This window comes from Rutidosis leptorrhynchoides, chromosome 4, assembly GCF_046630445.1.
Source record: "Rutidosis leptorrhynchoides isolate AG116_Rl617_1_P2 chromosome 4, CSIRO_AGI_Rlap_v1, whole genome shotgun sequence".
NCBI lineage: Eukaryota > Viridiplantae > Streptophyta > Magnoliopsida > Asterales > Asteraceae > Rutidosis > Rutidosis leptorrhynchoides.
The window spans coordinates 367,279,848-367,351,936 of record NC_092336.1 but is presented as its reverse complement, the minus strand read 5'-3'; the positions used below and the strand labels follow the sequence as shown (position 1 = coordinate 367,351,936).

Below are 72,089 nucleotides of genomic sequence, written 5' to 3'. Positions count from 1 at the left end.
GATATACAATACTTATAATATGCAGCTAAGGTCGAAGTCCAGACTCGCTAATGCATCCTAACAACTATCAGTTAGACACACTAATGCAAGACCTGGTTCGCTAGGACCAACGCTCTGATACCACCTGTAACAACCCGTCCATATCCACCTGGACGAAGTCATCAACATTTGGTCCCATTGCGATGATCGACTCCGAGTAATGTCCTTAAAATGAGCAAATGCACAGCGGAAGACTTAATTCGTACCTGAGAATAAACATGCTTTAAAGTGTCAACCAAAAGGTTGGTGAGTTCATAGGTTTATCATAACAATCTTTTTAATATATTAATAGACCACAAGATTTCATAATCATAAACATAATACACTCGCAAGTGTATGTAAAGCATTCTAAGTGGTTGAGCACTTGGTAACCATACTTAACTATTAATCAACGTCGCATATTCCCTTTATTATGAAATCTCACTACACTGTACCAAGTGTAGCCTACAAAACGAAGTACTGTGCAACCGTTGAATACTGGTCGTCCAGTCCGGTTGGGGTTGTCAGGCCCGATAGATCTATCAACAGGATTCGCGTTTACAATACCCATGTAAATAGTAGTTACCAAGCTACAGGGAAATATGCCAGTGGTACAACTCAACGTAGAATATATTTTTAAGTACTTGTGTCTATTTCGTAAACATTTATAAAAGCAGCGCATGTATTCTCAGCCCAAAAATATATATTGCAAAAGCAATTAAAAAGGGAGCAAATGAAACTCACCTAATGTATTTTGTAGTAAAAATACATATGACTATATTGAACAATGCAGGGTTGACCTCGGATTCACGAACCTATATCATTTATATATATTAATACACATAATTGTAGTCAAACAAATTTATATATTATATCTTAAATTATATATCTTATATATTCAGTTTGTATATTCATTTAAAATAATTAATATTTAGATAGCTTTATATATATGTGATTAGTATTATGTTCAAAATCAATAATCTATTATATGTATTTATTTATATAAGTAATCTGAATATATATAGTTATATGTAATATTATGGTAATTGTAATATATATACTCTTATATAGAAATTATAGAAAAATATTTATTTGTTATAATAATATTGTTAATATAAAAGTAGTAATCATAATAATAATAATAATACTATTAATAATAATAATAATTATTATAATAATAAAAAAAATAGTAATATTATTGATAATGATAATGATAATAATACTACTAATAATAATAACTATAAAAATAATGATTTTACTAATAATAATAATACTAACATTTATTTTAATAACTATAATGATAATAAGGTTAAGAATAATAATAATGATAAGGGAATAAATTAAATAACTACCTCAAAGGAGTAGTCCCAAAAAGAAATGACCAAGTCCGGGTTTGAACCCGCAACCTTTCGCTTAACACAAGTATCACCACACCATCCCTCTGACACATTATATATTTTTTTATCACGAATTTATATATAATAATCCGTATTACTTTTATGTTCTCCTTCTTTATCAATATTAATCGACCCAGTTCATCTTCTTCTTGAAATTAATCAAACCAAATAATCCGATTAACACCTTTCCATCATCCTCTACATCTTCATTATCGTTTTACTTGGTAATTAAACAGAAACATGATAACATTGATAATTCCTTATCATCTATATCGTTATCATCACCATAAATTCGTACCATCATCATCTTTATTTATATCATCAACTTACGTTGCCACTTGAGGAATTGGGGTCCCAAGATTGAAAGCTTTTAGCGAGTTAAAAAATGATAAATAAAACCGAATATTACACCCATAAAATATTTGAGTCGTGACCCAAGCATGACCCCAAAGTCCCCACTTCTTTTTCTTTTTCACTCGACAACCACTCCCACTAGTTGGATGTTTCTTTTTTTTTATATATGCCCGTAATATATATATGACCACATGTAAGCACTTGAATCTTTTGTGGATTTTAAATTTCCTCACAGCCCGTAAAAAGAAGATTTCGGTTCCTTTTTATAATTTAAATAATCATCAAGTGATATGGAAATAGGTCTTCTATGTGTGAAGGTGGTCGGCCACCCCAGAAAAATACGAAAGACTTTATGATCAATCTTCAATATCGGGTTTTTGAGGTTCGGTTTTAAAAAAATTTAATAACAATGGCAGCCACTGTAGCTGCGTGCTGTTGCATCTGGGTGTTGTCCGAAAAGTATAAAAGAAAATTAATAAAGCAACAGAAGTGGTTTACTATGGTTCATGGTGGATGGTGGGGTTGTTTGTTGTTTCGTTTCAAACAGGAATCAAAAGCAAGATAGCAGCGAATAGTAGTTACTGCAGTGATGGTTGTCCTCGATTGGTGACGATAACAGGAGCATTTTATGGTGGCGAGTGGTAGTTCACAGAGGTGCTGATTATGGTAAGCAAAATAGAAGAAAGAGAGAGAGAGAGAGAGAGAGAGAGAGAGAGAGAGGGGGGGGGAAGGGTGACGAACATGGTGGTGGTTCTTGTTGGCCGACGGTTAGGGTGGTAGCCGACGAAGGTGTGAGTTGGGTGTTGATGGTAGTTATCAATCAAAAGGTCACGGATGGTGGTGAAATATGGCGACGTGATGGTGTTTCCATGGTGAAGCTAGGGTGGCGGTTGAGGTAGGTTAGGGTGGTTCATGGTGAAGGTTTGGTTGTGGACTTCGACTTTGACTTCGATGTAAATAGCATAAGTTACAAAGTGGTGATGTTTCGATGATGGACGAGGTGATGAAGGATTTGTTGTTTGAATGAAAACTATAAATAGAAGTGGTAGTATTGATGTGGGTGTACGTGTGTATGTATCTACATAGAGAAAGAGTTCGCGAAGATGGTGGTTGTAGTTTCTTGAGAGTGTTTGATGGTCGAGCAAGTAGTAGAGAAAGAATTCAAAAGATGAGTGTGATATGTGTACTATCATATTTATTTATATATAAATCTTATTATTATTATAATATATATAATCAACAAAAGTCACAAAAGGCATCAAGTTGTATTTGCTAACTTTCTCGTGAAGGAGTTTTGTTTATAACCTACCGACAGTTTTTCACGGACTGTGTATTGTGTACTATTGATATGCAGTGGCGGATTAAAGTACACGAAAAAATCCCAAATTTCGAGATTAAATATATTTATTTATTTTAGTTATTATGGTATAAAACTCGATCATAAATTATTAAATAAAAATTACATTAATTATTCACTCTCAACCCCCAAGTAAAATATAAAAAGTTTTAAAATAGTTCTTAAATGCATTTTTAATAAGCCTATAATTTGTAAAACTCATTTTCGGCTATCCGTTTATTTTAAAATCACATAAGTTTCTTTTTAACTCGTTTACTGTCAATCAAATGACAATTGAGTGTTACTTTCATTTACTAAATAATTTCAAAATCTCAAAATATATATTCTATATACATTATTTATAATTATATACTCTTTAAATAATAATTATTATATATTATTATTTTACAACATTAGTTATAACAATTACAATATATAATTTTTCATACTATTATATATATATTTATTAGATGTATGCATATCTATTTACATGTAATCGTATCGTGAGTTGTCGGGAATGGTCAAATGTTAAATAACAGTTCAAATAATTTGAGGCTCAACATTACAGACTTCTCTTATCGTGTCAAGGATATTAAATCGTATCGAGAGTTTGGTTTAAAATTAGTCGAAATTTTTCGGGTCGTGACAAGGTTTCATATAGACAATTGATCACCCAAGTTGACCGGTGATTCACGAACGTTAAAACTTGTAAAAACTATATGATGACATATATATGGTTATATATATAGTTAACATGATATTATGATAAGTAAACATATCATTAATTATATTAACAATGAACTACATATGTAAAAACAAGACTACTAACTTAATGATTTTGAAACGAGACATATATGTAACGATTATCGTTGTAACGACATTTAATGTTTATATATCATATTAAGAGATATTCGTACATCATAATATCATGATAATATAATAATTTAAAATCTATTTTGATATTATAAACATTGGGTTAACAACATTTAACAAGATCGTTAACCTAAAGGTTTCAAAACAACATTTACATGTAACGACTAACGATGACTTAACGACTCAGTTAAAATGTATATACATGTAGTGTTTTAATATGTATTTATACACTTTTGAAAGACTTCAATACACTTATCAAAATACTTCTACTTAACAAAAATGCTTACAATTACATCCTCGTTCAGTTTCATCAACAATTCTACTCGTATGCACCCGTATTCGTACTCGTACAATACACAGCTTTTAGATGTATGTACTATTGGTATATACACTCCAATGATCAGCTCTTAGCAGCCCATGTGAGTCACCTAACACATGTGGGAACCATCATTTGGCAACTAGCATGAAATATCTCATAAAATTACAAAAATATGAGTAATCATTCATGACTTATTTACATGAAAACAAAATAACATATCTTTTATATCTAATCCGTACACCAACGACCAAAAACACCTACAAACACTTTCATTCTTCAATTTTCTTCATCTAATTGATCTCTCTCAAGTTCTATCTTCAAGTTCTAAGTGTTCTTCATAAATTCCAAAAGTTCTAGTTTCATAAAATCAAGAATACTTTCAAGTTTGCTAGCTCACTTCCAATCTTGTAAGGTGATCATCCAACCTCAAGAAATCTTTGTTTCTTACAGTAGGTTATCATTCTAATACAAGGTAATAATCATATTCAAACTTTGGTTCAATTTCTATAACTATAACAATCTTATTTTAAGTGATGATCTTACTTGAACTTGTTTTCGTGTCATGATTCTGCTTCAAGAACTTCGAGCCATCCAAGGATCCATTGAAGCTAGATCCATTTTTCTCTTTTCCAGTAGGTTTATCCAAGGAACTTAAGGTAGTAATGATGTTCATAACATCATTCGATTCATACATATAAAGCTATCTTATTCGAAGGTTTAAACTTGTAATCACTAGAACATAGTTTAGTTAATTCTAAACTTGTTCGCAAACAAAAGTTAATCCTTCTAACTTGACTTTTAAAATAAACTAAACACATGTTCTATATCTATATGATATGCTAACTTAATGATTTAAAACCTGGAAACACGAAAAACACCGTAAAACCGGATTTACGCCGTCGTAGTAACACCGCGGGCTGTTTTGGGTTAGTTAATTAAAAACTATGATAAACTTTGATTTAAAAGTTGTTATTCTGAGAAAATGATTTTTATTATGAACATGAAACTATATCCAAAAATTATGGTTAAACTCAAAGTGGAAGTATGTTTTCTAAAATGGTCATCTAGACGTCGTTCTTTCGACTGAAATGACTACCTTTACAAAAACGACTTGTAACTTATTTTTTCGACTATAAACCTATAATTTTTCTGTTTAGATTCATAAAATAGAGTTCAATATGAAACCATAGCAATTTGATTCACTCAAAACGGATTTAAAATGAAGAAGTTATGGGTAAAACAAGATTGGATAATTTTTCTCATTTTAGCTACGTGAAAATTGGTAACAAATCTATTCCAACCATAATTTAATCAAATTGTATTATATATTATGTAATCTTGAGATACCATAGACACGTATACAATGTTTCGACCTATCATGTCGACACATCTATATATATTTCGAAACAACCATAGACACTCTATATGTGAATGTTGGAGTTAGCTATACAGGGTTGAGGTTGATTCCAAAATATATATAGTTTGAGTTGTGATCAATACTGAGATACGTATACACTAGGTCGTGGATTGATTCAAGATAATATTTATCGATTTATTTCTGTACATCTAACTGTGGACAACTAGTTGTAGGTTACTAACGAGGACAGCTGACTTAATAAACTTAAAACATCAAAATATATTAAAAGTGTTGTAAATATATTTTGAACATACTTTGATATATATGTATATATTGTTATAGGTTCGTGAATCAACCAGTGGCCAAGTCTTACTTCCCGACGAAGTAAAAATCTGTGAAAGTGAGTTATAGTCCCACTTTTAAAATCTAATATTTTTGGGATGAGAATACATGCAGGTTTTATAAATGATTTACAAAATAGACACAAGTACGTGAAACTACATTCTATGGTTGAATTATCGAAATCGAATATGCCCCTTTTTATTAAGTCTGGTAATCTAAGAATTTGGGAACAGACACCCTAATTGACGCGAATCCTAAAGATAGATCTATTGGGCCTAACAAACCCCATCCAAAGTACCGGATGCTTTAGTACTTCGAAATTTATATCATATCCGAAGGGTGTCCCAGAATGATGGGGATATTCTTATATATGCATCTTGTTAATGTCGGTTACCAGGTGTTCACCATATGAATCATTTTTATCTCTATGTATGGGATGTGTATTGAAATATGAAATCTTGTGGTCTATTGTTACGATTTGATATATATAGGTTAAACCTATAACTCACCAACATTTTTGTTGACGTTTAAAGCATGTTTATTCTCAGGTGAATACTAAGAGCTTCCGCTGTTGCATACTAAAATAAGGACAAGATTTGGAGTCCATGTTTGTATGATATTGTGTAAAAACTGCATTCAAGAAACTGATTTCGATGTAACATATTTGTATTGTAAACCATTATGTAATGGTCGTGTGTAAACAGGATATTTTAGATTATCACTATTTGATAATCTACGTAAAGCTTTTTAAACCTTTATTGATGAAATAAAGGTTATGGTTTGTTTTAAAATGAATGCAGTCTTTGAAAAACGTCTCATATAGAGGTCAAAACCTCGCAACGAAATCAATTAATATGGAACGTTTTTAATCAATAAGAACGGGACATTTCAGTTGGTATCAGAGCGTTGGTCTTAGAGAACCAGAATTTTGCATTAGTGTGTCTTATCGAGTTTGTTAGGATGCATTAGTGAGTCTGGACTTCGACCGTGTTTACTTGAAAAATGATTGCTTAACAAATTTTGTTGGAAACTATATATTTTTAACATGTGAATATTATATGATATATTAATCTCTTAATGCGTTTGATATTATGTGATAGATGTCTACCTCTAGAACAAGTCCCATTGACTCACCTAATAATAATGAAGAGTCAAATGTAAATTGGAATGATTCGTGGACTGATTCACAAGTTCCCGAAGAGGAACCGGAAGAAGAGTCGGAACCAGAAGAAGAATCGGAACCGGAAGAAGAATCGGAACCGGATGAAGAAATAGAACCGGTGGGGGAAATAATAAAACGGTTAAGTAAAAGAAAATCCTCAACCAACCGACCAAGGTTAATTATGGTCAATGGTGTTTCCGCCAAGGAAGCAAAATATTGGGAGGATTACCAATTCTCCGATGAATCGGATTCCGACGAGAATTCCGATGATGTTATAGAAATTACCCCAACTGAATTTAAAAAGGCAAAAGAAAATAATAAGGGAAAGGGCATAAAAATAGAGAAATCTAATTCCAACCCCGATGAACTTTATATGTATCGTCAACCCCCGAAGTCCTTAAGTTGTAACAATGACCCGGGAACCTCTAAACCACCAGGTTTTTCTAAACCAATGTGGATAACGACGGCTCGTATTAGGGGAACATCATATATCCCTAGAAACTTGGCAAAATGAACCAAAACCGAAGAAGAAGAAACAAGCGAGTCGGAATAAGATAGCTGTATTCGTGTGGTGTAATATATGTAATATAGTGTGCTTATGCTTTATGATATATGTAAAAATTGCTTGTATTAATAAGTATTTTTTTTTTTTTATGAATCTAACTCTTGTCTATTTTACAGTATAAAAACACAAAATGGATAGACAACCCAATATTTTAAGAGACCTACCCGGAGACATGATTGATGAAATCTTGTCTAGAGTCGGTCAGAATTCTTCGGCACAACTATTTAAGGCGAGATCAGTTTGTAAGACATTCGAAGAACGTTCCAAGAATGCCTTGGTTTATAAAAGGCTTTCGTTCGAAAGATGGGGGATATCACATTGGGAAATCCATAAGTTAGGGTGTGTTTACTTTGACGCATATATTGCGGGGAACCCAAATGCTATTTTACGCAATGGGTTAAGAAATTATTTTGACTCAATATATCCGAATATTGGACTTCGTGATTTAGAAAAAGCGGCTAACATGCAACATAAAGAAGCATGTTATGCTTACGGATTAGTAATGTTCGCTTCTCACCAAAGTGAGAACAAGAACATCGGCCTACAACTATTAAACAAAACGTTCCCACAAGTGACGGAGTCGGTAATTGGGGTAAGAAATGAGGTTTTTAGATTGTTACGGGACTGTTGGACATTACGTAACCCTCGTCCCTTTGACGACGTTACAACACGCTGTCTTATCAACGGCCATAACGGTTATGTTCCACAAGACCAAGGATGGGAAGTAATCCTAGTAAAACCAGAATGCATGACTTGTTTCTGGACGTATGAATTACGTGTCTTTATTGCCTTTGCTGAACGACTCGTGTACTAGCTAGAATTATCTTCACAACCATCTTGTATCAAATTTATTGTGTGCTATATTTCATGCTATATGTAAAATAAGCGATATTGTAAGTTTGTAAAATATTGTGTAAAAGTTTGAACGCGAAATATTATTATAATCAGTTTTTCATATAGAATTGTAGTAGTTGAATTGTATATTAGCTACTAAGTATGAACTTAACGGGTAGGTACTACCCGAATTTAAACTTATAAAACGCTAATATGAAGAAAAAGCTTTTATAAATGAGTTCATATTATGCTACGAAATACTATTAACTACTCTTAATATTCTGTATGATTAACTTGTTCCATTTGACTATTTTGAAGGAAATGGCACCGACTACTCGACACACCGTGAATATGAATGAAGAGGAATTCCGTACTTTTCTAGCTTCAAACATAGCCGCAGTACAGGCTGCGCTACATACCAACAATAACCTTGGATCTAGCAGTACAGGAAATCGTGTAGGATGCACCTACAAAGAATTCACTGCCTGCAAACCTTTGGAATTTGATGGAACCGAAGGACCGATCGGATTGAAACGGTGGACCGAGAAGGTCGAATCGGTGTTTGCCATAAGTAAGTGTACTGAAGAGGACAAAGTGAAGTACGCTACGCATACCTTCACAGGTTCTGCGTTAACATGGTGGAATACCTATCTAGAGCAAGTGGGACAAGACGATGCGTACGCACTACCGTGGTCAGCATTCAAGCACTTGATGAACGAGAAGTACCGTCCCAGAACCGAGGTCAATAAGCTCAAGACAGAACTTAGAGGGTTACGAACCCAAGGATTTGATATTACCACATACGAAAGACGATTCACAGAATTGTGCCTATTGTGTCCGGGAGCATTCGAAGATGAGGAAGAGAAGATCGACGCGTTTGTGAAAGGATTACTGGAAAGAATCCAAGAAGATATAAGTTCACACGAGCCCGCCTCCATACAACAGGCATGTAGAATGGCTCACAAACTAGTGAACCAGATTGAAGAAAGAATTAAAGAACAGACTGCTGAAGAGGCCAATGTGAAGCAAGTCAAAAGAAAGTGGGAGGAAAACGGTGATAAGAATCACCAATATAACAACAACAGCAATTACAACAATAATCACAACAATTATCCCAACAATCGTAACATCAATCGCAACTACAACAAACGGCCCAACAACAACAACAACAACAACAACAGTAACTACAACAATCATCCCAACAACAATAATAACCGCAACAACAACAACAATCAGAAGCAGCTATGCCAAAGGTGTGAAAAGTATCACTCGGGGTTCTGCACCAAATTTTGCAATAAGGGTAAAAGAAATGGTCATAGCGCGGCGAAGTGTGAGGTCTACAGACCAGGGGTTAATAGAACGAAAGGAACAAATGGTGTCGGAACGAGTAATGGTGGAGCAAGTAGTGTCGGAGCAAGTTATGCCAATGTAGTTTGTTATAAATGTGGAAAACCGGGCCACATTATTAGAAATTGCCCGAACCAGGAGAACACGAATGGACAAGGCCGTGGAAGAGTTTTCAATATTAATGCGGCAGAGGCACAGGAAGACCCGGAGCTTGTTACGGGTACGTTTCTTATTGACAATAAATCTGCTTACGTTTTATTTGATTCGGGTGCGGATAGAAGCTATATGAGTAGAGATTTTTGTGCTAAATTAAGTTGTCCATTGACGCCTTTGGATAGTAAATTTTTACTCGAATTAGCAAATGGTAAATTAATTTCAGCAGATAATATATGTCGGAATCGAGAAATTAAACTGGTTAGCAAAACATTTAAGATTGACTTGATACCAGTAGAGTTAGGGAGTTTTGATGTGATAATCGGTATGGACTGGTTGAAAGAAGTGAAAGCAGAGATCGTTTGTTACAAAAATGCAATTCGCATTATACGAGAAAAAGGAAAACCCTTAATGGTGTACGGAGAAAAGGGCAACACGAAGCTACATCTTATTAGTAATTTGAAGGCACAAAAACTAATAAGAAAAGGTTGCTATGCTGTTCTAGCACACGTCGAGAAAGTACAAACTGAAGAAAAGAGCATCAATGATGTTCCCATCGCAAAAGAATTTCCCGATGTATTTCCGAAAGAATTACCGGGATTACCCCCACATCGATCCGTTGAATTTCAAATAGATTTTGTACCAGGAGCTGCACCAATAGCTCGTGCTCCTTACAGACTCGCACCCAGCGAGATGAAAGAACTGCAAAGCCAATTACAAGAACTTTTAGAGCATGGTTTCATTCGACCAAGCACATCACCGTGGGGAGCTCCTGTTTTGTTTGTCAAGAAGAAAGATGGTACATTCAGGTTGTGTATCGACTACCGAGAGTTGAACAAACTTACCATCAAGAACCGCTACCCACTACCGAGAATCGACGACTTATTTGATCAACTACAAGGCTCGTCTGTTTATTCAAAGATTGACTTACGTTCTGGGTATCATCAAATGCGGGTGAAAGAAGATGATATTCCAAAGACTGCTTTCAGAACACGTTACGGTCATTACGAGTTTATGGTCATGCCGTTTGGTTTAACTAATGCACCAGTTGTGTTCATGGACCTTATAAACCGAGTGTGTGGACCATACCTTGACAAGTTTGTCATTGTTTTCATTGATGACATACTTATTTACTCAAAGAATGACCAAGAACACGGTGAACATTTGAGAAAGGTGTTAGAAGTATTGAGGAAGGAAGAATTGTACGCTAAGTTTTCAAAGTGTGCATTTTGGTTGGAAGAAGTTCAATTCCTCGGTCACATAGTGAACAAATAAGGTATTAAGGTGGATCCGGCAAAGATAGAAACTGTTGAAAAGTGGGAAACCCCGAAAACTCCGAAATACATACGCCAGTTTTTAGGACTAGCTGGTTACTACAGAAGGTTCATCCAAGACTTTTCCAGAATAGCAAAACCCTTGACTGCATTAACGCATAAAGGGAAGAAATTTGAATGGAATGATGAACAAGAGAAAGCGTTTCAGTTATTGAAGAAAAAGCTAACTACGGCACCTATATTGTCATTGCCTGAAGGGAATGATGATTTTGTGATTTATTGTGACGCATCAAAGCAAGGTCTCGGTTGTGTATTAATGCAACGAACGAAGGTGATTGCTTATGCGTCTAGACAATTGAAGATTCACGAACAAAATTATACGACGCATGATTTGGAATTAGGCGCGGTTGTTTTTGCATTAAAGACTTGGAGGCACTACTTATATGGGGTCAAAAGTATTATATATACCGACCACAAAAGTCTTCAACACATATTTAATCAGAAACAACTGAATATGAGGCAGCGTAGGTGGATTGAATTATTGAATGATTACGACTTTGAGATTCGTTACCACCCGGGGAAGGCAAATGTGGTAGCCGATGCCTTGAGCAGGAAGGACAGAGAACCCATTCGAGTAAAATCTATGAATATAATGATTCATAATAACCTTACTACTCAAATAAAGGAGGCGCAACAAGGAGTTTTAAAAGAGGGAAATTTAAAGGATGAAATACCCAAGGGATCGGAGAAGCATCTTAATATTCGGGAAGACGGAACCCGGTATAGGGCTGAAAGGATTTGGGTACCAAAATTTGGAGATATGAGAGAAATGGTACTTAGAGAAGCTCATAAAACCATATACTCAATACATCCTGGAACGGGGAAGATGTACAAGGATCTCAAAAAACATTTTTGGTGGCCGGGTATGAAAGCCGATGTTGCTAAATATGTAGGAGAATGTTTGACATGTTCTAAGGTCAAAGCTGAGCATCAGAAACCATCAGGTCTACTTCAACAACCCGAAATCCCGGAATGGAAATGGGAAAACATTACCATGGATTTCATCACTAAATTGCCAAGGACTGCAAGTGGTTTTGATACTATTTGGGTAATAGTTGATCGTCTCACCAAATCAGCACACTTCCTGCCAATAAGAGAAGATGACAAGATGGAGAAGTTAGCACGACTGTATTTGAAGGAAGTCGTCTCCAGACATGGAACACCAATCTCTATTATCTCTGATAGGGATGGTAGATTTATTTCAAGATTCTGGCAGACATTACAGCAAGCATTAGGAACTCGTCTAGACATGAGTACTGCCTATCATCCACAAACTGATGGGTAGAGCAAAAGGACGATACAAACACTTGAAGACATGCTACGAGCATGTGTTATTAATTTCGGAAACAGTTGGGATCGACATCTACCATTAGCAGAATTTTCCTACAACAACAGCTACCATTCAAGCATTGATATGGCGCCGTTTGAAGCACTTTATGGTAGAAAGTGCAGGTCTCCGATTTGTTGGAGTGAAGTGGGGGATAGACAGATTACGGGTCCGGAGATTATACAAGAAACTACCGAGAAGATCATCCAAATTCAACAACGATTGAAAACCGCCCAAAGTCGACAAAAGAGCTACGCTGACATTAAAAGAAAAGATATAGAATTTGAAATTGGAGAGATGGTCATGCTTAAAGTTGCACCTTGGAAAGGCGTAGTTCGATTTGGTAAATGAGGGAAATTAAATCCAAGGTATATTGGACCATTCAAGATTATTGATCGTGTCGGACCAGTAGCTTACCGACTTGAGTTACCTCAACAACTCGCGGCTGTACATAACACTTTCCACGTCTCGAATTTGAAGAAATGTTTTGCTAAAGAAGATCTCACTATTCCGTTAGATGAAATCCAAATCAACGAAAAACTTCAATTCATCGAAGAACCCGTCGAAATAATGGATCGTGAGGTTAAAAGACTTAAGCAAAACAAGATACCAATTGTTAAGGTTCGATGGAATGCTCGTAGAGGACCCGAGTTCACCTGGGAGCGTGAAGATCAGATGAAGAAGAAATACCCGCATCTATTTCCAGAAGATTCGTCAACACCTTCAACAGCTTAAAATTTCGGGACGAAATTTATTTAACGGGTAGGTACTGTAGTGACCCGAACTTTTCCATGTTTATATATATTAATTGAGATTAATATTTACATGATTAAATGTTTCCAACATGTTAAGCAATCAAACTTGTTAAGACTTGATTAATTGAAATAGGTTTCATATAGACAATTGACCACCCAAGTTGACCGGTGATTCACGAACGTTAAAACTTGTAAAAACTATATGATGACATATATATGGTTATATATATAGTTAACATGATATTATGATAAGTAAACATATCATTAATTATATTAACAATGAACTACGTATGTAAAAACAAGACTACTAACTTAATGATTTTGAAACGAGACATATATGTAACGATTATCGTTGTAACGACATTTAATGTTTATATATCATATTAAGAGATATTCGTACATCATAATATCATGATAATATAATAATTTAAAATCTCTTTTGATATTATAAACATTGGGTTAACAACATTTAACAAGATCGTTAACCTAAAGGTTTCAAAACAACATTTACATGTAACGACTAACGATGACTTAACGACTCAGTTAAAATGTATATACATGTAGTGTTTTAATATGTATTCATACACTTTTGAAAGACTTCAAGACACTTATCAAAATACTTCTACTTAACAAAAATGCTTACAATTACATCCTCGTTCAGTTTCATCAACAATTCTACTCGTATGCACCCGTATTCGTACTCGTACAATACACAGCTTTTAGATGTATGTACTATTGGTATATACACTCCAATGATCAGCTCTTAGCAGCCCATGTGAGTCACCTAACACATGTGGGAACCATCATTTGGCAACTAGCATGAAATATCTCATAAAATTACAAAAATATGAGTAATCATTCATGACTTATTTACATGAAAACAAAATAACATATCCTTTATATCTAATCCATACACCAATGACCAAAAACACCTACAAACACTTTCATTCTTCAATTTTCTTCATCTAATTGATCTCTCTCAAGTTCTATCTTCAAGTTCTAAGTGTTCTTCATAAATTCCAAAAGTTCTAGTTTCATAAAATCAAGAATACTTTCAAGTTTGCTAGCTCACTTCCAATCTTGTAAGGTGATCATCCAACCTCAAGAAATCTTTGTTTCTTACAGTAGGTTATCATTCTAATACAAGGTAATAATCATATTCAAACTTTGGTTCAATTTCTATAACTATAACAATCTTATTTTAAGTGATGATCTTACTTGAACTTGTTTTCGTGTCATGATTCTGCTTCAAGAACTTCGAGCCATCCAAGGATCCATTGAAGCTAGATCCATTTTTCTCTTTTCCAGTAGGTTTATCCAAGGAACTTAAGGTAGTAATGATGTTCATAACATCATTCGATTCATACATATAAAGCTATCTTATTCGAAGGTTTAAACTTGTAATCACTAGAACATAGTTTAGTTAATTCTAAACTTGTTCGCAAACAAAAGTTAATCCTTCTAACTTGACTTTTAAAATAAACTAAACACATGTTCTATATCTATATGATATGCTAACTTAATGATTTAAAACCTGGAAACACGAAAAACACCGTAAAACCGGATTTACGCCGTCGTAGTAACACCGCGGGCTGTTTTGGGTTAGTTAATTAAAAACTATGATAAACTTTGATTTAAAAGTTGTTATTCTGAGAAAATGATTTTTATTATGAACATGAAACTATATCCAAAAATTATGGTTAAACTCAAAGTGGAAGTATGTTTTCTAAAATGGTCATCTAGACGTCGTTCTTTCGACTGAAATGACTACCTTTACAAAAACGACTTGTAACTTATTTTTTATACTATAAACCTATACTTTTTCTGTTTAGATTCATAAAATAGAGTTCAATATGAAACCATAGCAATTTGATTCACTCAAAACGGATTTAAAATGAAGAAGTTATGGGTAAAACAAGATTGGATATTTTTTCTCATTTTAGCTACGTGAAAATTGGTAACAAATCTATTCCAACCATAATTTAATCAACTTGTATTGTATATTATGTAATCTTGAGATACCATAGACACGTATACAATGTTTCGACCTATCATGTCGACACATCTATATATATTTCGGAACAACCATAGACACTCTATATGTGAATGTTGGAGTTAGCTATACAGGGTTGAGGTTGATTCCAAAATATATATAGTTTGAGTTGTGATCAATACTGAGATACGTATACACTGGGTCATGGATTGATTCAAGATAATATTTATCGATTTATTTCTGTACATCTAACTGTGGACAACTAGTTGTAGGTTACTAACGAGGACAGCTGACTTAATAAACTTAAAACATCAAAATATATTAAAAGTGTTGTAAATATATTTTGAACATACTTTGATATATATGTATATATTGTTATAGGTTCGTGAATCAACCAGTGGCCAAGTCTTACTTCCCGACGAAGTAAAAATCTGTGAAAGTGAGTTATAGTCCCACTTTTAAAATCTAATATTTTTGGGATGAGAATACATGCAGGTTTTATAAATGATTTACAAAATAGACACAAGTACATGAAACTACATTCTATGGTTGAATTATCGAAATCGAATATGCCCCTTTTTATTAAGTCTGGTAATCTAAGAATTTGGGAACAGACACCCTAATTGACGCGAATCCTAAAGATAGATCTATTGGGCCTAACAAACCCCATCCAAAGTACCGGATGCTTTAGTACTTCGAAATTTATATCATATCCGAAGGGTGTCCCAGAATGATGGGGATATTCTTATATATGCATCTTGTTAATGTCGGTTACCAGGTGTTCACCATATGAATCATTTTTATCTCTATGTATGGGATGTGTATTGAAATATGAAATCTTGTGGTCTATTGTTACGATTTGATATATATAGGTTAAACCTATAACTCACCAACATTTTTGTTGACGTTTAAAGCATGTTTATTCTCAGGTGAATACTAAGAGCTTCCGCTGTTGCATACTAAAATAAGGACAAAATTTGGAGTCCATGTTTGTATGATATTGTGTAAAAACTGCATTCAAGAAACTGATTTCGATGTAACATATTTGTATTGTAAACCATTATGTAATGGTCGTGTGTAAACAGGATATTTTAGATTATCATTATTTGATAATCTACGTAAAGCTTTTTAAACCTTTATTGATGAAATAAAGGTTATGGTTTGTTTTAAAATGAATGCAGTCTTTGAAAAACGTCTCATATAGAGGTCAAAACCTCGCAACGAAATCAATTAATATGGAACGTTTTTAATCAATAAGAACGGGACATTTCAATAAGATCTAGAATCTTCAATATTATATATTCATGACAGGATACCCTGGAAAGAAGAGAGAAAATAGTGTTTCGGACTGGTTCGCCGGTAAGTGCTTCAGGTTCGTCGCCAAGAGGTGAATTTGGTTGGTGGAAGGGATCACCTTCTTCTTGCCTCCATTGATTGAGTTGGCTACGAACCCATCCCCAATTCATCCAGAATAGATGATGGCTGATTGGTTCGTTTGTTCCGGTTACGCTGCCGTTGGAGCTCGAGGAGTTCGAGAAATTCATATTATGTGTTTGGAATAGGGTTTGATATGAAATGGGTATTGGATACTGAATGATATATTCGTCTCCTTGAATACGTATATATAGCAAAAAGATTTCAGTAATTTACGGAGGAAATTTAGGAAAAGTGTTAGACAAAGTCTATTGGGATAGATATGATTAGATATGATAAGATATGATGTGTCTATAATCCACTTATGCAATAATGGTAGTATGACGTGTCGTATTTAAATATGGTGGCGAATTGGATAGTACTTAGGAGAATGAGCAGAGTCCTTAGATTGGCTCGGCATTCTAAGATAAGTAAAGTTTCTAAAGTATAGTATAACATTTAACAGTTAAAGGCAACAATTAAAGGCACTATGGTCAAGAAAAGTTGTAGTCCTACATTGCTAAGGTACCTAATTGTATAAGGCACACATAAAATGCAATCCTGGTTCTCTACAACAACCTGCTCTGATACCAATCTGAGACACCCCCAAATAGGGCCTGGGGTATTTGTGTCTAATTATATCAAATCACAGTTGTATAAACGAGAACGACTCTACATGAGACGTTTTGTTGAGTTTTGCAGCGGAAGATAAATATGTCTTTAATTGATATGATATGTAATGAAGACTCCAAGCATAGCAAGCAATCATCATCAAAGCAGTAGATATACAGCGGAAGCAATATTTAAGTACCTGAGAATAAACATGCTTAAAAAGTCAACACGAGGTTGAGTGAGTTCATAGGTTTGTCATAAATAATGATTTCAGTAATAGTGTTAGACCACAAGATTTAGTTTGTAAAGTAGATCTCGCAAGATCCAAAAGTTGATCTCCCGCAGGATCAAAAAGTTATGCCAGTGCGTGATATTTAGACTAAACGTTGTTTGCTCCGTGACAAGTTGTTCTGTCCTTGTCATTTAATTTCATTATCAAGTAATACAAAGACTTAGTCAAATGTATCGGGGACGTTACTCCCGATAGGCCTATCCCCAATAATTAAGAATGCCGCAGCAATTAAAAATATCACTGTAGGGACTTAGTCGGACATAGCCGGGTATAGCATAGTTTTAACAGTTGGTACTGATATTTAGACTAGACTTTCAAGTTTTCCCCGTAACAAGTTATCGTTTATACTTGTCGGTTGGGGACTTGCTGGTCATAGCCCAACATATCACAGTTTAATAGTTGGTACTTGTATTTAGACTAGACTTTCAAGTTTGCCCCGTAACAAGTTATCGTTTATACTTGTCGGTTGGGGACTTGCTGGTCATAGCCCAACATATCACAGTTTAATAGTTGATACGTGTAAAACAATTATAAAAGTTGCGCATGTATTCTCAGCCCAAAAATGTAAAGAGTAAAAGGGATCATATGAAACTCACATTAAATAGCAGTTGAAGTATTCCACGCAAGAAGGAAAGTAAAGCAAGTAAGTGATCTGGATATCAACCTTGAGGTATAACGTTTAATTAGTTAATGTCTAACTTGACATAAAGTATGTTTATTAATATAGCAACTATATTGACAGTGACGGTTTTCGAGAAAAGTTCCTATTTCTCAAAAGTTTCTATTTTTGGAAACCTACTATTTATGAAAAACTTCCACTTATAGTAAGCTTCTAGTTTAAGAATGTTCGAGTTATAATTCTTAACAAAGATGTTGTACAATCTCGCCCAAACTTCGTCGCTAACATGCAAGTCACTCGAATGATCTATTGTTACCGAGCGGCCCAGGATCTCTTGACCAGAATCTAAGTCTTGGCATTCGAGATCCACAAGCGTCCCATAATGGTAACAAGGATCACCCTAGGCCACAAGTAGTGGTGATGTTTGTAGTCTTTGTACGCTATCTTTAATTATAACCTTGACGTTAGGTGCGTATATACATATATATTCATTAATTCGATTTTAATTATAACTCCTATATATTAATTCATAAAAATACTTTTATAATTTTTAGTAACATATATTACTAATTATAACATGTTATTTATTTTAATTTTAATTGCATATAATTTATAACATTATTTACATGTTTCGGTAAAATAATAATAAACTGAAGTAAATAGTAAAAAGTAAAAAGTAAAAAAGTAAAAAGTAAGAAAAGAATACTTACTAGTAGTAATTCTTCAAAGAGAGAATGAGAGAAATTTTGGTGTGAGTTTGAATGACAAATGAGGGGTATTTATACTTGAAAAAATTAGGTAAAAAGAATAAAATAATTAAAAGAAAAAGAAATATTTTAATTTTTAATGGGATTTTAAAATTCAAAAGTATTAAATGTTAGGTCATGGGATAATGCACAAAATAAAATAATAAAAGTAGTTTTCCATTATAATTTTTAATTAAAAAGTATTTTATTTATTTATTTATTTTATTAAAAATAATCATTTATTTTAAGGATTTTTTTTATATATTTTTTTTTTTAAATAAACAAATTGATTTAATACTTTTTCAAGAATATTTGTCAATATTTTTTTTATTCATAATAATAATACAGATAATAAAGATATTAATTATTGATATCTTGTTTAAAAAGGATATTAATAATAATAATAATATTAATATATCAAATTAATGCGTAATTATTTACAAATAATTGTTCGTGAATCGTCGGAATTAGTCGAGGTTAAATGAAATCATATAAAGATTTTTGTTTAAACTTTGCCGAAAATTTACGGGTTGTCACACCTGGTAACCGACATTAACAAGATGCATATAAGAATATCCCCTATCATTCCGGGAAATCCTTCGGAAATGATAAAAACGAATTCGAAGTACTAAAGCATCCGGTACTTTGGATGGGGTTCGTTTGGCCCAATAGATCTATCTTTAGGATTCACGTCAATTAGTAGATCGGTTTACTAATTCTTAGGCTACCAAGCAAAAGAGGCATATTCGGCTTTGATCATTCACCCATATAATGTAGTTTCAATTACTTGTGTCTATTTCGTAAAACATTTATAAAACTGCATGTATTCTCATCTCAAAATATTAGATTTTAAAAGTGGGACTATAACTCACTTTCACAGATTTTTACTTCGTCGGGAAGTAAGACTTGGCCACTGGTGGATTCACGAACCTATAACAAATATGTACATATATATCAAAGTATGTTCAAAATATATTTACAACACTTTTTGATACATTTTGATGTTTTAAGTTTATTAAGTCAGCTGTCCTCGTTAGTAACCTACAACTAGTTGTCCACAGTTAGATGTACAGAAATAAATTGATATATGTTATCTTGAATCAATCCACGACCCAGTGTATACACGTCTCAGGCTAGATCACAACTCAAAGTATATATATTTTTGGAATCAACCTCAACCCTGTATAGCTAACTCCAACATTACTGCATATAGAGTGTCTATGGTTGTTCCAAATAATATATATACATGGGTCGATATGATATGTCAAAACATTTGCATACGTGTCTATGGTATCCCAAGATTACATAATATATTAGAATACATGTATAATACAATATAAGTTAGCTAGGATATGATTTGTATAGAATTGTTAATATTTCCCGTAGCTACAAAAATCAAAAAAATATCCAATCTTGTTTTACCCATAACTTCTTCATTTTAAATCCGTTTTGAGTGAATCAAATTGCTATGGTTTCATATTGAACTCTATTTTATGAATCTAAACAGAGAAATTATAGGTTTATAGTCAGAAATATAAGTTACAAGTCATTTTTGTAAGAGGTAGTCATTTCAGTCGAAAGAACGACGTCTTGATGACCATTTTGAAAAACATACTTCCACTTTGAGTTTAACCATGATTTTTGGATATAGTTTCATGTTCATAAGAAAAATCATTTTCCCAGAAGAACAACTTTTAAATCAAATTTTATCATAGTTTTTAATTATCAAACCCAAAACAGCCCGCGGTGTTACTACGACGGCGTATGTCCAGTTTTACGGTGTTTTTTCGTGTTTCCAGGTTTTAAATCATTAAGTTAGCATATCATATAGATATAGAACATGTGTTTATTTGATTTTAAAAGTCAAGTTAGAAGGATTAACTTTTGTTTGCGAATAAGTTTAGAATTAACTAAACTATGTTCTAGTGATTTCAAGTTTAAACCTTCGAATAAGATAGCTTTATATGTATGAATCGAATGATGTTATGAACATCATTACTACCTCAAGTTTTGTGGATAAACCTACTGGAAAAGAGACAAATGGATCTAGCTTCAAAGGATCTTGGATGGCTTGAAAGTTCTTGAAGTAGAATCATGACACGAAAACAAGTTCAAGTAAGATTTTCACTCGAAATAAGATTGTTATAGTTATAGAAATTTAATCAAAGTTTGAATATGAGTATTACCTTGTATTAGAAAGATATCTTACTGTAAATAAGAAATATTTCTTGAGGTTGGATGATCACTCTACAAGATTGGAAGTAAGCTAGCAAACTTGAAAGTATTCTTGATTTTATGAAACTAGAACTTGTAGAATTTATGAAGAACACTTAGAACTTGAAGATAGAACTTGAGAGAGATCAATTAGATGAAGAAAATTGAAGAATGAAAGTGTTTGTAGGTTTTTTTGGTCGTTGGTGTATGGATTAGATATAAAGGATATGTAATTTTGTTTTCATGTAAATAAGTCATGAATGATTACTCATATTTTTGTAATTTTATGAGATATTTCATGCTAGTTGCCAAATGATGGTTCCCACATGTGTTAGATGACTCACATGGACTGCTAAGAGCTGATCATTGGAGTGTATATACCAATAGTACATACATCTAAAAGCTGTGTATTGTACGAGTACGAATACGGGTGCATACGAGTAGAATTGTTGATGAAACTGAACGAGGATGTAATTGTAAGTATTTTGATAAGTGTCTTGAAGTCTTTCAAAAGTGTGTGAATAGTCGTTAAGTCATCGTTAGTCGTTACATGTAAGTGTTGTTTTGAAACCTTTAGGTTAACGATCTTGTTAAATGTTGTTAACCCAATGTTTATAATATCAAATGAGATTTTAAATTATTATATTATCATGATATTATGATGTATGAATATCTCTTAATATGATATATATACATTAAACATCGTTACAACGATAATCGTTACATATATGTCTCGTTTCAAAATCATTAAGTTAGTAGTCTTGTTTTTACATATGTAGTTCATTGTTAATATACTTAATGATATGTTTACTTATCATAATATCATGTTAACTATATATATATATATATATATATATATATATATATATATATATATATATATATATATATATATATATATATATATATATATATGTCATCATATAGTTTTTACAAGTTTTAACGTTCGTGAATCACCGGTCAACTTGGGTGGTCAATTGTCTATATGAAACCTATTTCAATTAATCAAGTCTTAACAAGTTTGATTGCTTAACATGTTGAAAACACTTAATCATGTAAATAACAATTTCATTTAATATATATATAAACATGAAAAAGTTCGGGTCACTACATTTTGGGCCACAAAACTGGTTCCAAGCTTATCTTATCCTCATTTCATCCTTAGTCTCACCAACTAAAACTTTAGAGAGAGAGATGAGAGTTCTAGAGTGAGAAAGCTTGAAGGGGTGATGAAGATGGTATTTTTACCCAAATTGGAAGCGGGTCTTGGTTCTCCTTGACGGTTTTAGCTACTAGCTCGGTTTTGGAGTTGAAGTAAACCCTAGATTCGATTTAATTACTTTAATTTTGAATTGGGGTTAGGGTTTGTGCTAGTTATGGTTATAAACCCCATTTCTTGTGAAATTTGGGGGTTTTGGGTATTGTTAGTGTAAGTGAACCCTATTATTGTGAGTTTAGGGGTTGATGACGAATTTGGAAGTATTTGTCATGATTTGGGTATTAAATTACTAGATTGTAAGTTTGTTAGTGATTTTGGTGTTCTTAAGAACATATTGTTGGTCGAAATGGGTGTTGACCTTGATTTAGTGTCAAACTAAGTTTTGAGTCAAGATTTGGTGAATCAAGTGTGTAAATACTTGGTTTAGGTGTTAATTGGTGTTTTGGAAATATAATCACTAGCCTTTAGTGATTATGGGCGTTTTTGGCGACTTGTGTCAAAATGGGTAAATTGAATTGGGTCAAATTTGATGATGACACTAGTTTTGGTCAAATGGATGTTTAAATACTTGTGTTAGGTGTTAAAAGAAGATTTTGAATGTAACTACTCATGAGAAGTAATTTTGGTTAAAATGATACTTTAACATAAGTCAAAGGTGGTCAAAAGCAATATGGGTCAATATTGCATGTGTTATGATTTTGGTGTATATGGCGTTTGAAATGATCACTACCTAAGTAGTAATCTAGTGTCGGGACCTAGGTTGGTCTAGTTAGTGTAAAGTATAATTTGGGTTAAATTTATACTTTGTAGAGTGGGTTTGAATTATCACCCGAAGTGGTAATTGGTTTGTGTCCATTAAGTGTTAAATGGGCTGATTTTGACAAGCAAGGTGAGATCCCTCGGCTAAGGGATGTGGGTGTCGGATTCTCTTTTAGAGAATTGTTATTTATGTGTGTATTGTGCCTATGTGTGATATAGGTGGTTATTTGCTCGGATTTGAGGACGGAGATCATGTTATACATGACTTGTGCGGACATTCCAAGGTGAGTGGAATAATTATACGTGTATGCATTTAGTGTATTTATTTGTGTGCTATGGTATGAACCATGGTGCCGGTAGTGCCATAGCATGTGCGAGTGTGCTATGATGTGGACCAAGGAGCCGGTAGCATCATGGTACATGTGTTGTAGTGTGAACCACGAAGCCGGTAGCACTATAGCACGAGTTGCTAAGGTGTGAACCACGGAGTCGATAGTGCCTTAGCGTGAGTATGACTCAAGTTGTGATGTGAACCACGGAGCCGGTAGCATCATGAAAAATGCGTATGGTGTGAATCACGGAGCCGATAGCACCATGACGCGAGTATGGTTAATCATATGGTGTGTGTGTGTGTGTGTAGAATTCGTGAGCATTATTTATATTACATGCTTTTGGTTATGCTAGCTTGCGGTATTGGAGATTATTGTTTTATACTTTGCGATGATATGCTAATTAGATTGCTAGCATGTATGCGGTATTTGTGTAAGTTTTTGCAAGTAAGTAGATTATATATGTATATGTATAATTATTGCATTCACTAAGCTTTATGCTTACCCTTCTCTTTGTTTACCTTTTTGTAGGTATCGTTGATCCGGAGTTACCTAGTAGCTAGACTAGGGGTGATAGACGTTGTTTAAGCTTGGAGGATTAGCTTTTAGATACTTGAACGTGGATTGGGGATTTGGTAGGCCCCGGGATTATGCTCTTGGTATCGGGTTGGGTTATAGAGTCCTAACTCGTCTAAATGTATATTTGGGTCGAAATCACACCGTTTGGTTGTATGGGTTGTTGAAACTGTTTTGTAAACTTATATACATTTGTTGTACGTTGAATTTGTACGTCGTGAAATAGTTATAGATAAAATGGATTTTACTTTGTTGGAAAAATTTGGCGTTTAACTTTGAAAAATGGTTGATCCTGTTTTTAAATAATAATAAAAAGAAACGTGTGTTTTCTCGTGTTACGTTTTGGGGCTGTTACACCAAGTTAAAGAAGTTGGTAAAAAAAGTCATGAAGGCTATATCATGCCAAAAGAATGATGATGTGGAATATTCAAGGCATGTAGGAGAAGGAAGCCAAAGACATAGATAGTAAAATCATGATTTCTATCAATGTAATGACTAATTATTCTTCTGAACATTCAATAGTTTATTTCAATAAATAGTTGTTACTTGTATGAATGATTTGAACAAAGAACCATGACAGAAAGTGTGCGGTCGAGCTCACGTTCGACCGCAGTCTGAGCCGTAGACTATCTGTCAACTTTTGTCTCTTCTTTTGGAAATGAATTTAATGTGCAATAAATTCACAAACAAAGATTCAAGTGCCTTCAGTAGGCTGGATCAAAATGAACTCCATTGAACATAAACTATCATTCTTAACTATGATACATTTCCTTAAAAGATTCAATTACTTCAAAAAGGAAGGAGAGATGTTTGGAAGACTAGTCTCAATCTCTTTATAAGGAGACCACAAACATGCAAGATCGTCACAATTCTATCCCTCACAATGAATCATTCTAACAAATCTCATAATAATCACTTCCTAATCGACTTAACATCGTCGGTTTCTGATTCATTCGATAACCTTCCTTCATCCACTCGCGAAGATGTTAAGGATTCGGTCAATCATAATAGGCTACTAGTCAACTCACGACCAATAGCCGAAGGTTGTCAAGTCATAGTTGAACATTTTTCAGAATTTCTCCTCGAAAACTTTGCCACCATCCAATGGGATGCCTTCTTAACTCTTAAGGGTCCTATTCACTCAACCATTGTTCGAGAATTCTATGCCAACTATGGCTTACTCCAACAAACGAAATCAAGTTTCATTTGAATCACAGGGAATACTCCATGACTCTTCAAGAGTTTGGAAAAATAATGCGTGTTCCCTATGAAGGAGTCGAATTCTTCAATCATAGTCCAAACCTCAATCGTCTTCCCGTGTTTGTCTCAAAAGCAGATATCATAAGAACCTTTTGCCAACCTCCCATCAACCACATATCCATTCAAAGAGATGGTCTCCAAACTTATCATCTTGCTCCCAAATATGACTTTTGGCTCCAAGTCATAAGCAAGAATGTGTTCTGCAAAGCTGAAAGTCTCTTCCCTAAAGTACATGTCAATGAAGCTACTCTTCTATGGTATCTCAAGCACCATATTCCGGTCAATATGGCATTCTTCATGGGAAAAAGAATGAATGAACTTGCTCATGATGACTCTTTTCTTCTTCCGTACGGAGCTCACCTCACCGAACTCTTCATGCATTTGAATTTTCAAGCTTTACACCTTGATAATCTAACCAACTCTCCAATCAATTATGATTCGGTTAGAGCATTTAACGAAGTGACTAAAGATGAAAACACACCTGCATGGAGCACAACCGGGTCTGAAGAAAGTGTGGAGGATGATCAGTTCATCTCCCTACTATCACCCATCCAGCGTTCCGTGCTTCATCGTCAAAATCGACAAACTACTAAGAAAGTTCTTAGTTAAGTTCACGTGTGGAGGAAGCAATTCTCATCCCTATGATAGACCCTAAACAACTTTCATGTAATCCTCATGCATATCTCATGTCTACCATAACTTTCATGTAAGCTACACGGTTCGGTCCACGATCGATTGCAGGTCAGACCGTGGAACCCTGCACCCTGGTTTGTGAAACCAGGAGTGCACGATCGACTCCATGGTCAACTGTGAGTCGACCGCAGAAGGTTCTGTCTGAATTTTCTACAAATTTAGTTTGACCACTTAGGGCATCTATAATTTATGACACTTGTTTAAACATGCTTAGAATAGTTGCCTCATTCATATCCAAAAGGGTTTTGGTCACTAGAACACTAATCTTGGTTAATCACACCTAATAACACATTAATGAAGATTTAGCCTTGATTAAAAATAACACATAAGTGTTACAGGGAAAACATGTGCATCTAAAATGTATTTAGACATAATTAGGATGGTCATCAAGTCTCAACCAAGCGTTGTTCCTTCCATGTACATGTGTTGGACATTAATGTATGCCTATTCATTAATCTTGCAAATGCCACTTTGCAAGTAAAACTTACATAGCTTTGGTACAATGCTATTTCATCACTATATGTTTAATCCTAAATTAATTAGTGATCTCTTGCTAGTCATTACATGAATATTATTTGACTACTTGCTATTAATACATGAGTATTATTTGACTATGTGCTAAATGTTAATTTGCTAGTAGTTACTTATATATATATATATATATATATATATATATATATATATATATATATATATATATATATATATATATATATATATATATATATATATATATATATATATATATATATATATATATATATATATTGGTAGGATCAAGAGGGAAGTAACCAATCGGGGGGAAACGGGGGGAAGCAAAAAAAAATCGTTTTTTGAAAAAACTTTGTTCACGAACATTATAAATGGGATGAAAATATGAACATTTAGTAGAGACACTTTGTGATAAATGTTTTTATTTTGGAATATATAACAATTATCATATTTTTCGAGCGTATGTTGAGGTTTTAGCTATTGGGGTTTAGATATTAGGGTTTATAGGGTTTAGATATTAGGGTTTAGAAATTTAGGGTTTAGGGTTTAGATTTAGGGTTTAGATTTAGAATTTAGATTGAGTTTTTAACACGAACGGTTTAGAGTTTAGGGTTTAGGGTTTAGGGTTTGGTGTTTTGAGTTTATGGAATAAACCCAAAACACCAAACCCTAAACCCCTAAACTCTAAATCGGGCTAAATTTTACTTCACAAAACATGAAAAAAAACGTTCATATTCTTCACGAACAATATTATCTTGAATGTTATTTTTGTCGATCGTTTTCCCGCCTAAATAATAACATTCATCACGAAGTGTCTCTTCTAAATGTTCATATTTTCGTGTGATCTTGATGCCGGAAAAAAAATTCAAAAAAAAAACAAAAACAAAAAAAACAATTTTGCTTCCCCCGCTTCCCCACGATTGGTTACTTCCACATTGATCTTGCCCATATATATATAATATATATATATATATATATATATATATATATATATATATATATATATATATATATATATATATATATATATATATATACCTTGTCTTGCTATGTGCTACAAGTTGGAATACCCTCAGCTTGTATTTGGACTAATTCAATATATGCTTATGCTACTTGGATAACAATTAAAGAGTCATAATCTAGTAATTCTAAAAATGAAGAATTATTAACACACAAAGATTTTGCTAAAGTCTAGAAACAAGTTTAAGAATAATTTAGACTTGATTAACTTGATGTCTTACAACATGCTTAATTGATATTACTTGTTTCACTAGTTAAGACATCATGAACACACTTAATTAATTAACAAACAAGCTTAGAGATGAATATTAATGTGTTTTGTGATTAAGTGGGTTGTTGTCATCAATGACATGTTGACCAACCAATAAGACTTTAGCAAATGTGTTAATTACAAACAAAAGAATATGACAAAACTGAGATTGTCAAATGATTATCATGACTTGTATCCAAGAATGTTAGACTTACCGCTTTGAGCATGTCAAGTCACTATCAAGGCAATACATTCAAGGTAAATGAACACTTAATGCATATAGTACTTGCATAGGATGTTAGGTATATTTTGCAGGTATTAAATGAAGTAAAGAGTCCATAGATTTGAGTTCAAAACTGATTCAAATACCTATACAACGGATAAGTGTTTTGGATTGTACCGCGTACGGTCGACCCACGATCGACCGTGGGCTGAGCCGCAGCAACGGCTAGTTTTTTTATCTCTCCATATAAATAGCAAGACTTGGAAGAACTTTGAAGACTTGACCCTCTTGCATGCTTCAACTTAAATTCATCAGAGAATCACAAGATCATAATTCATATACATGTGTTTGTGATTAGCAAGAGAAGTTCTATAATCTTATAGATTGTAGAAGGGGTTGTAAACTTACTATTAAATTACTATCTTTGTGAGTTTACTTGTGTTGTATTAATCCTTTGAATTGTCTTAGGATTATCATCACTAGAAAGGGTGAGTCTTGTACTTTATAATTAGAAGCATAAGCTAGCTTAGTTATCAAAGTTGATTAATTCCATTGGGGATTAATACTCGTCCAAGGTGAAGACAAGTTGATCTAAGTTAGAGGTAATATTTCGAAGGGATAGAAGGATTAGGTTTGTTGTCTACAAAGGAGTACAAGACTTGTAAATCGGATCTCCACCGGATTTGGAGAAAGAAGCTTAGTGAAGCTAAACTCCCGATTAGTGAATCGGGGAGTGGATTAAGGTGGATTAGTTAACATTCACCCGAACCACTATAAATCCTTGTGTTTATGTTCTTTGCTTTACATTCCGCATTACTACAAACATAAACACTACACACATTGAGTTTGAGTTGATTAATTTGATCTAAGATTGTTCAAATCTTGTTGATCATCGAAAAGAGTTAAAAATCGTATTAAGTAACTATTCACCCCCTCTCTCTCCTCTCTCTAGTTAAGTCAAGTCTTCAATAATGATGTGAGAAAATGGTGTAATATTTATATAGGGAAAAAATATATGAAAACTAGCCGTTAAACGGCTAGTTGTTGTTTAAATTCAATTCAAACAACGGTTGTATAGCCCACCGTCGCAGGCTCGACCTTGACCACCGACACCGAGATCGATGTTGTGCTGGTGTCGACCTACCGTCGATCTCACCGTCGGTTTAGGGGGGACGGCGAAATTGACTCCGGATACCGTGTGCTCTTAGAACTCAGACATCTCTTGGAAATTATAATCATCCCAATCACTAAGATATTTTGACATGGGTATTATAAAATGGTTCGAACCCAACCGTATTATATCCTTCTAATAAATCTCAAAAACTCTGTGATTATATGCAGCAAGTTAGATGTGCATCAACGATTTTACCAGTTTGAGCATTAGTATCACCTGTAGAAGTGCATCACTACTTAACCAAATGTGCACAAATAAGCAGAGCTAAATGACAGTTAGTGAATCTGATCTACTATAAACACACAAAACTTCAAAGATCACCATCTCTTGTTCTACACTGAAAAAATAAAAGTGAATTAAGCAAATATCCAATCAACATCAAATTATCATAATCATAATATAATAATACTCTTACTAAATTAGCATAGTAAATCTCTAATACCTTTTTGAATATGCAGGCTACCACTCTTATCTAGAGATATCCTTCCTGTTGCTAGATAAGTATACTGTGTCTCCATACGGTCTGCCAAAAAAAAACATAAACTCTCATCATCCCATGTCTTTAGAAACTGCCAAATGATATATTATCAAATATAATGGATATACAAAACCTTTTTTTAGAGGTTCCAAATTGACCTACTTTAAAAGACGAGTTATTCTCAATTATGCAGATGTTAACTACTGAAGGTAACTACAACAACAACAACAACAACAACAAAACCCAATACCACCTAGGTGGTGTATGGGGGAGGTGAGATGTAGACAATCCTTCCTCTATCCGAGAATAAAGACAAGTCGTTTCTCTACCCAGAGTAAAACTCTCAAAGTAGGGAAAGTCATCCCTTTCTCTATTCAATGGATGGAGAGATTGCTTCCGAGTGGACCTCCGGCCAAAAAGTAGAAAAATTTTATTTTAAGAATTAAAAAACAATAATAAAAGATAAAATTAAATAAAAAATTAAATAAAAATAAAATAGAGACGCCATGGAAATGGTAAAATCAAATTTCCATGGGTTTTAAAACCTGCCTGAAATTTACTTTAAGCTCTAAGGTCAGTCAAGTCGCCAATAAATCGACGCTTGCTGTCGACACAATAACTAGAGCCGTTACTGAAGGTAACTACGCGCAATAAAAATCATAGCTTGAGATTATATTTTGTACAAGAGTATCTTACCTTGGATTTTTTACATGAAGCAACAAGAAAATTAAAGCGATGAGTATAGATGAAGATCCAACGAAAATGTAGGCCACACCAATAAAACTGTTCTTCCCACCCAACCAGCTTGATGTCGACAATACAAGCATTTTTGTTCCACCAAAACTGTAAGTGTTATAATTGTTCATAAGACGTACTACTATTATGTCATCTTCTCCTAAATCCTCTTCGATTCTCCCGTATAATTTACGAAAACTTGGAAAAGCAGCTGTCCGCATCCACACAATAAGATCCTCTTGATCACTTAGCTGAATAATTCAACAAAAAAATTATAGCAGTTGCACTGCATATATAATAAATAAATTTAATTAAAAGAAAATTTGAATGAAAAGGTAAGCAACCTTGCCCTGATTTCCATTTAGGGTAATGTACTTTTTAAACCCCATAAAATATGTGCAAACATGTAAAAAACCTCAAAATTTCCTAAATTATCGATAACCATCTTTCAGTGTTTTATAATTGGTGTTGCCTGAAATAAAATTCGTAACTTCAGGATTTTTTTTTAGTTTTAGGTACATTACCATAGTGGAAAACGGGTCAAGTTGGGTCAAGAACCGAACGGGTTTGGGTCAAAACGAGTCATGGGTTGAACGGGTCATATTTTTCAAATGGGTCAAACGGGGCCGGTCTAAATGGGTCAGGTCGGGCTAGGTAAGATCGAGACTTGTTTCTCAAAGTTTCTTAAACTCGTGAAAACCTTTAGATAATAATACTTTTAAAATCTCGTAAAGATCCGTTAAGACCCGTTAAGGACCCGTTGGACCTTATATATTCATTAGGCTTCATATGGATCTAAATTGGACCCATTCTTAACTTTTTTATGGACCCAATTAGTTAAATACCTAACCCAATAGACCCATTTTTCAAGCTATGGGTCTCAATTGCGGGTATAACCACAATAGAAAACGTGCAAAAGTTAAAGGAAAATGATAAATGATTAACGTGGGACACTCACTGGAATAGTTGTATCTAGCTTTCCGCCACCGATGAAGGAGCTATTTTGGAAATTAAATGGATAAACATCTTCGCCAAATTTGTGATCCCGATCACTCTTCCATGCGATGTTTTTTCGTTCGATTTTCAGCTTTTTTGTCCCGCGTGAAAAGGAATATGTGTCATTAAATAAACTCCATGCAACTAATCCACAAGGGACTATTGGAAGACCATTTTCAAGTGCTAGAGGTTCACATGTACTTGTTTTGTTGTATCCAAGTCCATGTAATAGTTGATCGTCACTTCGACTTTTTACATACCTAAATCGAATGCAACATTGGATCAAAATACATAAATTAAAATATTTAGGGACTACTACACAGAACTAGAGAAAGTATGAGGGGTTATATACAGCTATTCAAATCCAATGAATGTGAATGGTAAACTTACTAACAACACCAATTCAAATTGACAACAAGCGGTACAAATTGTAAAAAACTATGTGACGAACTGATCCTGATAACAAAAATATATCATTTTGTGTCTAAAAATTACTAGGTTTCATATCATAGACTATTATTATAAGTGAATAATACAGCATAAAATTGATGGCATAATATTAAACGGGCAAAAAGTCAGAAAGAAAAGGTGTATAACTAACCGCCTGTGGTTTTGATAATAGTTGTCCAGCTGATAATAAATGTAAATTGGAGCTTTCATAGGTTTATGCACCTACAATATCCCAAAATGCATAAATACATGACTTAATCCCATAATTTAAGACCCATGGCATTAATACACATACTTAGTCAACTAGAAAGATGATATATCACCTTTAGATAACGGTGACAACTTTTTGGCATTGATGCATTCTTGATATAAGCTACCTTGTTGTTCTTAAAACTATCTGGTACACAATCAGCATCATATCTATCCACAATTTCATTAACCTGCAAGTACAACGTAAAGTAAGTCCGGTTTAATGTACTTCTAAAACAAAGTAAAACATATGATTACAATTACTAGAGGCGGAACACGATCTGGATGGGTAACATGTCAAACAACTAACTTCGAATACATTTGGGTCGGGTTGGATGTCACCGTCAAAACCTTCTGCCCAATTTCTCTAGATTTTGTTTGAAAATAAATGTGTATGTGTATTAATTACAATTCCAAAAAGCATCTAATTCAATTTGGGAGCTTGAAAGCAATAGACAGACACTTTCCGTAGACTTTTAACCCAATTCGACACCTTTGGCAGATTTCATTCTTACTTAAGTTATTGAGTATGGCAGAAACGACCCGTCAGGCCGTCAGAGTTGAAACATAACCTAAATCATCCCATTTTCAAGTGAATGGGTTGATAACCAGAAACTGCCACCTCTAACAATAGAAGAACATGATAAATAACTAAATCTTTTGCAAGAGAAAGAAAAAGTCAACTTTACACTTTGTGAAGCATGAAGAGAAATTAACCCAACAGGAATGAATATGATGCCCATAAAAAAGAAAGTTCCAATGACCTGAAATGTTATACAGATAATAATTAATGATAATGCCATATATCAACATCTGCATCAATTATTAAGTACTAGTAATCAAGAAACATATGTGGTATGTGTTTTTCCACTGACCCATGCGGGTGTTAATACAGGTTTACAAGCAGGGAGACTTTGTTGAGTGAACTGATGTATAGCTGCAGCACAAAAGTGAACATCATTAGGGTGATTTATTGAAATTTGTTAAATTATAGCATATTATTAAAAACTTAGATTAATATATATTTGAGTCATTCTCTTGAAACCTGAGGACTTGTTATAACTTGATGACAGTGAGGGATACCGAAAATATATAAACTTTCTATAAAAGGCGATCACAATGGCTATGAAGGTTATATGGTAAAAGCTTTAACATGTGTGAGGTTGACATTAATGGATATGTTATATGCTTCTTTGCAAGTTACACGTACAAGACATACAAAATGGTCATCCATTTTCTACAAAATGGCATCGATTCAAGTTTCAAAAAAATATCATTTCTCACCGGCATTTTTGACTGACGTGGCAACCATATAAGTCACATCGTCAAAAATCGGTGTCAAACAAGTTATGATAATAAGCTCATACACATACAACATCAATAATGGGCGATGATATGTACACAACCTAAAATTGTTATGTACACAACCATGATGTTTTACAGTGTTGTACAGTACAATATTGTAATGCATGAAGGTTGTGTACATAACAATTTTGAGTTGTGTACGTATCACTTCCCATCAATAATGGGCGATACAACTGAAACTTTCAAAGTTAAAACATACAGTACAATAGCATTTAGAGTCAGATCAATTACATTTTAAAGCACTAAAACCCTAGAATATGCGTGTAATCTTGAACAGGCCAAAATAAATAATTACCTTACTTAGAATTAAATAAAAATAAAAGGAGGTAAAAATTTATTACCTTTAGAACGGCCATTAATAACTGGAGTAGGGTGATTAGTTGATCCTCTTCCTTCATCTAGTGCATCCATACTAATCAATTCTCTCCCAATATCCTGCTATTATTCGAATCGAATATTTTAATTAATTAAATTAAATACAACAAAACAATAATAAATTGATTGGAACAATGATCCTACCATTGGTTAATATATAGTGAATGAGAACCCTGATAAATGAAACGCAACGGATCGTACGTAGCTCCTGTGATTTGATTTTAGGAAGAAATACAAGGAATCTAAAGTGGAGTGGTTATTAGGGATTGAATTGAATTCAATAAATAAAAAATAGTAAGATTATTTTTTATTTGATTAATTAATTAATATAAGTAATTGATTGATTAAATTAATTAGTAAGAGGAGCAGTTGGTTTTCTTGGGTAACAGGACGACGAATGGAAGTGTTTGGAATATGTGATTTTCTGGATTTGGAATATGTCACGTTATTGCGTCTTAACTCTTTAAGTTTATAAACCATTTTTTGGTAATATTTTATTTCATTTTATTAAATTCTCTAATACTCGTAACCTTTTAGGAAAATGATAGTGAAAGAGATCAAAAGTTTTCTTGAGAGGTTGTTTACTTAAAAATGTGTAATGAGAGTTGATATAAATGGCTATACGAATATTGAAAAACGTAGTATAATATAAGAGTATATGAAAAGTGCATAACATGAAACTGAATTTTGCTAACAGCAAACTTATGGTTGGTTGTCGTGTTATTGATATGTAGTATATTATTATTACACACTATGGTTACATGTCAGCTTCGGTGAAAGTTAATGGATATTACAAGAACATTATACGTGTTAGCGACATCTATAAGGTAGCAAAATCATATTAAATTATTATTTTTTATTAATTTTTTTTGTGTCATTATGAGTGAACCTCCATAGCTACAAATGACCAAATAGGTCATTCGAACTTAAAACGTCTAAGCACTTTTACCTAGTCGCAGAGCCACAACTTACTTTGAGGGGTCAATTGACACCACTCAATGTTTGTGTGGACTAGTAAATTTTAATAGTAATAGTGATAAAATAGCTGGACTCTAGAAATATGACCCCAACTCAATTTGTTCATGAACCATTTAATTTAATTTGATATTTAATACAAATTTAATTTAATTTGATATTTAATACAAATAACTTTTAGCGACTCTATGTCGAAAACCTTGGTAGTATTTTACACTTGAAGCCCATTTTATTAATATATTAATATATTTAAATTAAATCCACAACCCAATTGATAGAAAATTAAGGCATTAGATAATATTTAAGTTAAATAATCATCTGTACACCGCATACATCACATAACTCATTTACTCAAATACTCTATATATTTTTTAATTCATCTTCAGTTTTTTTCCTAGCAGCGGCATCATTAAATTTATTTAGTATACACTTAAATTAAATGGTAGCTATTCATATATTTTTCATTAATCGTTAATCATTTTTACTTATTTAAAATATTAGGGTTTATTGATTATTGAATTATAGGTTTTATGCTTAATATAGTTTAATAATCCTAATTTCTAATTATCATGTGTTGTTTATTTGATGTAATGTACATTCTATTTTACCGATATTGGGATGCAAGATATGCTAGAAAAAAATTTCTTTAAAAAAAAAGTATATTTTGATATAATCTTTTTAAAAAAAAATTCGTTAGATCGACGTGGCAACGCGTGATTGGTTGGTTCGAAATGCTGTTGACCCCACCCAACGGCTATATTAATTATTTCATCTTCTATATATACATATACACCATTTTACCTCATCTTCAACACTTTACTCTTAAATATTCTTTACTCTTAAATATTCTTAACATTTTGTCAAAAAATAATAATTATGTCTAACTCAAATCAAAGACCACCAAACCCCAACGATTGGAGATATAAATCGTACATGGGTGGTAGTTCATCGAATCCGAACAATCTTCAACAAATTTCAATCGTTATGCCCAATTATCGTTATCTCACTCCCGAACAACAACATCAATTTTATATGGAACAACAACTTTTGGAGCAACAACGTCTTTTCGACCAACAACATCAGGGCTCTTTTCAATCGATGTTGATGAATTCGATGACTCCAACAACGACTCACGATTCATCCTACCAAATTATTCGCATAGTCAATAAGAATCGATCCCGGAAACTCCTCAAGCACGTCCAACAAGAAAACATAAAAAGAAGCTAGGTAATTCGGTTTATTTTTATACATATACATACGGTATACATATACATACGGTATACATATACATACAGTATACATATGCAATACGTATATATATACATATATATACGTATATATATACATATATATACGTATATATATACATATATATACGTATATATATATATATATATATACACATATATATATTTGTAATGTTTGAAATTTATGTAGTGTCGAAGGAGAAGGAGCGAGATGATGTTCCGAATCAAAGGAATCAAACAAAATGGAGTGGTCTAGAAGAAGCGTGGTTGGCTCAATGTTGGTTGGATTCGTCCAAGGATTCGAAGAAGGGAAATTCACAAAAATATCAATCGTTGTGGCATACCATTTACAAGAAATTTAATAACAACAAATATGGATGGAACCGAGGTGACGATCAATTATCATCAAAATGGAGAAACGTCAACGCCTTTTGTGGTGCATATCAAGCCGCTTATAACGAGGCCGAACATACTTGGAGAAGCGGGGAAAATGATCAACAAGTCGAACAATGAGCTCATGAAATTTATGGAATTAATAATAATGGAAAAAAGTTTAACATGATGGAAGCTTGGCGGGTTTTGAAAAACAAATTAAAGTGGTACGTTCCGGGTTCGAATGTGCAAGTTAATTTGGACGCCGACGAGGAAGGGTTTGAGGTTCTACTTTCTCAAAACAACGATATTTTTGAGGAAGATCCTTTTGTGAGACCAATGGGCCGAGGGAAGGCAAAAAAAAAAAGGCACGATCAAACCATTCTACCGACTCTAGTCGTTCGACTCGTTCATCAAAGGCGGACGAGGCTTTGGAAGCTATTTCAAAGTCTAAAGCGGAAAGATCAAAAGGTGTTGAACATGCGAAAAAAACAAGAAACACTACGAACCGCTTTTGCAGGTGCAAGTATTTTGACCGTTAATGCAAGTGACATCAAGGACCCGGGTCACAAATCCTATATCATGAAACTTCAAAAATTGTACCTTGAAGAGTTTATGCATTTGGTCGACAAACCACCACAAGAACCCGACGCAGCCTCCGAAGACGACAACGACAACTAGTTTACTAGTTTATGTTTTTTTTTTTAATTATTTTATTTTAAGTATTTTTTTACATTTGTAGTTTGTATTTTTTTTTTTTTATTTAATGAACTTTCTATTTTAATTTTTATTAAATAATATGTTAGAAATAAAGAAAATGTAAAAAATAATAAACTGGTGGACCCTACTGAAAACTGACACAAAAAACTGACCCTGCTGACTCATAGTCAGTTTGCGTTTTTTAGGCAAAAAGCGCAAAAACTGCACGTGACGTCAGCGTCACCATTAGAAATGGTTTAATGAATCATAGTTTTTCAATTAAATTTATGGGACTTTGATACATTTTGGTATATTATTTTATTATTGACGGAACTATTGAGGGATAAGACATAAGAGAGAGCTATGGCCCTTCTAAATCTCTAGGTAATCTCTAATTATTTTGGCCCCCCTAACATATATTTTTTTTGGCCCGTAACATATATTTTTAAGTTCTAAAAATTCTGACTTCGCCACTGCATTTACCCTTAGAAACAAACGAAGCTTTTACCACTAGACAGCTATCACTAAAAAAACCATCCCTTGATAACTGTTCAAAAAGAAACATAATATTGACAACTGTTGCAGTATTCCTTGCATCAAGGATAGAAGTCATCATCAATTTGGTGATTATCAAAGTTTGAGGTATGAAAATAAACAGAAATAAGATATTTACAGAAAAACAAGCATTACCGCCAAAATTTTTATATCCAAATCCAATGTCTCCAAGTTAGCATCATGGTACTATATTTGCAAATTGAAATATAATACAAGAGTTGAGAGTTATGTAGATGAAACAAAATAGATGGATAACCTTCACCTCAAACTCCTTTTTGCTACTTGAGATCCGAATACTCACCAGTTACTCTGCACCATTCAACAAATTATATTTGACATATCCCATCAATATATATTGTAGTCATTAGTGAAAAATGATTTAGGAGAATGAGTTATATATCATTAACCTTAATCAATCAGCTAGAAGAGGGTTCGCTAGCCATTGCAACCAATCAAGATTGACCCTCTTCTAGCTGATTTTGTCAAATCTCCAAAAGAGGGGATCGGTTAATGAGTAGGTTTTTTTCATCCTTTTCCGTTTGAATGGCCTTAGTTGAGATTAATTGAGGTGGTCCGGTTTACTTTGTCGCTGAAATGCCAGCACTGTAAAACGTCATCGCCTCAGCTTGGCCGTACAAGTGACATCTCTTCTTTGGCTATGATAATGGATTTGGATTTTTTCCTGCTCTTCTTTCGTGTCCCTGTATAGTTTATAGCTTTCGGTCATTTTTGCTTGTTGAGCTCGAGCTCCTGTTGTAATTATCTATTTCGTGTATCTGTACCTTCATTTTTTATAATAATAGTTTGATCTTTCAAAAAAAAAAAAAATTAACCTTAATCAATACATAAGTAGAGAGACAAACTGTCAAATATGACACTTTAAAGTAAAGGAAGGAAAAATTGTTTGAAAATGCATCGAACTTTCACTAAATTCCTATTGTATGCATTCAACTCTCACATCTCCTATTGTATGCATTCAACTTTTTAAGTTGTGCTATTGTATGCATTAAGTAACTTATACTCCAGGTTTCAGGTTAAAATGTATAAATAATTACTAAAATAGTCCTTGAGATTTGCATCATTTTTCTATTTGGTCCCTAAACTTCAACAGATATGAGATTTTACATTCAGATGAACAAATAAATGCAAAATAACTCAAAAGAGAAAAATCCAATGACATACATGCCACGTCGTTTTCCCAAAAAATTGTTGAGCTTTAAGAAGAATCGATAATAAATTAATGACGAAATGAGGCGATCACTGATTGTTGTTTGATTGCATATCCTAATTTGATTGAACAATAATACAACAATTGAAATGTAAGGGTTTTCGATGGTTGATTTGTTGATGACAAATTGGGCATTCCACGTCATCAAAGGGTTGGGACCATCTGTTGTAGCCGACAACTTCAAATCAGCAACAATTGAATCAGGTCTGCTTCTTGGTTCATATCAGCAGGGCCGGGCCTGAAGTTTTTGATGCCCAGTGCGATGTGATTAAAAGTTGCCCTTGTCATGTTTAGTATTACGAGAAATTTTAAGCCTGAATTTTCTTTAGTTTACTACAAATACACTGATTACTTATTGCGTTTCTTATTATGGAATTTTAGCAACTATATAAACCTACTTAATATATAAAAATATTAATATAATTACAAATAGCTGCTTAAAATCATCTATTATCTATTAAAAAGTACCAAACTCGTACATAATAAAATTCGACCATTTAACCATTTGATGCCCTCTTTTGTGTGATGCCCGGTGCCGTCGCACGGCCTGCACGGCCCCAAGCCCGGCCCTGCATATCAGATTGTTCTATTTTCGGTAGATGGAATCAAACGAATCAAACATCGGTCAACATTATCAAACGGCAATGGTTATTAAAGACGATTGCGGCAACGGAAACTACAGACAAGGCGGATGGCGGCGACGAAAATTACAGAGATGGTGATGGCGGCAACGGGAATGACATGTACGATTCTGGAGAGCTTAAAGGATTGTTAGTTGTAGCAAGATTTCACCTTAAATCTATCTATAAACCAAATTCATATACTCCTCAAATATATCGATATCTTCAGAGGAAAGTGTGCTTGCTAGTGACTTCAGTTTGATTTTATATTTGTTTATACTTTAGTTTTGTAGGTCTGATAAATGTGCAGAAAAGGGAGTTTAAGATACAAAAGTAACATACACACTAACAATAAGTGTACTCATTTGAAAGATAATATACGAGACCCATTTGTAAATTGTTTGTTAGATAAGAGTAAGTGTAGTCATTTGAAAGATAATAAATGAGATCCATATTTTCTCTAATAATCTCTGTAAAAAAGTTCATTTTTTGGAGGTTGTAAAAATAGATCTGTATATATGAAGAGTTAATATGATATGATTAAGTGTGAATAATCGGTGATGATGAAAATGATGGGTGATGATAATGGGTGTATATGGGTGATGAAGAGTTAATATGATAATGGGTGTTTAATTGATTTTAAACTAGTTAATGAATGGCCCGTGCGTTGTTGCGGGTGCATTTGATTTTGTAGTCGATTAGTTGTGGGTCGTGGTCTAATTATGTAGTGATATTTACGCACACGGCATGGGGCTGTGTTAAATACGATTTTTAGCTTAGATGTGATTTTGGAAATCACCTCAAAATAATTATTACCAGAAGCAGCAGAAGTAAAAACATGGACAAAATTTGTACCAACATTTTGTTGATAAAAGTATTTCGAATCTAACGGTACTGGCGAAAAAATTTAACTCGCGCCGTGCAGAAAGATACGGGCTATCGTTGTGTTTAGTGTTTTTTAAAAAGTGTCCGTTTCGAATGTGCTTATTTTCGTTTTGTTGATAAAATTATTTCGAGTCTGACGCTGCTGTCGAAAAAATTTAACTTGCGGCGAGCGAGAAGATATGGGCTATCGTTGTGTTTAGTGTTTTTTAAAAAGTGTCCGTTTCGATCGTACCTAGTTTCGTTTTGTTCATAAAAGTATTTCGAGTTTAACGGTGTGATTGGTGAAATTTAACTCGGAGCGAGGAGAAAGATACGGGCTGTCGAAGGGTGTTGGTGAAGTTTTTTTTTTTAGTTTACAGTATTGACGGTTTAACCCCCTAGAGTTTGAGGTATTTTTTGTAAGGTGTTTATAGTTGGGGGGAAATGATGGAAAAGCAAGTGTGTAAAAGGGGTGTTACTGTTGTCGTTTTGGCCTTGTCAAACGACCAAATTCTCCATTATTCTCCATGAGTATTAGTATATAGGTTAATAATAATGATGGGTGATGATGAAAATGATGAATCAATAATGAAAATGAAAGCTGAGACTAATTATGTCAAAAATAAACATAAATGACTAACAATTAATATCTTACATACATGAGGGACTAATGATGAATAAATGAAATTGTGTTGACCTGAAACTTACCTGTTATAACAGGTTAAATACATACAATAGAACAATTTTAATAGTTGAATGCATACAATAAAAGATCTGAAAGTTGAATGCATACAATAAAAATTAAGTGAAAGTTCAATGCATTTTTAAACAATTTTCCCTTAAAGGAAATACTGACTTAAATTCATGTAAAGGTTAAAACAAGTAACATACCTATTAGACTGTTTCTAACCCTGCCCGTGACATCACAGGTAAAAGTGCACTTTTTGACCAAAAAAGTGTACAGTGACTCTGGCTGGACCATGTTAAAATTTAACCCCCAATAACCCAAAATGTCAAGTGTATGGTGTCAAATGTTTGTAGGGTCCACTAATTTATTTATTTTATTCATTTTATTTATTTTGTTCATTTTATCATATTATATTAAAACGTAAAATTATTTAAACTAATAACTTTATTCCAAAAAAAAAAAGTACAACGTTTAAAAAAAACACACCGAAAAAAAAAAAACAGAAAAACAAACATAAAAAAAGACAAATAATTAAATAAAACTAATCTTCATCGGATTGTTCGTCGGTGTCTAGATTTTGTGGTTTTGGTGGGTTGTCGAGCAAAGGCTTAAAATTATCAAGGTACATTCGCTTAAGCCTTGTGAGGAAGTCTCGTTGTTCCGGGTCGGTGATATCTTCGGTTTTCACCGATAAAACACTTGCACCCGTTAAAGCGGTGCGGAGGAGCTCTTGTTGATCTAAAAGTTTAATACTTTTAGTTTGTGCCTTTTTATGCTTCGAAATTGCGTTCAAAGCATCCTCCGCTTATGACGAACGAGACGATTGACTAGAATCGGAGTCATGTGATTTTTTGGCCTTCTTTTTAGCCTTGTCACGTCCCATTGGCCTACGAACAAAATCATCATCAAAAAGATAGTTTTGAGACAACGAAGGTTCAAAACTCTCCTCATCCGCACTAAGATCATCTCGACCACCCGTGCCCGGAACATGCCACTTTGATTTATCTTTCAACACGTACCAAGCGGCTAGGTTGTTAAACTTTTTCCCTTTTGTATTTAACACGTAGATTTGGTGGGCTCGTGTCAACACATCGACATCATTTGATCCACTTTTCTAATTGCGTTCCGCCTCGTTGAACGCCGTGGCAAACTCACTACAAGCCTTGTTGATGTTTCGCCATTTTGATGACAATTGGTCGTCACCTCGTACCCACCCATTGTTATTGTTGTTGAACTTGTTGTGAATCGTACCCCACAAAGAACCATACTTTTGATTATTTCCCTTTCGATTATCCTCGGACGAATCAACCCAACACTGAGCTAACCATGCTTCTTCCTCAGGTGACCACGCCGTGACCTTCTTGGTTGCCGGTGTGTAACGAACTTGATCCTCGCCTACAAATATAAACATACAATTAACAAAATACAACAAATACATATACATATACATGAAAAACAGAAAAAAATATATATATACGGAGTATACAAAAAAAAAAAAAAAAAAAAAACCGAAAACAAACAGAAAAAATAAAAACAGTTAAAAACGAAAAAAAATTAACATAAAAAAAATAATTTGGGACAAAAATTATACCTAATTAATAAATATATAAACATATACATATACTAACAAATACATATACATATACATATACATATGTACATATATTAATACAAATATGTAAATTCACATACAATTACAAAAAAAAAAAAAAAAAAAAAAACAGAAATATACAGCAGAAAAAAAAAACAGTAAAAAACGAAAAAAAAATAAAAAAAACAGGAAAAAAAAATACGAAAAAAATATAATTTGGAAAAAAAAATACCTAACTCGACGTTCTTTTTTTTGTGCTTTCGTTTGGCACGATCTTGTGTTTCCGGAACCGTTTCGGTCGGAGTTTCTTGCACCGTTTCTTGATAAATCGAAGTCACCGGGGTTTGTGTTGGTTAATAGGATTTGAATGCCGGATAAACCTTTGAATCGTGTAGTCACTTTCGCGATAAAGTATTTCGACCCTATACATGATTGCCTTAGGGTTACACGAAATCTTTATTCGGGATAAGACAAAGGCACAACTCCAATATAGGCAATTAAAATTGAAGTCAAGAACATAGATAATTTGTATATTGTGGATGATCAATTTTCCATCATCTTGAAATGGGAGACAAATACTCTTATTTATAGATTATGAAAGGTTATACATTTTGGCTCAAAAGTACCATGAATGGTCACACCTTTTGGCTAAAAGGTGTCCATGAATGGTTATAACTTTTAATGAAAAGGTGCCATGAATGGTTACACCATTCCATGAAATCTTACACCATTTCATTAAGGCTTACACCATTTCATGAATAGTTGTGTCTTTTGGCCAAAAAGACACCAACTAACAAACACAACCTTTCAAATATATGACTCTAGTTAGCTTAAACAAGCGTGTACTCCACACTCTCCTAACTTGTTATAGAGCTTAACTAGAAATCCATTTGTCTCAAGTAAATCACCTTATCACACAAAATGTCTGATGACACTAAAATCACCAACAATCCCCCCCATTTTAGTGTAATCTTTAGATTTACTTAATAACTTGAACAAACACACAAACTAATGCGTAAATGGAAATGTTCGTGAAGAATTGAATTTCCACTTAGTATATTATTTACGAGAATTCGAAAATCAGGGTGTTCGTGAAGAATTGAACCCTTCAATTCATTTGAAAACTATAAAATAATATACACATCAGTTTCTTACATTTCTCTAATGTTCATCTTGACGCTTTTATAAGCCATGCGTCCATATCCTTTCATGAGTATATAGGAAGCCAAGTCCAAGCTTCTTTGAAGCGGCAAAACTTCATACTCACATAGGTAACTCTTTTCCGTCTTGCACCCGCATATGCAATTTTTCAAAAGAGGCATTAAGAAGTTTAACTTCAACCTACTCCACTTACGGGTCTAAACACATATTTTGGGATCAGAATATTTATGTGTTTCAATCTTCAGAAAGTAAGCTTACCTCATTGAATTCAGCTCCTAGCGTTGTACTAGAAGGGAATTGGGCGTCTCACTTTGGAAGATTTAATGGACTTCAATCCCACAACATTAGCCAAATTTTGCGCGCTTCCGGCTAATGCTTTTGTCAAGTGACTTTACCAAACTTTGTTGTGGCCCCAACAAAATCTACATGCATAACTTCATTCGTGATTAACCCACGAAAAGCAGTTATGTCTAAGGCACAAGTGTCTAGACTTCACTTGTAAAATACATGCCTTAGTCATGTTACATCCCATAGCTAGGGATCACCATGAACTTTAATCTCATTTATTATGACTTCAATAAGTTTTTCTTTTCACAATCCTCTTATCCAAGGATTTATCAAATTCTTATTTTACTATAAGAAACTTGCGAGTACTTCAAGTTAACTAATTGATTAGTCATTGCACATGTCCACTTTCCACGAGTCACCAATGTAAACTTATAATTTATACACCCTTGATAATGTATCCACATTATCATTATGTATACAACTATTATCATTGCATTAGATGAAAGGATTATTATTATAAATATACCTTAGTCAATCTACTTCTAGAACCAAGAAGTAATGACAATAAGTTTATAATATCAATAATCACAGCATCATTCTTTAGATCCAAGATACCTCATCTATACCAAGTGTAAAGTCCTACAACTTGTAGATGCATAATCTTCTTGATCAATAGTAAACTCAATATAATTTAATATGCCTTAGGATCACCTTTGTGAATGAAACCATAATTCATGGTTGACTTTTACAAGTATTAATATACTTAAGTCACATCACAATAGACTTTTGCTTAATCTTTCAACACATATGCCATATTGGTCCCTTGATATAATCACATACATCATACCACCAATTCCAAAGCAAACCGGTATTTGAAACAATTAAGCAACATCTAATCCTCATTCCATATTAAACATATTTGATTCAATAACTTATACCATCTTGATAATCCATCAAATGGTTTCTGGACATACCTCACCAAGAATAAAGACTTTATCATTTATTAAGTAACAAAACACTCACTTCATAATCATACAAAATTGTTTTGTGACTTTTTCCAATGAATCAACTCCACCCGTCGAATAGCCTAATGATAGTTACATAATTAAAGACTTACCGACAAACACAAATCGTTCAACGCAATTTGAATTTGTGTTCAAAGATTTGAGGACAGTAGATATGTACACTCATATCCATAATAATTCTATCATATTAAAAGGAAGTCACAAAAGTTCAACCAGTTTCATGTTTCATTCATAAACATTGACTATTGTGCCAACAGTCACGAGTACCCTCGGAGTACCCCTTAGATCACAACTGTTGACTTTTACTAATCCATGAAACAAATAAAAGTAACTACCATTTTCAATAACCAGTAACTACCATTTTAAATAGTAGCAAAATGTGACGATTCCCAAAACAAGCATGGAAACAAAAATATACTTTCGGTAGAATAAAGAATTCATGATTGTTAAATTATAATTTACAAAGAAGTCATGAATATATTATTTGTACATCATATTTGCCTTTCGTTTTGTTTCAGCATGATATTGGCATGGGAAATCACATATCATGTCATCAATGAATATTTTGAAACATATTCATAATATATGCAGTCCCATGATCACAATTTATCCCAAATTGTATCATACACGAACCAAGGCACCGAAAATTTGATATTTTCTTTGATTAAATTGTTACATAGCATGTGTTTGTTATAAACAATAAAAGAGTGCCGTAAACTTCCATTTGAAGTTTACTAATTGGTTTCTATTGATTAAAATGAACCACATAAAATATATCAAACTTCATCTAGTACAAATCCATTATATATTCATAATTTCTTATTATCTGTTGCAATAGTCATGCAAAAATAAATAATAAATAATAAACATATAAAAGATGAATGGAATACGTATCTGGAATATATCTCATCTTGTTCCCATCATTAATATAGTTATCAACATGAGCACTCCATATCAAATCCCATCCAGTCACATGGAAGTCATATTTGATTTGTGCACGGTTGACCAAACATTTCGATGTCCTTGTCCACCGCCAAAATAATCAGTGGGGTGTAACTCTTTACCAATTGGGATTTTATAAATCATAAATACCATCCATTAAAACACGTGTAGGATCCATAGTCTGATGATTGTTCCACGATGTAAATCTTCGTCAAGCCTTTTCTTTTCATGATTAATCAAAGGTTTATCACTACCAAATACTTTATCGCTTTGTTGGTTAATAGGATTTGAATGCCGGATAAACCTTTGAATCGTGTAGTCACTTTCGCGATAAAGTATTTCGACCCTATACATGATTGCCTTAGGGTTACACGAAATCTTTATTCGGGATAAGACAAAGGCACAACTCCAATATAGGCAATTAAAATTGAAGTCAAGAACATAGATAATTTGTATATTGTGGATGATCAATTTTCCATCATCTTGAAATGGGAGACAAATACTCTTATTTATAGATTATGAAAGGTTATACATTTTGGCTCAAAAGTACCATGAATGGTCACACCTTTTGGCTAAAAGGTGTCCATGAATGGTTATAACTTTTAATGAAAAGGTGCCATGAATGGTTACACCATTCCATGAAATCTTACACCATTTCATTAAGGCTTACACCATTTCATGAATAGTTGTGTCTTTTGGCCAAAAAGACACCAACTAACAAACACAACCTTTCAAATATATGACTCTAGTTAGCTTAAACAAGCGTGTACTCCACACTCTCCTAACTTGTTATAGAGCTTAACTAGAAATCCATTTGTCTCAAGTAAATCACCTTATCACACAAAATGTCTGATGACACTAAAATCACCAACAGTTTGAAAGTTGTGAAATTGTTGGGCTTCATCAATTCGCCTTTGTTGTTCCAAAAATAGTTGATGTTGTTCGGGTGTCAATACTCGGAATTGAGGCGCGATCAACGGAACTTGATGATAGTTGTTCGGGTTTGATGAACCTCCTCCCATGTAACTTCCGTACCAATCGGGTGAAGTATTTGGTCTTTGATTTGGATGTGACATAGTATTTTTGAAGAAGATTGAAAAAAATTAAAATTGAAAAGGTTGTAGAAGTATAGGAAGAAGATGAAGATGGTAGAAGATGAAGATGGAAAGGATAAATGAAAATAGGTAAATTAATTTCGGAATTAAAAAAAAAAAAAATTATCAAACGGATATATATCCGTTGTATTCTCCAGCCAATCACGCGTTGCCACCTGTCCCTGACGTCCGTCTAACCCGATGTCAAATAGTGAACTGACGCCCCCACACGTCAGATTCTGACGCCGCGTTGGAGGCATCAGGGGCGTCAGATTGTGCCACCTCGGCGTCAGATTGTGCCACCTCGTCTGACGCGATTGCTTTTGACGCTGCGTTGTGTCCAGTCTTATATTGCAAGTATGCATCACCTATCGTTCCTGAGACTTTATTCCGTACCTTCCGCACACATATCTATAAATGAAATATAAGAAGAAAAAAAAAGTGTTAAGGAGCAACGCAAATAGATTATATGTACAATAGCTGAGCAGTACATGTAGCAATTTGATCCTTTTATTTATGAAAGTGTTTATTTGGGTCGTCTCTAATATTTAACAGGACAAACAATTCAGATAAAGATGCTTAAAAGAAAACGGGTCAAATGAGGCTCAAGATGTATTTTTAATGCATAAAACCTCCTATATTATCTTTACTCATCAACACCTTAAATTAACACTGAAATAATATAATTTTTGCAGTCATATCAGACAAGCTAATTGCTAAGAAACATTTAAGGGGGTGTTGGGAATTGCTATTTTCAAATTGTTATCTGCTAAAAATAAAGCATGCCAACATGGCAAGATGCTTATTTTTAAGTGCTATTATTTAATAAAATGAGCAAATTAGCAGATATTTATAAGGGTGTTTGGATTAGTTTATATGCTATAAAATCATTAAACCAAGTAAATAAGTATATAACAGCTTAAATAAGCAAATCCTAAACAAGATATTTTCAGACAAAAGTATTAACGGTCAACACGACCCGACATTTCACCGGTGACAAAAATTACCCATTTGGACCCCTTTCCCAATCCACCATATTGCCACACATAATGAGAAGCACAGTACCTGTACTAAATCCATTGCACCTGCCTCTGGATCCCTATTTCGATGAACAACAATTCCATTATCACATTTGTTAATAAAGTGTGCACTTCCACTAATGTCGTACATATTTGGAGGATTCCCAGTCCATCGCAGATCTAAATGACAGTTAGTGAATCTGATCCAATATAAACACACAAAACTTCAAAGATCACCATCTCTTGTTTTACACTGAAAAAATAAAAGTGAATTAAGCAGATATCCAATCAAAATCAATACTTATTAAATTGGCATAGTAAATCTAATACCTTTTTGAATATGCGGGCTACCTCTTAACTAGAGATATCCTTCCTGTTGCTAGGTAAGTATACTGTGTCTCCATACGGTCTGCCAAAAAAGATATTTTATCAAATATAGGTAAGTATAAACTCTCATCATCCCATGTCTTTAAAACTGCCCAAATGATATTTTATCAAATATAATGGATATACAAAACCTTTTTTTAGAGGTTCCAAATTGACCTACTTTTAAAAAGACGAGTTATTCTCAATAGATGTTAACCGATCAATAATAATCAAATCAAGCATACTGAGCCATATCTCACAATCCATATTTATAATTTATATTAGTTGTGAAAGTATAGATACAAAATATGCCTTTTCGAATCATAGAAATACTCTCATTGGTAACCACTGGGTTTACAAGTCATGACTCACAATAAACTTTGCTACCAATGCACATCACAAACAGAGCCATTTGACTTTTATTTGATTCAGACTCCATTATTATCCTTCTGATTCAGCCAATATCATAATCATAATCATCATCATGATTCAAATCACAAGTTGATTTCATCAATTTGACTATTATGTCCCATGTAGCAGCAAAATTTTATCACTCAAAAACAAAAAATAAGTAGAATTGAATCATATATAATCTTCCTATATTCTATTTCATTCAAGCACAAACATTAAAAGGTTAAAAAATAAAACTAATGCAGTACATGTTCTGATAATGTAATTGCAAACAAACATACAAATAACAAAAACCTTAGATATTAAGTAAAAATAAAGGGTACTACTCGAGGGTAACTACGCGCTATAAAAATCATAGCTTGAGATTATATTTTGTGTAAGAGTATCTTACCTTGGATTTTTTACATGAAGCAACAAGAAAATTAAAGCAATGAGTATAGACGAAGATCCAACGAAGATGTAGGCCACACCAAGAAAACTGTTCTTCCCTCCCAACCAGCTTGATGTTGACAGTACAAGCATTTTTGTTCCACCAAAACTGTAAGTGTCATAATTGTTCATAGGACGTACTACTATTATGTCATCTTTTCTAAATCCTCTTCGATTCTCCCATATAATTTACGAAAACTTGGAAAAGCAGCTGTCCGCATCCACACAATAAGATCCTCTTGATCACTTAGCTAAATAATTTAACAAAAAAAGTTATAGTGGTTGCATTGTATATTGTATAAAATCAATTAAAAGAAAATTTGAATGAAAAGTTAGGCAACCTTGCCCTGATTTCCATTTAGGGTAATGTATTTTTTAACCCCATAAAATATGTGCAAACATGTAAGAAACCTCAAATTTTCCTATATTTTCGATAACCATCTTTCACTGTTTTATAGGTGGGGTTTACTGAAATAAAAGTCTTAACTAAAGGATTTTTTTAGTTTTAGGTTCATTGCCACAAATGGAAAACAGACCAAAGTTTAATACCTTTTATGCATTCTTCCATTTTAGAGTAAATTATACTGATAGTTCTCGTGGTTCACATGAAATTACATGAATCGTCATTATCTTTTGAAAATGACACTCATAGTCCTTGTGGTTTTTATGTAATTACACCAACGGTCCTTATCTTTTAAATACTACACGGATTGTCCCTAACTTACTTAGAAGTGTAGATTGATAGTCCCGACTTACTTCAAATGTGCTTTAATAGGAAGGACCATCAATGTACACTTTTAAGTAAGTCAGGGAAGATCCATGTAGTTTCCGAAAGATAAGAACCATTGGTGTAATTTCATGAAAACCACAAGGACTATCAGTGTAATTTACATAAGGACGATTAATGTAATTTCATGTAAAACACGAGGACTATCAGTCTCTCTCCATTTAAGTATATCAGAAGAGTTTAGCAGTACAGGTGATGTAGTTAAGTAAAATGGTAAAAGATTAAGGCGGGACACTCACTGGGATGGATGTATCTAGCTTCCCCCCACCAATGAAGGAGCGATTTTGGAAATTGAATGGATAAACATCTTTGCCAAATTTATGAGCCTGATCACTCTTCCATGCAATGTTTTTTCGTTCGATTTTCAGTTTTTTTGTCCCGCGTGAAAAGGAATATGTGTCATTAAATAAACTCCATGCAACTAATCCACAAGGGACTATTGGGAGACCATTTTCAAGTGCTAGAGGTTCACATGTACTTGTTTTGTTGTATCCAAGTCCATGTAATAGTTGATCGTCACTTCGACTTTTTACGTACCTAAATCGAATACAACATTGGTAAAAATGCATAATATTAAAATAGTTAGGGACTACTACACAGAACTAGAGAAAGTATGAGGGATTATATACAACTACTTAAATCCATCGGATATGAATGGTAAACTTACTATCAAAACCAATTCAAATTTACAACAAGCAGTACAAATTTAAAACTATGCGACGAACCGATCCTGATAACAAAAATATATCATTTTGTGTCTAAAATTACTAGTTTTGATATCATATATGTGGTAAAAGTGAACAATACATCATATAATTGATGACATAATATTAAATGAAAGAAGTCTGAAAAAAAGGTGTATAACTAACCGCCTGTGGTTTTGATAATAGTTTTCCAGCTGATAATAAATGTAAATTGGAGCTTTCATAGGTTTATGCACCTACAACATCCCAAAATGCACAAGACTTACTCCCATAATTCAGAAAAAATTACGCCATTAATACCTGTGGTTTGTATAGATTTTCACGATAAAACCTAAACTATTTTTTTGCATGGTTAATACCTAGGTTTTGATTAAGTTTCTTGGTTGATACCCACACCTAACAGTCGTTACTTACTAAACTGTAACCCCTCACATGTGCCATGCATGTGAGGGTAATTTCATTCAAATAATTATAGTTTCTTGGTTGGTTGGTACCCACATCTACTGAAGGTTATACTCTTAGTTGAGCATCACGTGGGGGATGTTTTTTTATCTTTGCATACTGATTTCACAATATATTCAGATTAAAGGGTGTTTAAAATGTTTGAAGGTCTCCTCGGAGCAAATCGGATATGAACGTCGTCGGAGCAAATCGAGGATGAAGGTCTTGTCGGAGCAAAAAAGGAAGATGGCGTATAACGGCAACCTGGAAGGTTCCCTTGTAATAAAACCCATTAACAGATCTAGATCTAGAAGTGAAGAAGGCAATGTTGCGACATTCGTGTGGAGATTGGGTACAACGGCAATCTAGCCGAAATCCATTGCTCTGATTTTGTAGTAACATCCGGAGAGAATTTTTGTAACTACTTTTCCAGCAGTTCGCGTCGATTAGGCAGCGAACGGTGTCCGGTACTGAGCAATCGTAACTAATTAATAAACTTTTTTGACTTCTGTGTATCTCTGTATATAGCAATTTACATTAAGCTGTGAATAGGAAAAAAAAAATAATTTAAAATCATGGCAGCTATGGTGGTGGAAATTCAGGTGAAGAAGTTAAAAACTAATGTTGAGGGAATGACTACATGTTGAGAACAAGTCTTCTCTGGTGGCACCTATACAGGCAATTATTAAACTATTTGTTTAAATGGAATAAAAAAATGAAAGAGACTAAATTACCCTCACATGTGTGGCACATGTGAGGGGTTAACCATTAAATTTAGACGGCCGTTAGGTTGGGGTATGATCCAGGTAACTTAATGAAACCACGGGTACCAACGACGCAAAAATTAGAGTTTAGGTGTTGTGATGAAAATGTGAACAAACCACAGGTACCAACGACGTAATTTTTTCCATAATTCAAGACCCATTAATACACATACTTAGTCAACTAGAAAGATGATGTATCACCTTTAGATAACGGTGACAACTTTTTGGCATTGATGCATTCTTGATGTAAGCTACCTTGTTGTTCTTAAACCTATCTGGTACACAATCAGCATCATATCTATCCACAATTTCATTAACCTGCAAGTACAACGTAAAGTAAGTCCGGTTTTATGTACTTCTAAAACAAAGTAAAACAAATTAGGAGTATTACAATTACTAGAGGCGGCACACGAGCTGGATGGATAACATTTCAATAAACTAACTTTTGATACATTTGGGTCGGGTTGGATGTCACCGTCATAACCTAAATCATCCCATTTTCAAGTAAATGGGTTGATAACCAGAAACTGCCACCTCTAACAATAGAACACATGATAAATAACTAAATCTTTCGCAAAAGGAAAAAAAAAAAAAATTCAATTTTACACTTTGTGAAGCATGAAGTGAAATTAACCCAACAGGAATGAATATGACGCCCATAAAAAAGAATGTCCCAATGACCTGAAATGTTATACAGATAAAAATTTATGATAAAGTCATGTTAGATACATCAACATCTACATCAATATTATGTACTAGTAATCAAGAAACATATGTGGTGTGAGTTTTTGCACTCACCCATGCCGGTGTTGATACAGGTTTACAAGCAGGGAGCGTTTGTTGGGTGAGCTGATGTATAGCTGCAGAGCATAAGTGAACATCGTTAGGGTGATTTATTGAAATTTGTTAAATTATAGCATATTATTAAAAACTTATATTAATATATATTTGAGTCATTCTCTTGAAACCTGAGGACTTGTTATAAGTCGATGACAGTGAGGGATACCCAAAATATATAAACTTCCTTTAATAGGCAATCACAAAGCTATGAAGGTAATGATTAAAGCTTTAAAATGTATGAGCTTGACATTAATGTCGGTTGTAAGCAATAGTGGATATGTTATATGCTTCTTTGCAAGTTACACGTACGAGACATAGAAAATGGTGACCATTTTCTACAAAATGGCATCGATTCAAGTTTCAAAAAAATATCATTTCTCACCGGCATTTTTGACTGACGTGCCAACCATATAAGTTGTCACATCGTCAAAAATCGGTGTCAAGCAAGTTATATGATAATAATAAGCTCGTACACATACAACAGCAATAATTATAAGTTTAATAAATACAATTAAAACTTTCAAAGTTAAAAACATAATAGAAAATTTAGAGTCAGATCAATTACATTTTAAAGCACTAAAACCCTAGAATATGCGCGTAATCGTGAACAGGCCAAAATAAATAATTACCTTACTTGGAATTAAAAAAAAAATAAAAGGAGGTAAAAAATTATTACCTTTAGAACGGCCATGAAGAACTGGAGTAGGGTGATTAGTTGATCCTCTTCCTTCATCTAGTGCATCCATACTAATCAATTCTCTCCCAATATCCTGCTATTATTCGAATCGAATATTTTAATTTTAATTCAATTAAATACAACAAAACAATAACAAATTGATTGGAACAATAAACTACCATTGGTTAATATATAGTGAATGAGAACCCTAATAAATGAAACGCAACGGATCGTACGGAGCTCCTGTGATTTGATTTTATGAAGAAATACAAGGAATCTAAAGTGGAGTGGTTATTAGGGATTGAATTCAATAAAAAATGGTAAGAACTACGACTACTACGTATTTTTTAATGGGATATTCTAAAGCACCTTTTTTATCCTCACACACCTACTTTAACCTTTTACTCTTCTAAATTTCTAATAATAATCCATTTCTTTAAATTAGTGTGTGAGGATAAAAAAGTGTGTATGAGAATCATCCCCTTTTTTAATTAATTAATTATTTAATAACTAATTAATTAAATTAATTAGTAAGAGGAGCAGTTGGTTTTCTTGGGTAACAGGACGACGAATGGAAGTGTTTGGAATATGTGATTTTCTGGATTTGGAATATGTCACGTTATGTTTGCCTCTTTGTTGTTGCGTCTTAAGTTTATAAACCATTTTTTGGTAATATTTTATTTTGTTGAGATTATATATGGAGAGGTCAATCACGTTTATCGTTTTGTATTTCTATGTTATCTTTATTTGAAAATGATTTTGTAGGCCACCCAAATTTATTTTTTCGTATTTTTAGATTACTAATGATACCGCAACCTGCATGCGCACCCCATATGTATGCGGGCACTCACTAGTGTGCGTATGCGTGTGCTTATGCGCGTTATGCGGTATGCGGATTCGTATCTAATGCCTTTGTTCCCGGTACAGCGATTACTTGGTTATCAAGTAAATATCTTTTCCGTAATTACATCCGTGATTCGGGGGAGTTTGTTATGGAAAGGATTGCCATTATCCTGGATGGTTCTAGACTTAGGGTTTGCCTATATATACAAACCCTAACTATCATTCTAAAGACAATCACATTACGTAACCATCATCTAATACACGTCTTACGTAACCAGCATCGCCTAGCATCTTCTAAAGGTTAACAGGTTAGTTTCTTGATTAACTAGTTCCTACGACCTTATTTGGGGCCTTCTAATCGACGATCGTCATTAAAGGTGGACTTAATCACTTGGCCACCCCGCCGACATCATCATGTCAGCCAGGGTTATTCACGGTAGCCGGACCGGAGAGCCTTGTTCTAAGATCCTTAAATCCCACCTTTCTAACGTGTTGAGCAGGCATATTAAACCTCGTGGTAAAATATGCATGATCAAGTGGTGCTTTCATTGAAAGCTGAACTAATTTAAGACATGTTTATTTGTTTTTTCTTTTAAAGTTTTGAATTATAAGGCTTATTGTTCACAAAATATTTTTGAATTTTTTTAACAGTATCATGACTTCCGGAGAATCATCGGAACGTACTCAAACAGATAATCAAAACACGCCGTCTGGTAATCAGCAGACGCAAGCTATGACTATGGGGGCGGGATACGCGCCATATCTTCCACCTGTATCCGGCGAGCCTTTTCAGAGGCATAAGCCGATATATCCAGATGGGATTACACCGCCAAGGGCAAACTCGCCAGTTACCACCACGCGGTTGGATTTTTCCGCGGTGGATCCAAGGGTCATCTTGGTAGGCACTAGCGTGAAACAGTAGGCCCACACGTGGTATGCTGCGGCCAGGTACCTATTTATAGTACCACGGTTTCAATCCCTCTGCAGACGCAGAGTGTTCAGCAGAATTCATCGTTTACACCGTTGCAACCTTGGCAACCACCGCGTCCAATTTCGCAGTTTTTGACTCCTGCGGATGCGTAGGCATTACTTAATAGTTGGGGGTTCGGTGTCATTCCGGATGCCAATTCTCATTGGACGCCGATAACCGCAGAACAGCAAAGCACTGCGCATACTGTTGGGCTTATAGCGGCATATCCTCAGGTCTCGCAGGCATCCGCGCCACAGGTTTCGGCACCTTTTCAGCTGCCCGTATAATCTGCGCCGGCAAGCCTGCCTTCTTTTCCAACGCATCAGCCTTGGTTGTATCCGCAGACGCCAGGGCAGCCCTAGCAAAATATTCAGGGGCAGGCGAATCTCGCAAGCCAATTTATGCAGGCGGCACCTCCTGACATGGTCCACCTATTTTCACAACCTGATTTTGTTCAGGATATGATGAGGCGTTTCTTCGCAGGGCTCAAAGGTGACCCTGTTAAACCACCTTTTGAGCTACCAACTACTTTTGATAAGTTTCCTCCGCATATAACTGCATATCCGTTTCCATATGCGCCAAAGATACCTCATACGTTGGGTACTTACAATGGCTTAACTGATCCAGATGACTTCTTACAGCGTTTTGAGGGCGCAATGCGCACTCAAGGTTGGGTGGATCCGGTTGCGTGTCAGATATTTTCAATGACACTGCAGGGTATTGCTCGTGAATGGTTTAATAAACTGTCGGCTGGTAGTATAGCCGGGTTTATGGATCTGCGGACGAAATTCTTGCTGCAATATCAGAATCAGAGGCCACGCAAGCGCACTCATATCGAATGTCATGATATTGTGCAGAAATCCAAGGAATCTTTGGGTGAATTTCTCACAAGATGTATGTGACGACCCGGAAATTTCCGACCAAATTTAAACTTTAATCTTTATATTATTCCGACACGATAAGCAAAGTTTGTTAAGTTAAATCTCAAGAATGTTAAACTGTGTTCATACATTCATTATAACCTCGACCAAATTCCGACGATTCACGAACCGTTATATATAAATAGATATGTATATGTATATATATATATATATATATATATATATATATATATATATATATATATATATATATATATATATATATATATATATATATATTATAACTTGAGAATATTAATAAAGTATTAAACGTATAATACTTTACACGAACGTATTTGTTTCAATATGATTTTCGACGAAATTAAAAAAATATATATTAAATGATTGAATTATCAGAAACATTGAATTATGATTACAATTCTCTGTTGAGAGGTCCACTATGATTTGAGAAAATCTATTCCTCTTAACGATATTCAGAATAATTTGTAAAGCTATTTATAAATAAAAACATAAAGTGTCATTTACGAAAGTTAGTGGAGAATTGGTTTCCATAATATTCTATTAATCTATTTTCAAACGTACAAAGACGTTTTCAGTTTAAAAAGAACTTTATTATTAAAACGTATATAACTTTTATAAATATCTAGAATCACTTTTGACAACTCATTACTTAACCAGTATAATAAATATAACGATATTTATATTTTATTTCATTAAATATATATAACGATTTAAATTAATATTATATATATTTATACGCGTATTATACGTACATAGTTTTATACTTTTACTATACTTTAACTTTACCTTTACTTTACTTTTACTTTACTTTAACTTTAATAATTCATACTTTAATAATTCACTTTAATAATTCATACTTTAATAATTCACTTTAATAATTCATACTTTAATAATTCACTTTAATAATTCATACTTTAATAATTCACTTTAATAATTCAAAAATTTATTATAAATAGAATTCAATAGGTTTCATTATTTCATAGAAACTTGAAAATATATTTCTCTAAACTCTCTCAATCGAATTTTATATATATATATATATATATATATATATATATATATATATATATATATACATATATATATATATATATATTTACTTAGTATTATTTCAAGATATTATTAGTATACATAAAATACTATGACGGAGTTATATTCAGACGATTTCAAAATAAGTTTTCAAACGAGATAGAGCTAAGGAAATTATGGGTTATAGCTATGGAGGTTATGGATATTGATCGAGGGTATTACTCGTGAGGTCAACCTAACGTTTATCATTTTCGTTGCTTCTACGTACTTTCCTGCAATATTGAATCACAATATTGATACGTGAGCATTCATATCTTATCTTTTATATATTAATAGTGTATCCCTGACTAGCGCTCGAGTATATATGATTATGCATGATTGTATGCTAAGTTTCATCCTTAAATAGTTTATGATAAATCACGAATTTGATACATATGCTACTGAGATAAGGTATATGATATGCATGTCTTTGAAAAGATGAAGAAAAATTAATAACTTTTCATTTAGAAATCGTGTGGTTTCGATGAACGGATTAAAAGATATGGTCAACTGAATTATCATTAATTTTAATATTATTATTAAAACGATTATTATAATTGTTATTAGTTGATGTTATTACTAAAATTATCTTTATTACTAAAAATTAATATTTTTATTGAAACTATCTTTTTATTATTTTTATCATTATTATTATTATCAATATTATTTTATCAAATAAATATGCGTACAAAGATATTTTTACCACACGTAATATAATTACATTAATAATACATACCACTATATTTTTATGATATTAAGTGAATTTTATAAATTTTATTACTTGAGATATATAAAAGTATATTTTTATCATATATGAATTTTAATATAAATTTTTATTTATTAATAAATGACTTGTATTATTTTGTATAATAAGATCTGATAAATATATTTAAATATATAAAACGACTATATATAAGTTATATAATAAACATGTATAGATTTTGGAAGTCATTTTGGGTCATGTTGACTTTTGTTGACTTTTACATGTCGGTCTCGAGCATTAGAATTGTGATACACTACGACTTGACCTAAATTGTTAGACACATATTGACCAACATATAAATATATATACTTAATATAGGTTCATGAATCCGAGACAAACCCTGCACTTGTTCAGTACCGTCATATACATAATTGCTACGAAATATAGTATTGTGAGTTTCATTACTCCCTTTTTATATATATTTTTGGGCTGAGAATACATGCGCTGTTTTATAAATGTTTTACGAAATAGGCACAAGTACTAAAACTAATTCTATGTGGGTTTAAACCAGAAATATACCCTTAGCTTGGTAACATTAAACTACTTGTCTATGTACGGTAGGCGCGAATCCTAAAGATAGATCTATTGGGCCTGACAAACCTCATCCTGGCTATGGGATGCTTTAGTACTTCGAGGTTATTTTAAACACACCTGATCTGGTGTACTTCAGAGGGTAAAACATGAACGTTAAGGCTTGTTACCGGGTGCCTACAACTTATAGAATACTTTTATACACTTGCGAGTGTACGGATATTTATAGAAACTGAAATCTTGTGGTCTATTACTATTACGGAAATGATTGATTATGATAAACTAATGAACTCACCAACCTTTTGGTTGACAGTTTAAAGCATGTTTATTCTCAGGTATTAAAGAAATCTTCCGCTGTGCATTAGCTCATTTTAAGGATATTACTTGGAGTCATTCATGACATACTTTGAAAGACGTTGCATTCGAGTCGTTGAGTTCATCAAGATTAATATTAAGTCAATTATAGTTGGATGTAATATGAAATGATATGCATGACGTCAATTTTTTATGTAAAGAAAGTTTGTCTTTTAAAAACGAATGCAATGTTTGTAAAACGTATCATACAGAGGTCAAATACCTCGCGATGTAATCAACTATTGTGAATCGTTTATAATGTATATGAACGGATCCTTTCAGTTGGTATCAGAGCGGTGGTCTTAGCGAACCAGGTCTGCATTAGTGTGTCTAACTGATAGTCGTTAGGATGCATTAGTGAGTCTGGACTTCGACCGTGTCTGCATGTCAAAAGTTTTGCTCATCATTTTTGTCGGAAATTACCTGCTTATCATTCTTAGTCTAGACACATCTTATTGCATTGATTGCATGAATAGTGTATAAACAAAATTCATATCTTAGCGTATTTGCTAATTCATATCTTAGCGTATCTGTTACTGTAAACTTTGCCTGACATATTCCGTAAATTCCTCCGTAATCTACGAAACCTTTTACTCTATATAATTAGAATACCATCCGATAGCCGGAAAATCATTTCATATCGAAAAATTCTTTATTCAATCGTACGAAATGGAATTCGTCATTAGTTCAAGTCCCTCGGATTCCGAAATGGAATCCCACTCAAGTTTCGAAAGCAGTGTGACCGGAATGGATCAACCAATTAGTCATCATCTATTCTGGATGAATTGGGGATGGGTTCGTAGCCTCCTTAATCATTGGAGACAAGAAGAAGGTGATCCCTTCCATCCACCACATTGCCCTCTTGGAGAAGAACCTGAAGCACTTACCGGCGAACCTATTCGAAACACCATTTTCTCTCTTATTTCTAGAGTATCTCGTCACGATTAAATACTACACCAAATTCTAGATTTTATTTATCCGCTCGTCCGAACCGACAATCACCCCGGTGTAATAGAAGAAGTTAACGAGCTTCGTGCTCGGGTAGTGGCTTTGGAGAATATGGTGCAAAGGTTACAAACACCAGCAGCAGCACCGGCAGCGTAAACAGTACCACCATCAGCAACACCAACAGTACCATCACCACCACCAACAACAACATTCACATCCCACACAGCAACATCACAATCTGTATCTCAAACATCAACGTCATACGCCCTGTAAATATCCAGGAATATCAACAACAACAAACGATGAAGTATTAATTCATAAACTTCATTGAAGAGATATCTTTGCGGCAGTTATGTAATCTCCAAAATCTTAGAGATTATTTAATTCTGACCGTAAATCGGATGACTGAATGGAGATGGTAGAGTAGAAACTTTGATCGAAAATGGTGTACGATTTACAAGCTAGAATTGTTTTACCAACAGCATCAACAGGACCGTAGCATCATCAACACAGTCAGTGCCGTCAGTATCGTCAGAATCAATAGCACCTGTAACATCATAAACTCTATCAGTTCAAGAATCATTGTGGACATCATTACGAATCAACAACAAATATATTGTATCAACGAGTTATGAAGTATTAACTCATTTCCAATCGAAAGATTTATATGTATATTTTATATGTATAAATTTTTAAACCATAATAAATCTTCCCGTACTAAGCTATTATGTGTGAATCTTAACTACTCAGTTAATTCATATTACAAATATGCAATGATGTACGTCCTTCGTCCGCAACTTAACCATCGTTAATTACAATCTCTGTCTCAATTCAATAAAAATCCAATTCATAATAAATCAAGTGTATTATTCGAATATATGTTTGATTTTACACTTTCATCATCGATGTACTCGAAACTTTTCAAATAACATCATTCGTACCTTGTGAAGTTCACAAGAATTTCACGAAAACCAACAAATAACAAAGTAATGATTCATAATTTCAATATTATTGAAGAAATACTTATGCAATTTATAAAGTTTTAGGGATTACTCAATTCTAGTTCCAACCATAAAACAAACGAGTTTAATTTAATATTAACTCATTAAATCTATATTACATCTAAAGAAAATATACACATATATTTTCATAAAGACTGTAATAAACTTCTTTTGTACAAAATATTAATTGTGAAATTTTTTTTAACGGGTAGGTAATACCCGAGAGATATATAAATTCACAATTAATATATTACATTTTTCGAAACTGATTCAGCAATCATCAACTATACTCCCTACTTTCACAACAATATCCATTCTTTCATATAAATCAAAACAATCATACTCATTCAAATTCAATTACATATTCTGATTTTGAAATCACATAATTCAATTCGAAATATAACCAGTATCATCACTCTTAGATTCCTATATCTTTCAAAGCTATACTTTGACTTCAAAACTGTGTTAGAACATCATATGTATTAACTATTACAATATGTGCTCAAACCCTTCGAAATTCCTGAAGACACTTCAACTAAGGAACAATCGAGCTGATGATCCAACCACATGTTACCCACAGTTATACACCTGAAAAACTCTCAAAACCCAAGTCATAGTTCGACACGTATCCATGTTAGACCCTTTGGCATTTACTAGCTAAAATAACTTTTCAATTCCGTTTCAAAATAGACAGTTTTGTCACAGCTCCAGCAAGTCAACTTCGACTTCTCAATCAAAACAGTCTTATTATAACCTCGATAGATACGTTGCCCTTTCGCCAACGTTACCGGGGAATCGTTTATATTCACCACATTAGCAATAAACTTACCAACAACTTCACTGATCTTTGACTTTCCAAAAAAAAAATCATTATAATTATCGAAACCCTATCATATACTCATTCGTACCTTATAACAAGAATTGCCATACCAATTATTGAGAATCAGCAATCAGTATTTTGAAACCTCGTAGCATGTCTACATCAATAATTACATATACACACAACGTCTACCTCCAAGACTTACATTCTTTGAATGAGAAATTTCTGAAAAACACCCTAAACTGCGAACCAGTTCTCGAAATTTTGAAAAATGCTGATGAAGCAGCAAAAACTGTAAACGACCTTAACAGTAAAAAGTTAGATGATAAAGGATAGTATATTGGCAAAGCTCAGAAAAAGAGAAGCTTTGGAACTGGAAAACGAATTGAGCAAAGTATGAAGGAGGCTGTGGACAAATCACAAAGGCTGAACCTACCTTTAAAGAATCCAAATGATTCAGTACTTGCTGAAGTCATTAACGAATACCTTGCTCCTGACTCTAAACCCTTGCGGACAAAATCCTTCATCATTCTCTGATATTAGACATTCTAAGATATCATCGTATCTTTCATTATAAATATCATTCATACTTCTGAAGATATTTTTATAATTATTCTTATCTGAAATCATTTACCTCTTCGCGCTATCTGTATTATATCATAAAAGAAACTATTTTAGTTTCTAAATTCTGAAATATTCGAGTTTAAAATAGGAATATTCTTGAAGAAGTGTTGGGAGCTGAAGCATGAGTTAGTATAATATAATGACACTTGATCAACGTGATTATATTACAGTAATTCATGCTGAGTTTCTAAATGGAACATGATGATTCACAGATCATAACATCATCATGTGATATGTTACACGACTCTTGTATTCTCTTTGATCTCTAAATATCAAGAAAATATTTCTTGATGATTCAGCCTTTTCCGAGGTATTCTGATAATTTGACAAGTCAAGATCGTGCCATTACAATTTCCTTCCTAGAACATTAACAATGTTCATTCCGAAATTTATATCTGCGAATTCTGGACCATTACAAGCGGTGCTTAATCGCAAGAAGAAGAAACGAAAGGACAAAGCTCCGAACTAGAAATGGGAGTATAAATCATAGCAAATAGAAGAGAGCATTAACTGTGGATGATAATGATTATAGAAGAAGCAAGGACTTTGAAATATAAGGGAAGATATAAAACCCAACAACAACCCATAAATCACAAACCGTATATATCAATGCATATAGCAATATAAAGATACGGGAGAACTAAAAACACTATAAAACCAAGAGTATAGTAGAAGTAAATAGATTCTTCCGGAGGCAGATGAAAAAGAAGAGCGACAGATATGAAAGTGAGGAGTATATCAAGAATCAGCACTGGATGAAGCATATTGACAAATACTTTAAAATATGAGTTGAGAAGGTGTGAGTTGTAAGAAAACAAATGAGGTGGATTTATAGTGAAATATCCTACAGAGAAATCAAAATGGATTATCGCATTAATTCGAAGAGGATCATAATTTTCTTAATCGCCGAATAATCAAATCCAATATAGATTACAAAGATTTTCTTTTCGGAGATCAATCGTCATGACGTCAAAAGATACGACGAATCACTATTATCTTATTTCATTCATTTACGATAACTTCACTCACAAACTTCGAGTAATCGAATTATTTTATCCATTCTTCTTGAACATGATAAAGCTCTATAATCGTTATAATAACATTCTAATTGTTAGTCATGACGACCTCTATCAAATTTCGGGGACGAAATTTCTTTAACGGATAGGTACTGTGACGACCCGGAAATTTCTGACCAAATTTAAACTTTAATCTTTATATTATTACGACACGATAAGCAAAGTTTGTTAAGTTAAATCTCAAGTATTTTAAACTGTGTTCATACATTCATTATAACCTCGACCAAATTCCGACAATTCACGAACCGTTATATATAAATAGATATGTATATGTATATATATATATATATATATATATATATATATATATATATATATATATATATATATATATTATAACTTGAGAATATTAATAAATTATTAAACGTATAATACTTTACACGAATGTATTTGTTTCAATATGATTTTCGACGAAATTAAAAAAATATATATTAAATGATTGAATTATCAGAAACATTGAATTATGATTACAAGTCTCTGTTGAGAGGTCCACTATGATTTGAGAAAATCTATTCCTCTTAACGATATTCAGAATAATTTGTAAAGCTATTTATAAATAAAAACATAAAGTGTCATTTACGAAAGTTAGACAAAAGTTAGTGGAGAATTGGTTTCCATAATATTCTATTAATCTATTTTCAAACGTACAAAGACGTTTTCAGTTTGAAAAGAACTTTATTATTAAAACGTATATAACTTTTATAAATATCTAGAATCACTTTTGACAACTCATTACTTAACCAGTATAATAAATATAACGATATTTATATTTTATTTCATTAAATATATATAACGATTTAAATTAATATTATATATATTTATACGCGTATTATATGTACATAGTTTTATACTTTTACTATACTTTAACTTTACCTTTACTTTACTTTTACTTTACTTTAACTTTAATAATTCACACTTTAATAATTCACTTTAATAATTCATACTTTAATAATTCACTTTAATAATTCATACTTTAATAATTCACTTTAATAATTTATACTTTAATAATTCACTTTAATAATTCATACTTTAATAATTCACTTTAATAATTCAAAAATCTATTATAAATAGAATTCAATATGTTTCATTATTTCATTGAAACTTGAAAATATATTTCTCTAAACTCTCTCAATCGAATTACATATATATATATATATATATATATATATATATATATATATATATATATATATACACTTAGTATTATTTCAAGATATTATTAGTATACATAAAATACTACGATGGAGTTATATTCAGACGATTTCAAAATAAGTTTTCAAACGAGATAGAGCTAAGGAAATTATGGGTTATAGCTATGGAGGTTATGGGTATTGATCGAGGGTATTGCTCGTGAGGTCAACCTAACGTTTATCATTTTCGTTGCGTCTACGTACTTTCCTGAAATATTGAATCACAATATTGATACGTGAGCATTCATATCTTATCTTTTATATATTAGTAGTGTATCCCTGACTAGTGCTCGAGTATATATGATTATGCATGTTTGTATGCTTAGTTTTATCGTTAAATAGTTTATGATAAATCACGAATTTGATACATATGCTACTGAGATAAGGTATATGATATGCATGTCTTTGAAAATATGAAGAAAAATTAATAACTTTTCATTTAGAAATCGTGTGGTTTCGATGAACGGATTAAAAGATATGGTCAACTGAATTATCATTAATTTTAATATTATTATTAAAACGATTATTATAATATTTATTAGTTGATGTTATTACTAAAATTATCTTTATTACTAAAAATTATATTTTTATTGAAACTATCATTTTATTATTTTTATCTTTATTATTATTATCAATATTATTTTATCAAATAAATATACGTACAAAGATATTTTTATCACACGTAATATAATTACATTAATAATACATACCACTATATTTTTATGATATTAAGTGAATTTTATAAATTTTATTACTTGAGATATATAAAAGTATATTTTTATCATATATGAATTTTAATATAAATTTTTATTTATTAATAAATGACTTGTATTATTTTGTATAATAAGATCTGATAAATATATTTAAATATATAAAATGACTATATATAAGTTATATAATAAACATGTATAGATTTTGGAAGTCATTTTGGGTCAAGTTAACTTTTGTTGACTTTTGCATGTCGGTCTCGAGCATTAGGATTGTGATACACTACGACTTGACCTAAATTGTTAGACAGATATTGACCAACATATAAATATATACTTAATATAGGTTCGTGAATCCGAGACAAACCCTGCACTTGTTCAGTGTCGTCATATACATAATTGCTACGAAATACAGTATTGTGAGTTTCATTACTCCCTTTTTATATATATTTTTGGGCTGAGAATACATGCGATGTTTTATAAATGTTTTACGAAATAGGCACAAGTACTAAAACTAATTCTATATGGGTTTAAACCAGAAATATACCCTTAGCTTGGTAACATTAAACTACTTGTCTATGTACGATAGGCGCGAATCCTAAAGATAGATCTATTGGGCCTGACAAACCCCATCCTGATTATGGGATGCTTTAGTACTTCGAGGTTATTTTAAACACACCTGATCTGGTGTACTTCAGAGGGTAAAACATGAACGTTAAGGCTTGTTACCGGGTGCCTACAACTTATAGAATACTTTTATACACTTGCGAGTGTACGGATATTTATAGAAACTGAAATCTTGTGGTCTATTACTATTACGGAAATGATTGATTATGATAAACTAATGAACTCACCATCCTTTTGGTTGACACTTTAAAGCATGTTTATTCTCAGGTATTAAAGAAATCTTCCGCTGTGCATTAGCTCATTTTAAGGATATTACTTGGAGTCATTCATGACATACTTTGAAAGACGTTGCATTCGAGTCGTTGATTTCATCAAGATTAATATTAACTCAATTATAGTTGGATGTAATATGAAATGATATGCATGCCGTCAATTTTTGATGTAAAGAAAGTTTGTCTTTTAAAAACGAATGCAATGTTTGTAAAACGTATCATATAGAGGTCAAATACCTCGCGATGTAATCAACTATTGTGAATCGTTTATAATGTATATAAACGGATCCTTTCAATGTACTAATGAGTGTCTGTGCATACCAGATCTCAAGCCAGAGCAACAGATTTCCGGACTCATACATGGTATAAACTCAGAACGTCATCCAACACTGGTAAGGCGTCTGCGCCATACGGTCCCAACAACTTATGCTGAAGCGCTTAATGAATGCCATGACTATATGCGGAGTGGCGAAGATAATGATATTCCAACAGCTAGTTCACGCAACGAGAGGAAAGACGATGATGATCGTTCGCGTGATCAAAATCGTGGCAACAACTCTCGCGGAAGGTATCCTAGCGGTGGTCCTATCAGGAATGATAAAGGGAAATCAAGTGGCAATTATCGAAACAATAATCAGCGCGGCATCAATAATCAGAACTATGCGCTGCTTAAAAGTTTGTCTAAAATGCCGAAAGAAATTTTGGCAACCTAACCAGTGTGCGCGACCTTTGCGGTTCCAACTCCGCTTACAGAATTTGGTAAGCGGGATAAAACAAAGTATTGCAAATTCCATGACGATTACGGGCATGACACTAATCGATGCAAAAACTTGATGGAAAGAGTACTTAAAGCGCTGCGCGCAGGTAAATTGGATCACCTGAAGCCACCTAAGAAGGACAAGGGAAAATCCGCAGAGGAAGGGTCGAAGGTTAAAACTTTCGCATGGCAAAAGGTCGATAAAACAAAAAACGCCGACTTAACCATTAATATGGTTGACGCAGAGAAAGTTAGCCAGCGGAGAAAGTACAATGATCACCATGACTGGGAACTTCTCCCGATCGCATTTCCTCCTGTAATGTCCATTGACGCAGTTAACGAGCCCATTATCATCAAGTGTCGCATCCCTACTTGCGGTGTACAAATTAAACGCATGCATGTTGACACCGGGAGTGGTGTCGACATTATGTATGAGCATTGCTATCGTTTTCTCCCTGCAGAAGTTAAAACGCAGTTACGCCAGTCTGATATTACGTTATCTGGGTTCTCTGGAGAAAGCTCATGGCCGCTAGGCCGGATAGAGCTAATGATAGAACTCGCAGATGATAATAATCCGCAGTTGGTCAGACATGAGTTAGTTGACTTTTATGTGGTTCGTTCAACTTCGCGGTACAACGCGCTGCTTGGGAGAAATTTCATACGGCGTTTTAACATTATACCGTAGGTGGTGCATGGTTTGATTAAGTTTCCTACGAAGGAAGGGGTTGCCACAATTGCGTCACATCAAATAAACGAGTTGTGTGGTTCTGTTGTGCCTGTAAACATTCCCATCATGGGAGAACAACTCGCAAGCAGTATGGTCATAGCAAACCATTTACATCCGGATAAGCGGATTAAAATTGGCCAGGCTTGTCAGCCGAAACAAAGGCCAAATTGCAATGAATATTGACCGCTAACGCAGATGTTTTCGCGTGGCGTGAATCAGACATGACTGGGGTACCGCGAGACATTGCGGAACATAAATTGAATGTTAACCCATCACTCACGCCCGTTAGACAAAAGAAGCGGCATATGGCTCTTGAGCGCAGTGATTGGTTATGCGCAGAAGTAGATAATCATGTCAAGGCAAACATCCTGCGGGAGGTGCGGTATCAGACATGGGTTGCTAATCCTGTGTTAGTCAAAAAGGCTGATGGTAATTGGCGGATGTGCGTTAATTTTAAAGACATTAATAAAGCGTGTCCTAAGGACAACTACCCTCTCCCGGAAATAGACTGGAAGGTGGAGTCACTGTCAGGGTTCCGGTACAAGTGTTTTCTAGATGCGTACAAGGGTTATCACCAAATCTTAATGGCTGCGGAAGATGAGGACAAGACTGCTTTCCATACGCCGCAAGGTATTTATTGCTATACGAAGATGCCTTTCGGATTAAAAAACGCAGGCGCAACATATCAGCGCGTAATTGATGCGGCGTTCAAACACCAAATTGGTAGGAATCTTGAAGCGTACGTTGACGATTTGGTAATTAAGAGTAACACTGAAGAAGAAATGCTCGCGGACATCCTAGAAACGTTTGCATCTCTACTGATGTGTGCGAGGTGTACTAGGAAATAGTATTATTTTTTACAACGAAATACTATTAAATACGATACAATTTTACACAAGATATTTATTTATTTATAGAATGGATATACCTAAACCTTGCTACAACACTTATAGGTAGTGTACCTAATCGTACAGTAGTGTAGTTTTTAGTAAGTCCGGTTCGTTCCACAGGGAGACTTAAAACAAGCTTAACGCTATATTTTTAAAAACTATATTTGTAAAAATACAAAAATATATATAAGTAGTATTATTATTATAAAAGAGGGTTTTTTACCGTTTAATGACCGGTTTGTCGATTTTTAAAACTTTAGTCGCAGTTAAAACCTAATGTAAAATATTAAAAATAAATATAACTTAATTTAAAGCGTAAAGTAAATAACGATAATGAAATTGCGATAAATAAAAGTGCGATAAAATTGCGATAATTAAAAAGTACGATAATTAAAAGTGCAATTAAATACAATGACAATAAATAAAAGTGCGATAATTAAAAGTGCAATTAAATATGAAAATAAAGGAATTATGCTTATTTAAACTTCCGTAATCATGATGTTTGACGTGTTGATTTTAGTTTATTCCCATGGGTTAATTGTCCTTTGTCCTGGATTATTTAATATGTCCGTCTGTTTTTGTCCATAACAGTCCATCAGTCATAAATATAAAGTGCGAGTGTCCTCGTCATTTTATCCTTATATCCGAAGTCAAATATTCCAACTAATTGGGGATTCGAATTGTAACAAGGTCTTAATACTTTGTTTAATGAATACACCTGGTTATCGACTGCGTGTAGACCAAGGTTTTACTACTTTGTTAACAATTACACCAACTACCCTTGAATGTAATCCACCCCTGTTTCAACAAGTCTATTAACTATTAATCCAGTTCCGTGTCCGGTAAAATGAATAATTATTGGTATTTATAGATATCCCGCCCACCGTACCCAGTCAAGCGTATGTGGTTATATATAAATACGTCAAATTATAAGTCTATATATTAAATTAACGAGGTATCATTTAGTTAATATAAAACCCATTAATAGCCCATAGTCTAATTTCTACAAGTGTCGTTCTTTTGTCCAAACCCAAATTATGGTACAAAGTCCAATTACCCAATTTTAATATTTAGCCCAACATCACGATTACTTCGGCATTAAATAAGCATAATAATAATTTAGCTACAAGACATTAAATTAAAAATAACATTAATCATAACTTACAGTGATTAAAAATAGCGTAGCGTTACACAGACAGAATTTTGACTTACACTCTTACAACATTCGCTAACATACCCTTATTATTAGAATTTAAAATCAAAATTAAAATGAAAATATAATATATATATATATATATATATATATATATATATATATATACGTATGAAGGAAGAAGAGAAAAAGATAGATATATGATCTGTAAAGACCCAAACTTTTCCATGTTTATATATATATTAAATGAAATTGTTATTTACATGATTAAGTGTTTCCAACATGTTAAGCAATCAAACTTGTTAAGACTTGATTAATTGAAATAGGTTTCATATAGACAATTGACCACCCAAGTTGACCGGTGATTCACGAACGTTAAAACTTGTAAAAACTATACGATGACATATATATGGTTATATATAGTTAACATGATTTTATTATAAGTATGTATCTCATTAGGTATTTTAACAATGAGTTATATACATAAAAATGAGACTATTAATTTAAGAAACTCGAAAACGATATATATAACGATTATCGTTATAACAACGTCTTACTAGGTACATATGAATCATATTAAGATATTGATACACTTGGTTAATTATATTAAATGATAAGTAAATATATTATTAAGTGTATTAACAATGAAATACATATGTAAAAATAAGACTACTAACTTAATGATTTCGAAACGAGACATATATGTAACGATTATCGTTGTAACGACATTTAACTGTATATACATCATACTAAGATATATTATATATCATAATATCATGATAATATAACAATTTAACCTCTCATTTGTTATAATAAACAATGGGTTAACAACATTCAACAATATCGTTAACCTAAAGGTTTCAAAACAACATTTACATGTAACGACTAACGATGACTTAACGACTCAGTTAAAATGTATATACATGTAGTGTTTTAATATGTATTCATACACTTTTGAAAGACTTCAAGACACTTATCAAAATACTTCTACTTAACAAAAATGCTTACAATTACATCCTCGTTCAGTTTCATCAACAATTCTACTCGTATGCACCCGTATTCGTACTCATACAATACACGGCTTTTAGATGTATGTACTATTGGTATATACACTCCAATGATCAGCTCTTAGCAGCCCATGTGAGTCACCTAACACATGTGGGAACCATCATTTGGCAACTAGCATGAAATATCTCATAAAATTACAAAAATATGAGTAATCATTCATCATTCATGACTTATTTACATGAAAACAAAATTACATATCCTTTATATCTAATCCATACACCAACGACCAAAAACACCTACAAACACTTTCATTCTTCAATTTTCTTCATCTAATTGATCTCTCTCAAGTTCTATCTTCAAGTTTTAAGTGTTCTTCATAAATTCCAAAAGTTCTAGTTTCATAAAATCAAGAATACTTCCAAGATTGCAAGTTTACTTCCAAGTTTTCTAAATCCATTCCAAGTAATCATCCAAGATCAAGAAACCTTTGTTACTTACAGTAGGTTATCTTTCTAATAAAAGTTAATAATCATATTCAAACTTCAATTCAATTTCTATAACTATAACAATCATATTTCGAGTGGAAATCTTACTTGAAATTGTTTTCGTGTCATGATTCTGCTTCAAGAACTTTCAAGTCATCCAAGGATCCTTTGAAGCTAGATCTATTTTTCTCATTTCCAGTAGGTTTATCCAAGGAACTTGAGGTAGAAATTATGTTCATAACATCATTCGATTCATACATATAAAGCTATTTTATTCGAAGGTTTAAACTTGTAATCACTAGAACATAGTTTAGTTAATTCTAAACTTGTTCGCAAATAAAAGTTAATCCTTCTAACTTGACTTTTAAAATCAACTAAACACATGTTCTATATCTATATGATATGCTAACTTAATGATTTAAAACCTGGAAACACGAAAAACACCGTAAAACCGGATTTACGCCGTCGTAGTAACACCGCGGGCTGTTTTGGGTTAGTTAATTAAAAACTATGGTAAACTTTGATTTAAAAGTTGTTATTCTGAGAAAATGATTTTTATTATGAACATGTGATAATGCTAAA

The 72,089-nt window shown here is 33.2% G+C and overlaps 2 protein-coding genes across 5 annotated transcripts; both read right to left on the bottom strand.

Annotated features, from left to right (window-relative positions):
• Positions 1-29,460: 29,460 nt before the first annotated feature.
• LOC139843856 (putative ALA-interacting subunit 2) lies at positions 29,461-54,119 on the bottom strand. 4 transcript variants are annotated; one of them, XM_071834020.1, is made up of 10 exons: positions 53,971-54,119; positions 53,792-53,885; positions 33,141-33,202; positions 32,955-33,029; positions 32,340-32,456; positions 32,168-32,238; positions 31,529-31,826; positions 30,532-30,821; positions 29,800-29,880; positions 29,461-29,694 (listed from the first exon to the last, which is right to left on the bottom strand). In XM_071834020.1, exons 1-9 carry the CDS (start codon positions 53,971-53,973, stop codon positions 29,826-29,828), a joined length of 1,065 nt encoding a protein of 354 aa, XP_071690121.1. In that variant the 5' UTR covers positions 53,974-54,119; the 3' UTR covers positions 29,461-29,694; positions 29,800-29,825. The 4 variants fall into 4 exon arrangements, with proteins under 4 accessions (XP_071690121.1, XP_071690119.1, XP_071690120.1 ...); XM_071834018.1 differs by lacking the exons at positions 53,792-53,885; positions 53,971-54,119 and adding exons at positions 33,972-34,068; positions 34,150-34,422; XM_071834019.1 differs by lacking the exons at positions 53,792-53,885; positions 53,971-54,119 and adding exons at positions 33,972-34,068; positions 34,150-34,422 and having other exon boundaries at positions 29,461-29,689.
• On the bottom strand, positions 47,655-53,525 carry LOC139904656 (putative ALA-interacting subunit 2). The gene is made up of 10 exons (XM_071886591.1): positions 53,498-53,525; positions 53,074-53,135; positions 52,882-52,956; positions 52,477-52,611; positions 51,236-51,306; positions 50,606-50,903; positions 49,542-49,790; positions 48,704-48,782; positions 48,420-48,626; positions 47,655-47,765 (listed from the first exon to the last, which is right to left on the bottom strand). Exons 1-7 carry the CDS (start codon positions 53,523-53,525, stop codon positions 49,740-49,742), a joined length of 720 nt encoding a protein of 239 aa, XP_071742692.1. The 3' UTR covers positions 47,655-47,765; positions 48,420-48,626; positions 48,704-48,782; positions 49,542-49,739.
• Positions 54,120-72,089: the final 17,970 nt, after the last annotated feature.

Coding starts and splice junctions, on each gene's coding strand:
- LOC139843856 (XM_071834018.1), bottom strand. Junction 33,203..33,971: donor TATTAATGGCCGTTCTAAAG/GTAATAAATTTT, acceptor TTTGTGCTGCAG/CTATACATCAGTTCACTCAA. Junction 32,239..32,339: donor GTTGTCACCGTTATCTAAAG/GTGATATATCAT, acceptor GGGATATTGTAG/GTGCATAAACCTATGAAAGC.
- LOC139904656 (XM_071886591.1), bottom strand. CDS start 53,525: ATGGTTGGCACGTCAGTCAAAAATGCCG. Junction 53,136..53,497: donor CACGTCAGTCAAAAATGCCG/GTGAGAAATGAT, acceptor TATGCTCTGCAG/CTATACATCAGCTCACCCAA. Junction 52,612..52,881: donor CACTTCATGCTTCACAAAGT/GTAAAATTGAAT, acceptor AACCGGACTTAC/TTTACGTTGTACTTGCAGGT.